Source organism: Balaenoptera acutorostrata, chromosome 11 (assembly GCF_949987535.1).
Source record: "Balaenoptera acutorostrata chromosome 11, mBalAcu1.1, whole genome shotgun sequence".
In the NCBI taxonomy this organism is placed as follows: domain Eukaryota; kingdom Metazoa; phylum Chordata; class Mammalia; order Artiodactyla; family Balaenopteridae; genus Balaenoptera; species Balaenoptera acutorostrata.
Window position 1 is genome coordinate 58,646,894 of NC_080074.1, and position 72,089 is coordinate 58,718,982.

The following is a 72,089-nucleotide window of genomic DNA, read 5'->3' on the forward strand; positions in this document are numbered from 1 at the left end:
ACAGGCAAGACATCTCAGACTGGGATTACCTTCTCCTTTAAGGGGAACAACAACCTCTCAGGTAAGTCATTGGATTAAGCGATTTCCTTTAGGAGGAGCTCAAGACTCAGATATGCTACACAAAGAGCCAATTGTTTGGTAGAGGTCAAGGGCACTTAAGTGGCTTAAGTGGAGTTTTTTGGTGCAATAAGCAGGGGTCTCTACCTCTTTTGAGGTTTCTCTCTCTCTCCCTCCCCCTGTCTCTATCTTGGATTCTTGCTCCTTCCTTTTGGTTTGCTTTGTGTTGCTTTTTGCTATTTTATCTCTTCCCTTAGAGCTGAGATAAGAGCCAATTATATAGAGCCAATTATATAAGCCAATTATATAAGAGCCAATTATATAGGTTCTTGCAGAGGAAAAACATCCTCCCTTTCAGTTCTTCAAGTTCTACACTTCAAAAGGGAATGGAGGAATGACTTATTTTCAAAACAGAAATAGACCCCCAGACATAGAAAATAAACTCATGGTTACCAAAGGGGAAGTGGAGGAGGGATAAATTAGAAATTTGGTATTAACAGATATACACTACTATATATAAAATAAACAAAGAGGACCTACTGTACAGCACAGGGAACTATATTCAATATCTTGTAATAACCTATAATGAAAAAGAATCTGAAAAAGAATATATGTATGTATATACATACACACACATGTATAACTGAATCACTTTGCTGTACACCTGAAACACTGTAAATCAACTTTACTTCAATTTAAAAAAAATTTTTAATAAAAGGGAATGAAGTAAAGGAAGCTTAGAATGGGTGATTCAAGTCTACTCTGCTATAGGCTGAAATGAGAACCTTCTTTCTCTTGGATTCATCTTTTGACCACCCAAAAGATGATGAAACTCCAGCCAAGATGAAGGGGTAGCCCTGGGGAAAGGAGCCAAGAGAGCCCGTTGGCCTGCTCCTGGTAAAGGGTCTTGGAATAGATGTACAAATGGGATCACGGAGGCTCTCATTTCATCTATTCCAGTTCACTGTATTTAGAAACAAGAGCCCCATGATGGGAAACTAGAGAAGAAGTGGGGCCAGAGCCCCAGCTAAACTAATTATAGATCTTCTTCAGAATAACCACAATATCAGCAGTGCCGAAAATACAGATATTTGGCTCCTGGCCATCTCTACTTCCCTCTATGGAGTATGCAACAATTAGCGATTAAAGTTGGTGCCCTATGCTCTCACCCTTTCTTCTTTAGCTCCTCTCCTTGCTCATCTGGAGTCATGAGGTTTACTAAATCTCATGCCTCATCCTGCTTTGAATGCTACATCAAATAAGTGTTATGACTGGTCTTATCTCCCTGTCCGAGTCAACCTACCTTTTCTAAGCAATGATTTGAGCCCCAATTTTTACCTAAATACCTAGAAACTCTGTAATTTTTGTTAAAATGCAATATTCTCTATATCTTCCCCTATGTTCTACATCAAGATATCTGAAACTTTCATCTAGTGTTGGCTAAAAACAAACAAACAAAAAAACAACACAAGGACCAGTATTCCTTGTGAGTTGCAAGTTAAGAATTAAAGCTCAGAGGTCACTGACCACTGATTTCTAGAATCTAGCACTAGACCATTATTCTTGCTTTTAAGCAGTCAATTTTATTTTCCTGAATTATGCATTAATAGTAGCACGAAAGCAACACTTTGTTGTTTTGTTTGCTTGTTTGTTTTAACAAACACATATTTTATTTATTTAATTTGTCATCATCCACCTCAGAGTAAAATATCTCTTGTGACACTGTGGGCTAAATTACAAATGAATGGAAACATTAGCAAATGAGAACATTGCAGTTATTTCATTATAATGTGATTCAATTTTCTTCTCCAAATGTTTGTTTTACAGCCCAGTTCTTCAGGAAGAGGGCACAGAGGCCATTTGGATAAGTACAGCAACCCAGACTTTCTTTTATTTTTTTAAATTTCATTTATTTTTGGCTGTGTTGGGTCTTCGTTGCTGCGCTCGGGCTTTCTCTAATTGCAGGGAGCAGGGCTACTCTTCGTTGTGGTGTGCGGGCTTCTCACTGCAGTGGCTTCTCTTGTTGCAGAGCACAGGCTCTAGGCGTGCGGGCTTCAGTAGTTGTGGCACGTGGGCTCAGTAGTTGTGGCACATGGGCTTAGTTGCTCCACGGCATGTGGGATCTTCCCGGACCAGGGCTCGAACCCGTGTCCCCTGCATTGGCAGGCAGATTCTTAACCATTGAGCCACCAGGGAAGTCCCCCATACTTTCATTTTATATCAACAAAGATGAAGATACAATCATTCAAGACCAAAAATGAAGTATAAATGGAAGATTGGAAGATATATTTCTCCAGCGGGTTCTCTTTTAAAAAATTACAGTATTCAAATGCACTCCAAATTCAGGGATTGAAGAGTCCAGAACTGTGAAAAGTCTGAGACTTTTTTCCCTATTCACAACGTAACAAGTTACCCAGCCACATTTTCATAGGTGCTGGCAGAAGACACGAGACTCCTGGGTCAGAGACAAAGGACTCATAGCACAGCCAGCAGCATGAGCTTTGTGTTCATGGCAGGGCCCCTCTCCCTCCCGTGCCCACATCACATAGAGACAGTGTGGAACAGCCGCGGTGGATACTGAGCATGCAAGGGGTTTGCATCACAGCTGAAGAATCCCCAGCTTAGGGATCCCAGATCTTCTATAATGTGCTACAAGCAAACCTATGCCAACCTTTGCCCCAGAAGGGCACATTATCTTTATTATACAGAAAAGTAAGCAAATCTAATCTCTGCTCCATAGAGAAACATGATTCCTGTGTTTCAAGGCTGTTCTCCGTATAAACATTCTGAAAAGATAATCCAGAACAAAAGGGTGCCAGTGCCTCTGCTAACAAGACATGCAGAGAGATCCATGGAGAATGGTCCCCCAACATGAAGTTCATTATGAAGCAGCCCATCAAAGCTGATTCTAGTTCACGGAGTAATGAATGAAAGCACATTTTTGTTTATTCTCTAATAATCCACCTCCTCCCAATTAGACTCTGAACTCCTAGAAGGAAGAGATAGTCTGGTTTGTCTTCATATCTCCGTGGCATAGTTCAGAACCCTGCACACCTAGTAAGTGCATTATAGATGTTTGATAAATGAGCAAATGATTGGGACCACACAGCAAAATTTACTTTATGATAATCTAAAGACATAAAATATGTCACATGAGGGAGGAATTAATTTTAATATTCATTCCTTATTATATTCAGGAATAAACTGATCCTTAATAGATATGGGTACCCATGTGTACCAAAGCCTCTAGACAGAAGTTTTCATTAAATTTTTCTTAAAAGTTATTTTATGATTATGTCTTAGAATAAGGAGCTTTTGCCAGGCAAAATGGTTAATTAGTGTGCTGTTAAACTAGCTAAAATAGTTCCTTGGCCTAGGTCTCATCTCGGTATTTATGGAATCCCCTTAATGGCTGGTAGTTAAATTGAGTAAGTCTTACACGGTTTTGTGTAACCACCAAAAGTGATCACTTAGAAATACTGAAGTAGCCACTAGGAGAAGAAGTCAGAACATTTCAACATCTAGTCCTCATATCTTAACCCTTACCTCCCAAATAAAGTGCTGATCTCTTGGATTTAGTTTCCATTCTTGTGGATCATCTTAAGGACGTATGGATGATAAGAATCATCATATATATAAAACAACAAAAATAATGACAAGGCAGGTCTTAAAATTGTCTTCGACTTTTAAGGCATCTAGTAAAATGATGCTGGAGCTTAGAGGCTAAAACTTAGAATGACTGCCAAGGTCCTGGTCCAGGCACTAGGCAGGAAGTCTAAGATTCCTGATCTATTATGGCTCCCAGGATGGGCCCAGAACCAGGATGGAGGTAGAGAGGACACCCACGGAAATCCATGGGCATGTTTATAATGCATTTAATGGACTTACATGATATAGTAACATTCATCCTGGAGTTGACAAAAATCAAGCTGGTGTAGGACATTCGAAGTGTCCATTTGAAAATACCACATTGACTTAGAGTAGATCTGTGGCCAAGGTCCAGCGTCCTGTTTACCTATGTGAGTTTGGGTTACTTAAATAATCTGTAGAAATATCTGTAGTAATACCCACCTCACAGGTCTGCTTTAGGTATTGAGTGAATTAATAAATGTGAAAGGGCTTCACATATTATGATATGAATGGTGATTATTATCATTGCTCAGATGACATGATATGAAGGCTATTTGGTTGGGTTAGTGGCATGACAGAATAGAAAAGCTGTACCCCATTCAGGCCTTCACTGAAAAGTAAACCAGGCAACCAGGATTTTGGCAAAATTGATAGAAGGACTACCAAATTAAAAAGTGAGAACAGGGGCTTCCCTGGTGGCGCAGTGGTTGGGAGTCTGCCTGCCGATGCAGGGGACACGGGTTCGTGCCCTGGTCTGGGAAGATCCCACATGCCGCAGAGCGACTGGGCCCGTGAGCCGCAATTGCTGAGCCTGCGCGTCTGGAGCCTGTGCTCCGCAACAAGAGAGGCCGCGATAGTGAGAGGCCCGCGCACCGCGATGAAGAGTGGCCCCCGCTTGCCACAACTACAGAAAGCCCTCGCACAGAAACGAAGACCCAACACAGCCATAAATAAATAAAAATAAAAAAATTAATTAAAAAAAAAAAAGTGAGAACAAATCAGATATCTCTCTGTAAATATTATAATAGCCTTGAAATGTCTAAAGGTTAACTATAATATTTGAGCTATGTGATTTTCAGATTGCGTAGCAGATTGGTTTCCAGAACTGCAGTGGAATTAATTTGTTTAGATTAACTTTTGAGCAAATCTGTATCCTAAAAGCCTATCATCCTACATTAAGCCACCAGGTTAAGCACAAAGGCTCCTCAAGAATGGCTTCTCTATCTTGTGACTTCTTAACTTATTTTAGCCTTTCTCACCTCCACTGAAATCTTGGGAATACACAGATCAGAGACCACAGAAAATAACTTTAGTACCTGTGCATAATTATAACGCTAAATACAAATAGCACTTGTTCCATTAGTATAAGTGGTACAATTTTTGTGGTGATAGTAAATGATGATCCCCTTTTTAAGTGACTTCTTAAATGTGTGAAATAAACAAGAAGTGGTGGGTTAGAAAAAAAATGTTTTGACTCATCTAAAAAATTTCTGCACCTTTTGGTATTTCTCCAAGGATGTAAATTTTTCTTGGAGGCTTAATGAAGGGGCTAGCAGCTGGTGTATAATTAATAAATGTTGAATGGAAGGAAAAAAAGAAAGGAAGAGGGGGAGGGAATGGGGAAGGAAAAAAGGAGGGATAAAGAAAATAAGGAAGAAAAGAAAGAGGGAAGGAAAGAGGAAAAGAAGGAAGAAGGGAAAGAAGGAGGAAAGAATGAAGGAAGAGAGAAGAAGAGAAAAAGAGAGAGAGGGAGAGAGAGGAAACAGAGAGGGAGGGGTGAAGGAAAAAGAAGAAGGAAGGAAAGAAGCAAGGGAGGAAGGAGAGGAGGGAGGAAAAACTCCTATCATATAGAATGTTAAAAAACTGCAACCTTCAGTTACCAATCAAGAAAGTTCGTTTGAATTCAGTTATCAAATGACCAGGCACAACGTGACTTCTCTCACTGTGGTCAATCTAACACCTCCAAGAATCAAAGCAGGGCACTTGCTTTTTGTGTCAACCATTTCGACATACCTCCACCTGTGAATGTGTGAACGCTTCTTACATTCAACCCATGCCTGAGCCTCAACCAACTCCTCCCCCGCCCTCTGCCCTTCACTCCCTGCTTTCCCTCTCTCTCACTCCACAGTGGGCTCTGCCCAGTGCCTGAGCCTGACTCCAGTCTGAAGCTGTGCCTTGTCTCTGAGCCTTAGGGAAATATTGAGTTTTGTGGTCAACTCGGGTAAGAATGTCACTGACCCCATTGCTTCATAATTTAAAATTTTAAATGTTAATGAGTATCTAAAAAGAAAAACCATATCAAACAGTCTTGGCATTAAACTGCTCCCCCTTCTAAATGGCAGCATTAAATTGGCTACATCCAATTATCTTGTACCTACTATTAAGCTGTTGCTTTCTACTGCGGTCATGTTTTCATCATCGATGTCCAACAAAGACAACTAATGCAATCTTGCATCACAATCTGGGGGAGGCCCTAACAATTTCTAATTAGCTTCCCCTTGATCAATAGTTCTAGACAAGTGCCAATTTAATCAGGCCTTTGGTGCACAGAAGGTATCACTTACTTTAGTAGCTCAGAGCAATGGAGGGTTGGTTGCTGGGGTTTTTTCTTTTTTTCTTCATCATAGAATAAAGAAAGCCCGCTTGTGGGCTCTTACTCCACACAAATACACCCTCATCTGAAGTCTTGAAAAGAAAGCATTGACTTTGCCATAAAAGACATGCTATTAGTTGTGATACTGACACTGCTTATGCACCTAATTGATGACTTACACACTGTTCCCCATCCTTACTTTTACCCTCAACCTTTCTCTCCCCTGGGCCCTGTTTGCCAGCTGTGTAATTGCCTCTTGTTGATGGTCTTTCCAAATTTCCAGATTCCTTAATCTTTCTTTTACCACTCAGTGTTGCACCATCAGCTTTTTGTTAATCTCCTCTGATGCATATTGACATGCCCTTCCTTCATCCTTCCAGGCTCCTTGATCTCCTCTTTAGCCCTCTTCCTATACCTAAGAGAATAAGCCTAGCACCAGTGGCTGCCTCCTTTCCACCTACTTTGTCCTCTTGATCTCTGAATTCCCATTTCTCTTAAGCCTTTCTGATGTTTTTCTGGGCTTTTCGATTGCTAGTCAATGTCTCTTCTCTTTTTAGTTTATTCATCATTTTTATTTCATTTTTACTTCCATTTAAGCTTTCATTTATTCAACAGAAGGTATTGATGGCCTATTACCAACCAGATCCTGCCTATAAAATCTCCATACCGATCATATCAACAACAGATTCCTATGCATCATTCATATCTAAACTTGCCATTTCTTGATATACATACGTTTTGTGGATGAATAGTGGAAGGTAGAGGATGAAAGCCCTTCTCGGTTACCTATGCGAGCTTGGGTTACTCACAATTCATGGGAACACAGCTCTGTTAGTGGAGCACATAGATTATGAGTGTGTGACATTAACACTGCTTGGGCACAGCTGCTTGCTGAAGGAATGAGGAATGTTTGGGGAGGTGGGAGAGGAAAGCTTAGCCTGGAATGACTAGCACAGCTCCACGGATTCTTTCAGAACTGCCAGTACTCACTTTCTCTACGGCAGAATATGACCCTTATCTAGCTTTAAAGGTCAAAACAATGAAGAAAATAATTGACATCATACCTTCATTTCATTAAAAACTACCTAAGCCTGGGGCTTCCCTGGTGGCGCAGTGGTTGAGAATCTGCCTGCTAATGCAGGGGACACGGGTTCGAGCCCTGGTCTGGGAAGATCCCACATGCCACGGAGCAGCTGGGCCCGTGAGCCACAACTACTGAGCCTGCGCGTCTGGAGCCTGTGCCCCGCAACGGGAGGGGCCGCAATAGTGAGAGGCCCGCGCACCGCGATGAAGAGCGGTCCCTGCACCGCGATGAAGAGCGGTCCCTGCACCGCGATGAAGAGTGGCCCCCACTTGCCACAACTAGAGAAAGCCCTCGCACGAACCGAAGACCCAACACAGCCAAAAATAAAGAAATAAATAAATAAAGTAGCTATAAAACTACCTAAGCCTGTGATTGCTAGATTGCATTATTTCAGTTCTCAGTCATCCAGGTCCTCTGGGCATAGCAGAGGACAATTTTTAATAGAAGGCTTAAGAAAAAGGGAAGGAAGGAAAACAATCAGAACGAGAGAAAAAGAATCATGGAAATCTGGTTGTAGGGTTTATACAGAAAGATCTTTATTTTGGATTGTGCTGTGTTGACCTGTATGATAAGTGTAGTTTATGATCGTCTCAATTGAGGAGATTTTCGGTCTCTCTTAAAGAGTGCTCCACAGCTAAGCTAATTGCTTTTTACAATTCAAGGAGAGGGATGTTTAAGTCGATCTCCCTCTCAAAGTAACTCTGAAATTCAAAAAATGGAAGGCATAAAAAGTAAAAACTCACTTCACCAAAAGGACAATTTGGGGTGTATGAAGGAACAGTTTGTACTTTTGCTGAGTTCGGAAAACATTCTTTTAGAGGGCAACTATGAAATTGAGTAGTGAACCAGCAACTTCGTAAAATTGCTGGCTGGAGGGCAAGCCTGCTTTTATCCATTGCATCTCATCCACAGCCCAGGAACACCCAGCAAGATTGTTTGCCGAAGTGCTACACTGCCATCTGCAGGAACTGTCTCACCTGAGCGCGACATCTTAGGTCAGGTCACACCACCCGGTATGTCTCCTTTTGGTGTGCTATCTTTACTAGAAGACTACAGTTAATTTTTCATTAAGAGTAATCACTCTGTGAAAAGCCCAGGTCGTCATCAACTTAACGTCAGCAAGCAAGGGACTAAATAACCTTAAGGGGTACGTTTCCTTGTTGCAGGGAGAGCTATTCTTAAACCTAAAAGACTTCCTTTAAAAAACTTAATAAATCAGTAATGCATCTACCGTATTGTTCTTCGTTTTCAAAGTATGATTATACAAACAACAAGCACTTAGCTAGGAGCAGACCATTTTCCTTGACCCTCGTTTCTAAAATATTCTCCAAATAAAGAGCTCATTTACATGTAGAGCCGTGTGAATAGGATGCCCTTTAAAAAAAAAAAAAAAGCACACTTGTATATTTGGTATTTGAAACATGATTAGAGGTTCCTATCTCTACAGCACAGCTTAACCCAAGGCAGTCTACATAGCCTTGGTCCCCAGATGATGGTTTGGGGTCTGTTCAGCAGGTGAAGCCCCATGTAGAGCAATGCCGAATTATTCTAGAGTTGAGACTCCTACAAAGGTAATTCCATATTTATTCATACAGTTGCTCCCTTAGACAGAGCAGGATAAATTTTTCACATGCAACCAAAGATGACCAATAAACCCAGAAAAAGCTCAGTATCAAATGAAACAATAACTCCCAGGCTGGTTTGACAACACTGTCTCTGCTCTGATAGTAAGTCTGTGTGCCTGATTTGATAAACCACAGACAACAGTATGCTAAAGCATTCCAAATCCTCTCCTTTTTGCTCCACACAAATGCTCAAAAGACAACAGTTTTTTAAACATAGCAGAAGCACATTTAAGAGGATACAGAAGTCCCAGAAAATGTGAGGTTTCTTTCCCTGCTTTCTGGTGGATCAACTGTAACAGCAATGTTGACTTACTGAAAATGATATGAAAATCAGAAGGATAATTAAAGCTCGTTTCTACTTGAAGCAGCAGCCTGAAATTTTCATTGAATTTACACAAATTAGAGAAAAATCAAAGTTGGCACTATCTCATTTTGAGGTTTTTTACTCCTACCAAGAAGGTCCATCTTCTCAGTGGGAAGGAGGGGAAGGGCACGGTGTCGTGTAGGTTTATTGCTGCTGCTTCCTACCACTGTTTTTCTTCCCTCTGTTTCATCTTTTTGATTTTTTTAATTGACTTAATCTTGCTCTACTGTTTGCACCTTTGAAAGAAACTCTAAATCCTTTCTAGGATACGGTGAGAAGAAAAATAAATAGGTATATGAATTTTGCAGCTGCAATTTATGATGGTCCTCAGATTTTCACTGTTAATCTCTCTCTCTGGAATTCTACGGATCTGTTCAAATGGACAAAACCAATCACGTCAGTCATGAATCCAGTCACTTCCCATGACTGACCTAGTGTGGTTCAATGTGCAGCTTCCCTTGCCCAGGCAAGAGGCCATGTGTGCAGCCAGCTGGCCACGGCCCCCATGCAAGGAACTTTAGCAGGACCTTCAGAACCAGGGGTCTTTCATCTGTGGATTACTTTCCTGGGGCTGCCAAAACAAATGACCACATACCGGCTGGCTCATAACAAGAGAAATGTATTCCCTCACAGTTCTGGACGCCAGACATCTGAAATCAAGGTATCCCCAGGCCCATGCTCTCTCTGAAGCCTTTAGAAGAGGACCCTTATTTGACTCTTCTAGCTTCTGGTGTTGCCAGTAACCTTGGTGTTCCCGGGCTTGGAGATGCCTCACTCCAATCTCTGCCTCTTTCCCTCATGGCCTTCTCCCCTGTGTCTCTGTCTTCACATGGTGTCCTCCTCTCTGTATCTGTGTCCAAATATCCCTCTTCTTAGAAGGACACCAGGGGACCTCGCTGGTGGTCCAGTGGCTAAGACTCTGCACTCCCAATGCAGGGAGCCCAGGTTCGATCGCTGGTCAGGGAACTAGATCCCACATGCCGTAACTAAAATAAATAAATTAAATAAATAAAATAAAGAAGGACGCCAGTCACTGGATTAGGGTCCACCCTAATTCAGTGTGACCTCAGTTGCACTTGATTTTGTCCACAAAGGTCTATTACCATATAAAGTCATCTGGGAGATACAAGGCAGGTATGGATTTGGGGGGATACTATTCAACCCAGTACAATGTGTGGAACTGGAATAATAGTAGCTACCAGAGACAGCTGTGTGACAATACACGGGATTCTCCTGTGTATTTAAGTATGTGCACATACTGAGCACAGACTTAAAATTTAACCACGCCCGCCTCTACTTCTCATAGTCTTGTCCACAGTGATGACTGTTCTATCAGAAGCCCAAACTCAATTGTCTTCTTTGCTTTTATTTTTGTATGTTTCTCTTTAAAGCAAGCTTTCTTGGTTCACTTTCAATATTTTGCACTGTTTTCCAAAATTTGATCAAGGTAGTATGCCTACATATATCAAGCAACATACTTTTCTACAAAAGGCAAGAAACTGCACCAGTTATTTGACACTCTTGGTGGGAAAGCAGGGGGTTAGGAGTGTGGAGCAGAGAGGATTTTGTTTCCAGATGCTGGCTAGAGGCTAGAAGCATCTGCTCTGGGACCCAACAGCTCTTTTAAGTTTGTTTGCCCTGGGCCTTCCTCAGAATTCCATTCACCCTCACCTCCCTCTCAGTCTTTTCCTATTGCTTCTAGAGACTGCAAGTGGTACTTTATTTTTCCCCTTTCCCCTCCAATAATCCAGAGAAGCTAGTGAAAGCTTAAAGAAGACCAGGCAAAGTTAACGTGAAAAGACACGTTCAGATGCAATTCAGAGCAATACCAAGTAATTATTCGACTACAGCAGACTCAAAACAGAGCCTCCAGTGAGAGTGAGAAATAAGAGATTATTCTATCCATTTGAGGTTCTTATTCACCTAACAGCCTTTCTCACCATCACTCACACTCCGGAGAAGTTTGGCATGGAATGAATCCTGGATGCTAAGCTTTGGCCTCACTTAAAGAGGACTAGCTCCAGGTTTATCACGGTGCAGCAACAATTCTAGTCTTAAAATATTTTAATGTGTGTCTTTCCCAGCAGCAGGTGTGTACAGGCTTCACCTGGTCAGGATAAATGCCCTCTGCACTCAGTACACAGCAATGGCCGTCCATTCTTGCATCCTGGAATCCGTTCCTGGGATTCTTGATGCAGAGCACGTTGATGGCAACTCAGGAGAGGCATGCTGGTGCTTGTTACCAGCGTGTCCTTAAGGTGCACCAGCCACGCAGAGAACCTCTGTAGACACAATCTCCTCCCACACACGCTTGTTCTTCAGTCGGGGCACACGCATGGCAGGAAAAACTGGAACATCCTTCTTTTAGAGGGAAAATTTGGAACCAAGAGTTGATGTTTCCACATCTGTGTTGGCAATGGAAGTCACTTAAGGTGACTACAACTCTTGCGATCTAAGCCAGAACCAGGCAGGAACACAATTACACTGGGACTATAGTGGTAAGATTAGAGCTATGTTAGGAGGAACAACAGTCTTTTTCATAAGAGACAACTATGTTGTCCCTAACAGAAGCTAATGCTCACTTCAGCGAGGAGCCCTGTCTTGTAAATAAACCAGAGCAAATTAACCTCTCGGCTCTGGCAGATGAGAAGACCAGGATGAGATTGGAATACTTCACCCTGAATCGAAGGAAGCTTCAGCTTCAAGTCCCCACGAGCACTGCGAAGTGCTGAGAGATGTAGTGTTCTAGGAGGTTAGAAAAAGCCGGGATGCAATCAGGAAGCATTTTAATTGTAATCATTTCTGGTAAATTGCCTAAAAAGATCTTTAAAAATGCTGGAGTATGAAGGCTCTGATAATTAGTTGTGAATTCTTTGCTTGTTCAATTATTTATCTACTTTTTTATTTATAATTTTGTCTTCTTTCTCTTAAAAAAGGGGGCACTCAGAATTGTATTTGCTGAAGGCCCTGCAAAGCTGAATATCCCCTGACTCTCACTTAAGGGACAAAGCGGCCCTGCCCTGCTTTCTGGAATCACCACTGAGATATCTGAGTTAGACCATCATGGCTGGAAGGTGGAGCAGGGAAGTGAACTTTCTCCTACTGTCAGACGCAGTAGAGCTCCCTGAGTGAGGGTTGCAGCGTCTGTTCAGACCAGGCACTGAGATATTGAGGAGAGTGGGCACACTATTCTCTCAGAAGTCTTAAAACTGTAGGCCCTTTCTTTGGATGGACCCAGGGTAAAGTAAAACTGTTCATTTCATACTCTTCAGAGCTCTAACTGGTCCTTCATAGAGAAGCTGTGAACTTCCACCATGGGTCTTGTGGGTAAAGCAGGAGGTCCTCAGGATGGGATGGCAACCACTTTTTTTTTCTTCTTTTCTTCTGTTTTGTTTTGTTTTGTTTTGTTTTAATTTTGGTAGCCACTTCTGAACTGGTTTGTGGAGCTTCAGTGAATTTGGGGCTGGGAAGACACACCCTGGTGGATTCCTAAAGAGATTTGCTATTGGTTTTTGGCCACAACGAGAACCTCACATGACACTATTGCCAAGCAAAATCCCAAAGCAAGAGAAACATTAAGAATGAATTCGGGCGGAGATTTGGGAAGAACGGCAGCCTGGAAAGGGCGTGGGAGCTCCGAGCCCTCTCCCCATACCTTGCCCTCTGCATCTCTCCCACCTGGCTGTTCCTGAGTTTTATCTTTCGTAAGGAGCCGGTGATTCTACCGTGTGGACGAAAGGCTCTTGGTGCTCCAGCCAGGCATCAGGGCCGTGCCTCTGAGGTGGGAGAGCCAACTTCAGAACACTGGTCCACAAGAGACCTCCCAGCTCCACGTAATGCCAAATGGCAAAAATCTCCCAGAGATCTCCATCTCAACATCAAGACCCAGCTTCACTCAATGACCAGCAAGCTACAGTGCTGGACACCCTATGCCAAACAACTAGCTAGACAGGAACACAACCCCATCCATTAGCAGAGAGGCTGCCTAAAATCATAATAAGGCCACAGACACCCCAAAATACACCACCAGACGTGGACGTGCCCACCAGAAAGACAAGATCCAGCCTCATCCACCAGAACTCAGGCACTAGTTCCCTCCACCAGGAAGCCTACACAACCCACTGAACCAACCTTAGCCACTGGGGACAGATACCAAAAACAACGGGAACTACGAACCTGCAGCCTGTGAAAAGGAGACCCCAAACACAGTAAGATAAGCAAAATGAGATGACAGAAAAACACACAGCAGATGAAGGAGCAGGGTCAAAACACACTGGACTTAACAAATGAAGAGGAAATAGGTAGTCTACCTGAAAAAGAATTCAGAATAATGATAGTAAGGATGATCCAAAATCTTGGAAATAGAATAGACAAAATGCAAGAAACATTTAACAAGGATGTAGAAGAACTAAAGAGGAACCAAGCAATGATGAAAAACACAATAAATGAAATTAAAAATACTCTAGATGGGATCAATAGTAGAATAACTGAGGCAGAAGAAAGGATAAGTGACCTGGAAGATAAAATGGTGGAAATAACTACTACAGAGCAGGATAAAGAAAAAAGAATGAAAAGAACTGAGGACAGTCTCAGGGACCTCTGGGACAACATTAAACACACCAACATTCGAATTATAGGGGTCCCAGAAGAAGAAGAGAAAAAGAAAGGGACTGAGAAAATATTTGAAGAGATTATAGTTGAAAATTTCCCTAATATGGGAAAGGAAATAGTTAATCAAGTCCTGGAAGCACAGAGAGTCCCATACAGGATAAACCCAAGGAGGAACACACCAAGACACATATTAATCAAACTGTCAAAAATTAAATATAAGGAAAACATATTAAAGGCAGCAAGGGAAAAACAACAAATAACACACAAGGGAATCCCCATAAGGTTAACAGCTGATCTATCAGCAGAAACTCTGCAAGCCAGAAGGGAGTGGCAGGATATACTTAAAGTGATGAAGGAGAAAAACCTACAACCAAGATTACTCTACCCAGCAAGGATCTCATTCAGATTCGATGGAGAAATTAAAACCTTTACAGACAAGCAAAAGCTGAGAGAGTTCAGCACCACCAAGCCAGTTTTACAACAAATGCTAAAGGAACTTCTCTAGGCAAGAAACACAAGAGAAGGAAAACACCTACAATAACAAACCCAAAACATTTAAGAAAATGGGAATAGGAACATACATATCGATAATTACCTTGAATGTAAATGGATTAAATGCTCCCACCAAAAGACACAGGCTTGCTGAATGGATACAAAAACAAGACCCATATATATGCTGTCTACAAGAGACCCACTTCAGACCTAGAGACACATACAGACTGAAAGTGAGGGGATGGAAAAAGATATTCCATGCAAATGGAAATCAAAAGAAAGCTGGAGTAGCAATTCTCATATCAGACAAAATAGACTTTAAAATAAAGACTATTACAAGAGACAAAGAAGGACACTATATAATGATCAAGGGATCGATCCAAGAGGAAGGTATAACAATTGTAAATATTTATGCACCCAACATAGGAGCACCTCAATACATAAGGCAAATACTAACAGCCATAAAAGGGGAAATCGACAGCAACACAATCATAGTAGGGGACTTAACACCCCACTTTCACCAATGGACAGATCATCCAAAATGAAAATAAATAAGGAAACACAAGCTTTAAATGATACATTAAACAATATGGACTTAATTGATATTTATAGGACATTCCACCCAAAAACAACAGAATACACATTTTTCTCAAGTGCTCATGGAACATTCTCCAGGATAGATCATATCTTGGGTCACAAATCAAGCCTTGGTAAATTTAAGAAAATTGAAATCATATCAAGTATCTTTTCTGACCACAACGCTATGAGACTAGATATCAATTACAGGAAAAGATCTGTAAAAACTACAAACACATGGAGGCTACACAATACATTACTTAATAACGAAGTGATTACTGAAGAAATCAAAGGGGAAATCAAAAAATACCTAGAAACAAATGACAATGGAGATACGACGACCCAAAACCTATGGGACGCAGCAAAAGCAGTGCTAAGAGGGAAGTTTATAGCAATACAAGCCTACCTCAAGAAACAGGAAACATCTCGAATAAACAACCTAACCTTGCACCTAAAGCAATTAGAGAAAGAAGAACAAAAAAACCCCAAAGCCAGCAGAAGGAAAGAAATCATAAAGATCAGGTCAGAAATAAATGAAAAAGAAATGAAGGAAACAATAGCAAAAATCAATGAAACTAAAAGCTGGTTCTTTGAGAAGATAAACAAAATTGATAAACCATTAGCCAGACTCATCAAGAGAAAAAGGGAGAAGACTCAGATCAATAGAATTAGAAATGAAAAAGGAGAAGTAACCACTGACACTGCAGAAATACAAAAGATCATGAGAGATTACTACAAGCAACTCTATGCCAATAAAATGGACAACCTGGAAGAAATGGACAGATTCTTAGAAATGCACAAACTGCCGAGACTGAACCAGGAAGAAATAGAAAATATGAACAGACCAATCACAAGCACTGAAATTGAAACTGTGATTAAAAACCTTCCAACAAACAAAAGCCCAGGACCAGATGGCTTCACAGGTGAATTCTATCAAACATTTAGAGAAGAGCTAACACCTATCCTTCTCAAACTCTTCCAAAATATTGCAGAGGGAGGAACACTCCCAAACTCATTCTACGAGGCCACCATCACCCTGATACCAAAACCAGACAAAGATGTCACAAAGAAAGAAAACTACAGGCCAATATCACTGATGAACATAGATGCAAAAATCCTCAACAAAATACTAGCAAACAGAATCCAACAGCACATTAAAAGGATCATACACCATGATCAAGTGGGGTTTATCCCAGGAATGCAAGGATTCTTCAATATACGCAAATCAATCAATGTGATACACCATATTAACAAATTGAAGGAGAAAAACCATATGATCATCTCAATAGATGCAGAGAAAGCTTTCGACAAAATTCAACACCCATTTATGATAAAAGCCCTGCAGAAAGTAGGCATAGAGGGAACTTTCCTCAACATAATAAAGGCCATATATGACAAACCCACAGCCAACATTGTCCTCAATGGTGAAAAACTGAAACCATTTCCACTAAGATCAGGAACAAGACAAGGTTGCCCACTCTCACCACTATTATTCAACATAGTTTTGGAAGTGTTAGCCACAGCAATCAGAGAAGACAAAGAAATAAAAGGAATCCAAATCGGAAAAGAAGAAGTAAAGCTGTCACTATTTGCAGATGACATGATACTATACATAGAGAATCCTAAAGATGCTACCAGAAAACTCCTAGAGCTAATCAATGAATTTGGTAAAGTAGCAGGATACAAAATTAATGCACAGAAATCTCTTGCATTCCTATACACTAATGACGAAAAATCTGAAAGTGAAATTAAGAAAACACTCCCATTTACCACTGCAACAAAAAGAATAAAATATCTAGGAATAAACCTACCTAAGGAGACAAAAGACCTGTATGCAGAAAATTATAAGACACTGATGAAAGAAATTAAAGATGATACAAATAGATGGAGAGATATACCATGTTCCTGGATTGGAAGAATCAACATTGTGAAAATGACTTTACTACCCAAAGCAATCTACAGATTCAATGCAATCCCTATCAAACTACCACTGGCATTTTTCACAGAACTAGAACAAGAAATTTCACAATTAGTATGGAAACACAAAAGACCCCGAATAGCCAAAGCAATCTTGAGAACGAAAAATGGAGCTGGGGGAATCAGGCTCCCTGACTTCAGACTATATTACAAAGCTTCAGTAATCAAGACAGTTTGGTACTGGCACAAAAACAGAAATATAGATCAATGGAACAGGATAGAAAGCCCAGAGATAAACCCACACACATATGGTCAACTTATCTTTGATAAAGGAGGCAAGCATGTACAGTGGAGAAAAGACAGCCTCTTCAATAAGTGGTGCTGGGAAAATTGGACAGGAACATGTAAAAGTATGAAATTAGAACACTCCCTGACACCATGCACAAAAATAAACTCAAAATGGATTAAAGACCTAAGTGTAAGGGCAGACACTATCAAACTCTTAGAGGAAAACATAGGCAGAACACTCTATGACATACATCACAGCAAGATTCTTTTTGACCCAGCTCCCAGAGAAATGGAAATAAGAACACAAATAAACAAATGGGACCTAATGAAACTTAAAAGCTTTTGCACAGCAAAGGAAACCATAAACAAGACCAAAAGACAACCCTCAGAATGGGAGAAAATATTTGCAAATGAAGCAACTGACAAAGGATTAATCTCCAAGATTTACAAGCAGCTCATGCAGCTCAATAACAAAAAAACGAACAACCCAATCCAAAAATGGGCAGAAGATCTAAATAGAAATTTCTCCAAAGAAGATATACAGATGGCCTACAGACACATGAAAGAATGCTCAACATCATTAATCATTAGAGAAATGCAAATCAAAACTACAATGAGATATCATCTCACACCGGTCAGAATGGCCATCATCAAAAAATCTAGAAACAATAAATGCTGGAGAGGGTGTGGAGGAAAGGGAACCCTCTTGCACTGTTGGTGGGAATGTAAATTGATACAGCCACTATGGAGAACCGTATGGAGGTTCCTTAAAAAACTACAAATAGAACTACCATACGACCCAGCAATCCCACTACTGGGCATATACCCTGAGAAAACCATAGGTCAAAAAGAGTCATGTACCAAAATGTTCATTGCAGCTCTATTTACAATAGCCAGGACATGGAAGCAACCTAAATGTCCATCGACAGATGAATGGATGAAGAAGATGTGGCACATATATACAATGGAATACTACTCAGCCATAAAAAGAAATGAAATGGAGGTATTTGTAATGAGGTGGATGGAGTTAGAGTCTGTCATACAGAGTGAAGTAAGTCAGAAAGAGAAAAACAAATACAGTATGCTAACACATATATACGGAATCTAAGGGAAAAAAGAAAAAAGAAAAAAAAAAGGCCATGAAGAACCTAGTGGCAAGACGGGAATAAAGACACAGACCTACTAGAGAATGGACTTGAGGATATGGGGAGGGGGTGGGGTGAGATGTGACAGGGTAATAGAGTGTCATGGACATATATACACTACCAAATGTAAAATAGATAACTAGTGGGAAGCAGCCGCATAGCACAGGGAGATCAGCTCGGTGCTTTGTGACCACCTAGAGGGGTGGGATGGGGAGGGTGGGAGGCAGGGAGATGCAAGAGGGAAGAGAAATGGGAACATATTGTATATGTATAACTGATTCACTTTGTTATAAAGCAGAAGCTAACACACCATTGTAAGGCAATTATACTTCAATAAAGATGTTTAAAAAAAAAAAAGAATGAATTCACTATTCCTCATCCTTCAGACATATTGACAATAAACAATTCCTTCTGAGATTAAAAACAGGTGCTGTGCTGCACCCACACTGCATTTATATGATTGGAGTACATGCTTTGCTGGTTTCAGACCAAGGAAAACAAGACTGTACAAAACATCTAAAATTTAAATTACAGCCCAGGTGGTCATGATGATATCTTGTGGGAGATGGAATGTAAAGGCTTTGCTCTAAAATATGACTATAAACATTGGGACTGCATATTGTAAAACTAAATAAATTTCTTCCTACAATGGGCCTTTATAAATGCATATGCCAATTCTTCCAGGAATATAGTACTGCCTAAAAGCAGGGATACTAATTACATTGGGAGCCCAAACATTTTCACTGAGAATAAAAAATATGTGTGTGTCTGTGTGTGTGTGTGTATGCTGTTGTGCTGTTTAAAGCCTTCAGATCTTCCATGGAGAGGAAGCTGTATACTGATGCTGAAGACCCAGTATGGAAAGAGAGAGGAAGGAGACCAGCAACATCCCCAGAGAACCAGAAGAATGGATTGGATAGTCAAGCCAGCTGGAAAGTCCATTATATTATGAGATTTTTGAGGACACTGGCCTTGGTTTATTTATTTTTCTATCTCCTATAAAATGTACTATAACATTCTACACATGGTAGAACTTTAGTAGATATTTGTTGAATGAGTAAATAAAATATAACAGGTTAGGCTTAACTATACAATGGTAGGTACCAATGAATTGGGTCAAGGCTTCTTAGAAGCATCTAGAGAATTGTTTAAAAAAAATATGATGCCCCACCCCAGGCCAATTAAATTTGGAATCTCTGAGGTTATACATCTTTTTCAAAATTTCCTCAGGTGATCCTGATATACAGAGAGCAGTGAGATCCACTAAATAGAGTGAACTGCCAAGATCCTTTCCAAGACCAAGATTCTGTGGTTTCTAAAACATTGTCAGACTCTTTGGACAATGTGTCAGCACCAGGTATCTAAAAATCCTTCAGCTGTAGCCAGGACCAGCTACCTAGTTTGCAGGGCTCAAATAAAAATATAAGGCTCCTTGTCCAAAATTATTAAAAGTTAAAAATTATCAATAATTTCAAGATGGCAACTGTAGAGCATTAAACCAAGTGTGGGGTTTTTATAAGCACGAGGCCATGTTACTGCACTGGTCACACAGCCACGAAGCCAACCCTGTTGAGAGCACTGAGCCCCAGGAAATAGCCATCTCATAATCTTTATCTGCATCCTAATGCAACTCCCTATTCTTGTACTTGCAGAGAAGTGAGATGACTCTCATTTGCTCTTTTCTGCTTCATGACATTTTAAGAGATAAGAAGGATATTGGAAATAATCTGGCCTAACTTTACATCTAAAGAAAGAATTCCCTCTGAGTTGCCTCTGGCATAGTAAAACTCAGATGAATCATCTAGTAACATAGAAAAAGTGACTTACTTTCCCACTACCCCATTTTACTCATCTGTCAACGAAGACAGTGATGTCCACTGCATCTTGTTGCTATGAGGATTAATTCAGATGTGTAATATAGAAGGGCGATTTTTCCATGACCCACCATGGCTGCTCTGAAACTACTTTAGGGCTACATTCAACATTTATTGGTTTCCAAAAGACATAGCTAAAGCCACAGTTCATTAATAAAGAAACGTATATTTTGCAGAAGATTAGGTATGGAGATGGGGAAAAAAGATGTCGTACTGGAGACTCCACAGCATAAAGGTCATCAAGTTCCCCATTGAGCACCTCTGCTCTTCTCTCAGAATTTCCTTCCACTGGCAGCTACCTCACCTCACATTCTTTTTTCTTCCCTAAAACAACACCCTAAAAATCCACCCCCAACCCTTCTTCCATTATCTTGAAATATAGAGCTCTCTCCTCAATTTGCAAGTGGAATTCAGAAAGAAAAAAAAAAAAAGCTTGTTAAACAGCTGAACAAGCTGAACAAGGACCATCTACTGCTCTCCAGGGCATGAGCATCTCAATACCACCCCCGCCCCGTAGGCTTCTCAATATATCCCCTCCCTCAAAAAGACGGTAGGGGTTTGAAAGAGTCTGCTGCCAAGAAAATAAGGTTTCCGCCATATAATTATATAGGTGAAGTGACTAGTTCACAATAAACGTTAATTCCTTCCTTCTTCCCACCCTCCTCACCATCTCTGCCCTAACACCGCCAGTGCTAAGAGGAATTCACTCCCTCACAAAGTAATTCCACTCTGTTTTTCAACAGCTCTACTTTTTGGAAAATTATTCCTTATGCTGACCCAAAATCTGCTTTCCTGTGACTTTTATATGAAGTTTGTCATTCCACACTGGGACAATTAGAGCAAGCGTCATTCTTTTTCAAGATGGTCACTTCTCTCTCCATAGTTTTCTCCCCAGTTCATTTACTGCTCTTTCCTGTAACAAACTTCTCAAATTCTGAACTATACTAGCTGCCCTCCTGGAACAATTTCCAACTCCCTTCTTTTAAAAATTTACCGCAAACTAAATACAATCTCTAAATGTAGCCTTTGATGTAATGTAGATTGCCAAAGGACCATCTCTTCCCTTGATCTGGGCACACTCTGATTAATTATTCAATCAAAATATCACTCCATTTCCTCAGCTCCTTGGGCAGCCCTCTCGGGAGACTCTTTGAAATAGCAAAGGGGTAGAAGAGGAGAGCTGATGACAACCAAGCCTTGTGCTTTAGTCACTAACTATACTGAAGCAGGCCACCAACAGTTTCAGCAGTCAAAGATGGAATGGTTGTGACTCAGAGCAAAGGCATCAAGTAGCATTCAGTGAAGGAACAAAGGCCCCAAGTGACAGACTCCTTACTCGAAAAGCTTTGGATGAACCCAGAAAATAAACATTGCACTCAACAACAGCTTGCCTGCTCCTGTCCGGTCTGTGATCCAACCCGGTGAACACCTGCCGTCTCTCAGGCACTGATGTGATCCCATTCTCGAGCAACTTAGAGCCTGATGATGGTAAACAAGTAACTGAACAAAGAAGTAGGCAGTTACAAAATTGGAATGAGGGCTACAAAGGGAAATAAGAGAGTGTAACTAGAAGCAGGATAAAAGGCAGGACCTACTTTAAGTGTGGAGGATCAGAAAAGGTGTCTCTGAGCGGGTATTTAAGTTGACACCTGCTAGAAGAGAAAGAGCTAGTTAGGTAAAGAATGGTTGGGGAGAGGTCATAGCAGCAAAGGGCATGGTGGGTTAAAAAGTCCTGTGGGAGGAAATTTTGATGTGTTTGAAGGAGCTGAAAGGATGTCAGGGTGACTGGAGTTTAGTGAATGAGAAGGGGAGGGCCAGAAAATGGGATGAGGATGGAAAGATGGGCTGGGCCCGGGTCACACAAGCCCTGGAGAGCCACGGTAAGGAGTTGGGTTTTATGGAGTAAGTGCTATGAAAATTGTCTGAAGAACATTACGCAGAAGAGTTGGATGGTCTAATTAGGCTTTTAAAAGATAACCACAGCCACTTTTGAAGGAGAAATTGGAGGGATGCAAGATAGGAAATTGGACACCAATTTGGAGGCTTTTGCAGTTCAGATGAGACTGATGGTGGCTTGAATATCAATGGTAACAAAATGAAAACAGAAAAGATGAGCAGATTTGAAAAGCATTCTATGTGTCAGAATTTCAACTAAACTTTAACTCATCTGATCTAGGTATCTAGATATACCTAGATATACCTAGGAGTTCCTAACATGTGGTCCTGACATTGGGGTTAATACCCCAACAGCATTAACATCACCTCGGAACTCGTCATAAATTCATATTTTAAGCTCCACTCCAGATCTACTGAATCAGAAACTCTGGAGGAATCTAGTTCTAACAAGACCTCCAGGGTATTCTGATGCACACTGAATTCTGAGAGCCACCCACCAACCTATAGGAATTCATTAACTTTGGGCTCTCTGAATACAATAAAACATGTGTAGGGAATTACTGAGCACATATTATGGAAGTAAAATACATTTGCTATACAGTTAAAAAAACCTAGATTTCTATGACAGGCTGTGAATATTATAGTAGTATTAAATCAAATTCTAGTTCCTATATACTAGGAATTTGTATTAAATACTTGACTATTAAGGTGAGGAGAATCCTCTTCTGGTCCTGCCAGGACACTTTTTTTTAATCCTTACAATCCTTAGTTGACAATCCTTAGTTGTCCCAACTAAGCTGCTACTCTTGTGCTTTCTGCGACATTTTGTGTTAAGATGGTTGCATCCTTGTATTCAGTCCTCAGTCTTTAATGATTTCTTATCAATTTCTTCAAATAGTCTATATTTGGATTCCATGGAGATTCCTCCTTTCAATATACTCTGAGAAATGTCAGTTGCCTGCTTTATTAATCATGGGAATAAGATTTTTGGTTTGCTTTGGTGTTCTCTCTTATCCTGGGAAGAAAAAGAAGTTTGATTTATTCCATTGGGTAGGAAAATTCACTACCTGACCTGGGTATAACTTAAAAGTGGCTGTCCCCTGTTATGCAGTGCCATGGCCCTTCCTTTGGCATACCATCAAACATCCACTGGTTTAAGGATGACACTAGTATACTGTTTCACAACATTGTTGGGTGGATTAATTTGTAGTGATCAGCATAGATTATTAATAATTACATATTTATAGCTCGACCCAAAGGGTAGTAATTTTAGTTTCAAGTTTGGAGTTTGGGCTTGAAAAAGAAAAAGACACGGGGGTGGATTCTGGAAGCCAGGAGGCAGGGCAAAGTGATAGAGCTTCCGGTGTGTGGAGACCCCTGGGGAGAAGCAAACATGAGCATTTCCTAGTAAGAAACTCAGGTCTAGAAAAGTGTCCAGAACATTAGTTGGTGCTGAAAAATTAATTATTCATTCATCCTTGCAAAGGAGTGAAATTATGATACATGCTACATGGATGAACTTTGAAAACATCATGCTAAGTGAAATAAGCCAACCATAAAAGGACAAGTACTATATGATTCCACTTGTATGAGGTCCTTAGAGTAGGCAAATTCATAGAGACAGAAAGCAGAATAGAGGTTTCCGGGGGCTGGGTGGAGAGAGGAATGGGGAGTTTTTGTTTAATGGGTACTAAGTTTCTGTTCAGGATGATGAAAATATTCTGGAACTGAATAGTTGTGATGATTGCACAACATTGTGAGTATGCTTGAAGCTGCTGAAATGTACACTTAGAATGGCTAAAATGGTAATTTTTATGTTATGTATGTTTTACCACAATTAAAAAAAAAAAATTTTAAGGGAATCCCTGGTGGTCCAGTGGTTCTGACACAGTGCTTTCACTGCCGTGGCCCAGGTTTGATCCCTGGTTAGGGAACTAAGATCCCACAAGCTGCACAGCCGAAAAGAAAAAGAAAAAACAATTAAATTAATTTTTTTTTAAAATTCAGAGTTCAAAACAGTATTGAATAAGTACTTGTTTACTGATACCTCCTCAGGGCTGTTATAAAGATGAAATACCATGACATAAAATGACTCATTATCATTACAATTATTGCATATTCTGAAATCATTATGTTTACCCTCTGCATTATCAGGAAACTTCAGAGTTGAAACACAAGAGATCTGTATTTAGAAAGCAGACTTTATTAACAATAGGATTATACAAATGTGACCACAAATATTACTCATTAGTCCTTGGAACTCCTAGACCACATTCCTTCATCTTTGGTCTACCAAACACATTTGGTGTCAGTGACTAAATGAGCATGTTTCACAAATGTACTTCACATGTTCATCTTAATCCACCAAGGGAAGAAAAATTTTATTGTGGGATCCCTTCGTTGTTTTTTTTTTTACACTCAGCCTAAGAAGTCAGTAAAATGTAAAAGATAAGCAGTTTCTAATTTTAGTTCACACATTTTCTATAAACTACAGAAACCTAACAGAGAAGGATTTTTATGCATAATAAAAACCTGCATAGTTTTCTCAGAAGGGGATTTCTTATCACAAGATCCTCACTGCTCTGGAAAGAAAATGCAATTCCTGATCTGTAACTACCAGTACATCCGCCTGTCCCTTCTTCCCTAATGAGATGAAATTATAAAGGGGAGAGCAATTTGCAAGGATCCTACTCTTACCTGATTTATGCTTCTACAATGTGTGTCAAATGCGTTCTGAATTCTTTTCGCTGAATGTATGAGAAGACATTTAGAAAAAGGTTTTGGAATGCTTCTAATCTTTTAAATCAACAATAAAGAAAAAATAAAGCAAAGGCCAAGATTTTGATACAGGGTTTCTCAAATACATCCCACAGTGAGTAAAATGCCATGAAATCATCTGTCAGAACCGACCTTCTTCTCGAGAGTACATTCCAAGAGCGTGAAGAGAGCTGGAGTGGCTATTGATGGTTTTCTTAGATTCCAATGCACCTTAATCATATTCACAAGACTGTACTTTTTCATCACTGCAGGAGCTGACAGAATTTTGTGACAATTCTGGGAAATGCTTTCAGATGGCCCCTTCTATGAATTATAAATGTGCCACAAAGCTCTGCGGTGAGTGGACTAGCCTTGTTCTCCAAAAATGCAGGGGCTGATTAGAAGGTGGGCTTCCTTTGTTTCCTTGCCTTGAAATTTAATATTCTTTGCAAAGAGTTAGAGAAAATAAATTTTGATACAGTAAATAGGTTCTGATTAGTTGTAAACAATTATTTCATCTCATAAAAAATTGTATTTATTTTACTCATTAGAGAAGATCACACAAATCTCACAGTTTTCTTCTCCAGGATGTGGTTAATGTGATAGCAAACAGATTTATGTGACTCCCTTTAGGTGATAATAAAAAATATACTTATATAAAAAATATATGTCAGAGAAAGACAAATAGTACATGTTTTTACCTATATGTGGAATCTAAAAAATAAATGAACAAATATAACAAAACAGAAACATACTCACAGATTCAGAGAACAATCTAGTGGTTACCAGTGGAGGGGGGAGAGGGGCAAGGTAGGAGGAAGGGGATTAAGAGATACAATCTTAAAGGTATAAAATAAATAAGTTACAAGAATGTAATGTACAGCACAGGAAAAACAGTCAATATCATATAATAGCTTTGTATGGAGAGTAATCTATAAAACATCAAATTATTATGTTGTACACCTGAAACTAATATAATATTGTGTCAACTACACATCAATTAAAATAAATGTGTGTGTATATATATATATATATATAGCTATGTTCTATAAATTTGCCACAAACACTGAGTTAGTGAATACTGACCCATTGCTCCTAGGAGAAATATAGGGTCAGGTTCCTGTGAGCCTCTGCTCACATTTTTGTCAACTGAGCAATACATAACCTTGTGTTATGTGTGTTTCTGTTTAAAGAAGCCTCATGTAATATATATTGTTGATGCATTAACACTGGACTCACAGCCAATGGCACCATAAGTCATGCCCGAACGAAGCTTATCTAACACACCTATTTTCTCCCTAAGACACGTCGTCGCCCTGTGGTGTGTCTTATGGAGACGCTTAGCCAGCACCTCAGCACTATGCTTCGGAACCATTTTAAACACCGAAATCGCCAACCAGTAAGCACACAAATGGAAACACATGTGCACTAAGCAGACCACAAACAGGACACTTGTTTACAATATGAAAGCTGAAACAGGAAGACAGAAGATCACCTCGTTTGACTTCAGCTGGGAACATCAAGCAACTCGAACTTTTCACTGTCATGGGCATGTCCATGAATGACCGCACAAGTGCCGCAGAGTATGGATTTGGGGGTTACAAATAAACTTTAGTGAGTGGGTGAATCCACAAGCAGGAAGTCCACAAATAATAAAGATCAACAGTGTCCGTATTCACCTGAGACACTGCTCAGTTTGGAGAAGATTTTTCACTTCAAATCAGTGGTCAGTTATTAAGACACAGTGAGGAAAGCCCACCCAGTTTGTGTGAGATCCATGACAAAGGCAGTCTCCATTCTATTTCCAGAGTCTCCAGAGAGGCTGGCAATAAAAGTTATCTTACTCATCGCCCTTTGTTCTGTAGGTTCCCCAGGAGTGAACTTGATGCTACAGCAAGACCGGAAGCTATGTGACTTGCTGGGGCGAGCACAGCCTGTCTGGACCGCCTGCAACTCGTGGTGGGGGCCACTGCTGGGATCAAAGTGTTCAGCCATGTGCCAAGGCAGGCTGACACAGAGCCTGTGCTAGAAGAAGTATGTCTTGGTGCAGTGGGGTGCAGGGAATCATGCAGATAACCGTGCAGAGGGTCAAGTGGGAAGAGTAAGGAGAAGGTGAAATATAAGAGAATGAAGCAGGAGCTGAGAGGATTTACAGCAGGAAGGCAAGGCTTCAAGGAGCTTCCAGGGTAAGTGTCAGCATTTAGACCACAAACAGAGAGCTCTGGAATTTCCACTCTCTGAGGTGTTTGGTATGTGAGTCCCAGACTAGGGAAAGTGACTCAGAGAGAATCATGCAAAACTGGAGAGAAATTTTATTTAATAAGTATTAAGGTTTGCTTATGCTTAATAGACCCTTAACTGTATGACTTCAAGAAATACAATCTGTATTTTGTCTCCGATGTAACAGTTTACAACAGACAGTGATAAAAATCATAAACATCTCAAACTCATCTGTCCAACCCGCAGCTTCCCAACCACCTGCAGAGATATACATCTATTTTGTTCCTAACTATTACCAAAAGGGGAAACTTTTAACTATCCGTTGGTAGCTCATTTCTGTGGTTTTACCACAGTAAGTCCCTATCCCAAGAATTTGCTTTTACTAATAATAGAACACTATTTTTATGACATACAGATGGCTATCCAAAGAACTCCCAGAAATTAATCAACTCTTAGTAAGTCACTTGAGAAAGGCCAATAAAGTAATTTTCTATCAAATGAGTACTTTCTCCACCAGAAATAGGGCTGCAAGATTCTCTTTCTCAACAAAGACAGTACAGAATGGAGGCAAAGTTTCTTTTTTGTTATTCTTTTAAAGGGTTCTCTAGACACTTCTTCCAAGACAGCTTTATTGTGTGATAATTATGTGTTTATATGTTTGGTTTTCCTCTAGATTCCAACCTCACTGAATGGAGGGACTATGCCTTGTTTATCTCAAGCACCCATCACACTGTTTGACAGTAAGTGCTCAAAAATGCTTTATGAAGGAATAAATACAATCATACGCCAGGTCTGCCTCCATCTACATGTGTTATCTTATCACCTACATTTTGTCTTCATTTAAGTAGCAAACAGGTGAGGAAGGGGTGTAAATCCAATGATTTCATCCTGCTCTAAAGTTCTCTGAGGATCACGTGAGCATCAAAGTCTGTCTGAACCCTGATCAAGATGTCTGCTGAGCTTCCTTTCCAGGCCAGATGCACACAAAGTACCAACGTGAGTATTGGAGAACTGCCCACTAAATCTACTTTGGTAATCTGTCCTAGATTGGAACCCTCTTCCTTTGAGGATAACATCCTAGAGATGATTCCACTGCCCAAGGAGACTCTGAAATAAAAAGCAGAGACCTTCCCCAAATCCCACTTTATGATTCGAGTATGACAGCTCAGGGTAGCTACTGATCTTCCTGTGCCCTCTTTTCCCTGGAAGTGATTTTATAGACTTTTCCGTATCCTAAGGGCAACCCAGAGCCAAAGAAGCATTCACTATAGCACTATTTGAAGTATGGGAAGAGTACTTGATGTGGAGTTTTAAGCCTAGGGTCCAAAGCCAAGTTCCATCTCTTTGGACAAGTCATTGGTTAAACTTTGAACTTCAGTCTCCTCATCTGTAAAGTGGAAATGATAACTATCTTGTTGTCAGGTACAAATAGAATAATGGATGTGAAAAGATTTGATGAACTAAAAAGTTATGCATGTGTAACTTAGTTCTATTAACTTAGCTCTAGCCACACAGGCTTTCTATCCGTTCTATAAATGTGTCAAGCTCATTCCTGCCCCAGGCCCTTTTCACTTGCTGCTCTTTCTACCTAGAATGCTATTTACTAGTTCTCTTCATGGTTAATTCCTACTTCAATCATGTCTCTACTCAAATGTTACCTCCTCAGAGATAACCTCCCTGACCATTCTCACTAAAATAGCACTTCCTGGTCTTTTTATCATTTTAACCTGTTTTATTTTTTCTTGATGGCACTTATTGACCATATTATGTTTGTTTGTTTATTGTCTCTCTCTCTCATTGAAACACAAGTTCTTTGAGGGCAGGGACTTTGTCCTCTGCTGTATTCCTAAAAGCTATAATGGCCCACACATAGTAGGTGCCCATTAAATATTTGTAGAATGAGTGAATGGATGTGCAAATATAAGCACAGGAATAAAAAAAGCTCTGATGATGAGATGCAGTTAAAAGCCAGAGAAGTAAAAAAGATGAACAGGAAAGTATTTGATCTGAAATGAACCCTAAAGCAGAATTTTAGAATTTTGTAAAGGAAGTTCTATGAATTTTTCCAAAAGCATAAATTAACAACATCTCAAATTTATAGATAGACTGTAAATTATTTGAGGACAAAGAACTTACTTTTATCTCTTTGTTCACCCCCTCTCCCACTGCCAAGCAGAATATCTAGTAAAACTAGATAAAATGTTAGTTTACTTGTTTACAGAGACATCAATACAATGCTTCTGACAACCTACTAGGGTATCGATCTAGTACTAATTCAAAGAAAAGATAATGGCTCTGAGACAAATTATAGACATTCTTTATGTCGCAATTATATTTCTTGGTGATGTGTTGCCTAAATAAACCCAGTGCTTGTAAAAAAAAAAAAATCTGCTAAAAATCACATTCTGGGGTAGAGAGGAGTGCTCAAGAATAGAAATTTATGGTGGGAAAATGTCTGTCCCTCCATGGATTTATTTCTTTCTTTCTCTCTTCTAGCTGTCACAACTTTTCAAGCTCAGTAAAGATGGTGATCAATTAGGGGAGGGGAGAAGGCAGGAGGGAAGATTAGAGGAGGAGAGAAGAGAACAGAATGTAAGGGGATGGAATCCACATAAAGCAGATGATTATGGCAGGAAATCTATGAGCCAGGAAGATCTGTATTGAATGTGTACCTTGTCAATGACTTATTGTAATGAAAGCCAACTGCACAAAGGATCTTGCAAGCTGTAGACAAAATTCATGGGGGAGTTATTTTAGCATGTGTATACAAATTCTTTATTTAAAGTATTAATTATTTTTAATCAATTCATTCTGCATGTATGTTTAAATACTGGCTGTGAACATATTACCAAACCACAGAGGTTTTATTTTAATTTATATTAATAATATTTGTATTATATTTGGGAGAATGACTAGGACTATTGTTCAGTTACTCCAATTTGTCAATATTTACACAGCCAAATCTATCAATTCATTTAAACAATATTTAATGAGCACCTACTACATTTTGAGAAGTCAGGGCAGGGGACTCAGAATACATGACTTGTTTTCTTTACCCACAAAGAACTTACACTGACGGGAAAAGAAAGCAGTTAGCAAATAACTGTGTCTAACAAATAACTGTCTGTACTGAGATCAGATTTGAGTTTTACAGCTACGAGTTTGTGTTTCATAGCTATGTGCAAAAAAGGCCTGGGGAGGTACCAATGGATACTCATAGACAATTTCAAAAAGAAGATACCATTGGCGCCTTGGAGGGCGTTCACCAGAAGGACAAAAAGGGAAAGGACATTCCAGGTAGAGGAGAAACCAAGAGCAGAGGTAGAAGTTGAAGTAATGAGTACAGGTAAGAGTAAAAAGGCAGAAAGGGCAAAGTGATAGTAAAAGAGCAGAGTGAGAAAAAAAAAGAGAGAGAGATCTGGTTTCAGACCTCCTAGAAGCACCAAGACCTAAGGCCTGGGCCAAGTGAAAGGAGACACAGCGCACAGCTACTCCAAACTTTCCATCCCCTCTTGCAGTTGCACTGGTGCTTGTGATTGGTCAGTGGACTATGGGAGGAAGTGGTGTGTGCCAATGTAGACTTGATGCATGAAATCACCTTACTCAACCTTCTTTCCTTGTCTTTCGGCTGGATGCCAATGCCCAAGGCTTCCTGAAGCCAGGCTGAAGATATATATGAGAGCCTCCATCAGCTTGAGTCCCCAGATGGCTCTTTGAAACAGAGTCCCTCACCCCCGACTACCTTTCCTACGACCATCACCTCCGTTAGACTAAGACATAATCAAAAAATAAATTTATTATGTTAAACCACTGAGATTTATCACAAAACTTAGCCTAGCATGATGACTTCAAAAAATTTTATTTCCAGTTACAATATAATACTAATAAGTAGGGATTTACATAACCACTTAAAGAGCCAGGGTACCAAGGTGAAAGAAAAACCACAGCTGGACTTCAGGAAGTTTGGGTTGATGGGAAATATAGGGAATTTCCTGCTGATAATCTCCCCTGACTACAGTACCAAAGCAGGTGATTTGCAGGAGCTACCCTGGAAGCTGCTGTAAATCTCATGTCTGCTGACTGCTGAAAGGTATGCCTGCAGCTGCCAACAGAGATAAATGGCTTTTCCCTTCTCCTATCTTCCAAATCTTGTGCAGTGCTTCTTTTTGGCAGAATCTAACCCGGAACCCTGCTGGAAGTAGAATTCTAAAAGGTCTAATTTAGTTGCTTCTACCCTGAGATGCAGAAGAGAGTTTGGAAGAGGAAGGAAGGAAGGAAGGAAGGAAGGAAGGAAGGAAGGAAGGGAGGAAGGGAGGGAGGGAGGGAGGGAAAGTCTTGAGTGGTTGACGTATAGTGAGTGTTAGAATTTGACAATGCTGAAGGCAGAGAACTTCTCTTTAGCAGGCTCTTTTAAGTTTCTTCATAAAAGCATAAGAGATTAAGGGAAAGGTGGGGAGATGTGCAAAATTGAACAATATGTTTCTGAAGCCACATTTCTAAGAAAAAATTCCTGCAGTGCAGGAAAGAAGGAAAACTAGCAGCCACATAGCTGCTAGGCCACCAAGGCCTGCAATACCCTGATCTTGGAAAGCCCTCCCTCTTTCCTGCCCATTACCACCTGCAGGGCATCACTGTATAGATTTCCCCCTCCTCCAGGAAGACTTTGGGGATTAAATCTAGAGATTTCTGAACAGTCCTTGACTCTGCCTCCTTCCACTATTTCTCATCTTCCCCTTGTTAGTAGGATGTTTTGCATGGATGTGTTGTAGACAGCACTGTGCCTCTCTTCCAGGAGGTTTTCCTTCCACATTTCCTGATAAGATAGTTCTAAACAAAAGAAGTGCTCAATTAATGTTAGCTAGAACTGTGCCTTCACATAAAAGGCACTCAGTAAAGGTTTTCTGAATGAAGAATGAACAAGCATGAATGAAATGCACCTCACCAAATCCTAACTAAATGTCTCACTTAGGGCTTGGAATAGTTTGGGCACTAAGAGTAATAGAGCTGGATGGGTATTCATCATTTGTCAATTCCAGTTGACCATTCATTCTCACTTTTGTTGGTGATAATAACTTTAGTTAGATCAAGAGCATTATTTTTTTGTTTTGCTTTTTAAAAATTGCATAAGCTTGCTTCAGACATGTTTTATCTGAATCTATTCCATCATATTTACATTTTTAGGGTTTGTGATACAATAAAATCAACAACAGCTTTGCAAATAAAAATTGCATGGCAGAGCTTCAAGATGGCGGAAGAGTAAGATGTGGAGATCACCTTCCTCCCCACAAATACATCAGAAATACATCTACATGTGGAACAACTCCTACAGAACACCTACTGAATGCTGGCAGAAGACCTCAGACCTCCCAAAAGGCAAGAAACTCCCCACCTACCTGGGTAGGGCAAAAGAAAAAAGAAAAAACAGAGACAAAAGAATAGGGATGGGACCTGCACCTCTGGGAGGGAGCTGTGAAGGAGGAAAGGTTTCCACGCACTAGGAAGCCCCTTCACTGGTGGAGTCAGGGGGTGGCGGAAGGGGGAAGCTTCAGAGCCACGGAGAGCGCAGCAACAGGGGTGCAGAGGGCAAAGCGGAGAGATTCCCACACAGAGGATGGGTGCCAACCAGCACTCACCAGCCCGAGAGGCTTGTCTGCTCACCCGCCGGGGTGGGTGGGGGATGGGAGCTGAGGCTCGGGCTTCAGTCGGATCACAGGGAGAGGACTGGGGTTGGCGGCGTGAACACAGCCTGAAGGGGGCGAGTGCACCACAGCTAGCCGGGAGTGAGTCCGGGAAAAAGTCTGGAGCTGCTGAACAGGCAAGAGACTTTTTCTTGACTCTTTGTTTCCTGGTGCACGAGGAGAGGGGAGTCAGAGCGCCACTTAAAGGAGCTCCAGAGATGGGCGCGAGCCGCGGCTATCAGCGCGGACCCCAGAGACGGGCATGAGACGCTAAGGCTGCTGCTGCCGCCACCAAGAAGCCTGTGTGCAAGCACAGGTCACTCTCCACACCGCCCCTACCGGGAGCCTGTGCAGCCCGCCACTGCCAGCGTCCCGGGATCCGGGGACAACTTTCCCAGGAGAACGCACGGCGCGCCTCAGGCTGGTGCAACGTCATGCCGGCCTCTGCCGCCGCAGGCTCGCCCCGCACTCCGTACCCCTCCCTCCCCCCGGCCTGAGTGAGCCAGAGCCTCCGAAGCAGCTGCTCCTTTAACCCCGTCCTGTCTGGGCGGGGAACAGACGCCCTCAGGCGACCTACACGCAGAGGCGGGTCCAAATCCAAAGCTGAACCCCAGGAGCTGTGCGAACAGGGAAGAGAAGGGGAAATCTCTCCCAGCAGCCTCAGAAGCAGCGGATTAAAGCTCCACAAACAACTTGATGTGCCTGCATCTGTGGAATACCTGAATAGACAACGAATCATCCCAAATGCAGGAGGTGGACTTTGGGAGCAACGATATATATATTTTTTTCCCTTTTTCTGTTTTTGTGAGTGTATATGTGTATGCTTTTGTCTGTGATTTTGTCTGTATAGCTTTGCTTTTACCACTTGTCCTGGGGTTCTGTCTGTCCATTTTTTGTTTCTTTGTTTGTTTACTATAGTTTTTAGAGCTTGTTATCATTGGTGGATTTGTTTTTTGGTTTGGTTGCTCTCTTCTTTCTTTCTTTTTTTTTATTAATTAAAAAAATTTTTTAATAATTATTTTTTACTTTAATAACTTTATTTTATTTTATTTTATCTTCTTCTTTCTTTCTTTCTTTTTTTTCTCCCTTTTATTCTGAGCCGTGTGGATGACAGGCTCTTGGTGCTCCAGCCAGTCATCAGGGCTCTGCCTCTGAGGTAGGAGAGCCAACTTCAGGACATTGGTCCACAAGAGACTGCCAACCTCCACGTAATATCAAACGCTGAAAATCTCCCAGAGATTTCCATCTCAACGCCAAGACCCAGCTCAACTCAACGACCAGCAAGCTCCAGTGCTGGACACCCTATGCCAAACAATTAGCAACACAGGAACACAACCCCACCCATTAGCAGAGAGGCTGCCTAAAATCATAATAAGGCCACAGACACCCCAAAACACACCACCAGATGTGGACCTCCCGACCAGAAAGACAAGATCCAGCCTCATCCACCAGAACACAGGCACTAGTCCCCTCCACCAGGAAGCCTACACAACCCACTGAACCAACCTTAGCCACTGGGGACAGACACCAAAAACAACGGAAACTATGAACCAGAAGCCTGCGAAAAGGAGACCCCAAACACAGTAAATTAAGCAAAATGAGAAGACAGAGAAACACACAGCAGATGAAGGAGCAAGGTAAAAACCCACCAGACCTAACAAATGAAGAGGAAATAGGCAGTCTACCCGAAAAAGAATTCAGAATAATGATAGTAAAGATGATCCAAAATCTTGGAAATAGAATGGAGAAAATAACAAGAAATGTTTAACAAGGACCTAGAAGAACTAAAGAGCAAACAAACAGTGATGAACAACACAATAAATGAAATTAAAAATTCTCTAGAAGGGATCAATAGCAGAATAACTGAGGCAGAAGAACGGATAAGTGACCTGGAAGATAAAATAGTGGAAATAACTACTGCAGAGCAGAATAAAGAAAAAAAAGAAAAGAAAAGAATTGAGGACAGTCTCAGAGACCTCTGGGACAACATTAAATGCACCAACATTCGAATTATAGGGGTCCCAAAGAAGAAGAGAAAAAGAAAGGGACTGAGAAAATATTTGAAGAGATTATAGTTGAAAACTTCCCTAATATGCGAAAGGAAATAGTTAATCAAGTCCAGGAAGTGCAGAGAGTCCCATACAGGATAAATCCAAAGAGAAACACGCCGAGACACATAGTAATCAAACTATCAAAAATTAAATACAAAGAAAAAATATTAAAAGCAGCAAGGGAAAAACAAAAAATAACATACAAGGGAATCCCCATAAGGTTAACAGCTGATCTTTCAGCAGAAACTCTGCAAGCCAGAAGGGAGTGGCAGGACATATTTAAAGTGATGAAAGGGAAAAACCTACAACCAAGATTACTCTACCCAGCAAGGATCTCATTCAGATTTGACAGAGAAATTAAAAACTTTACAAACAAGTAAAAGCTAAGAGAATTCAGCACAACCAAACCAGCTTTAAAACAAATGCTAAAGGAACTTCTCCTGGCAGGAAACACAAGAGAAGGAAAAGACCTACAATAACAAACCCCAAACATTTAAGAAACTGGAATAGGAACATACATATCGATAATTACCTTAAATGTAAATGGATTAAATGCTCCAACCAAAAGACATAGACTGGCTGAATGGATACAAAAACAAGACCCCTATATGTGCTATCCAAAAGAGACCCACTTCAGACCTAGGGACACATACAGACTGAAAGTGAGGGGATGGAAAAAGATATTCCATGCAAATGGAAATCAAAAGAAAGCTGGAGTAGCAATTCTCATATCAGACAAAATAGGCTTTAAAACAAAGACTATTACAAGAGACAAAGAAGGACACTACATAATGATCAAGGGAGCGATCCAAGAAGAAGATATAACAATTGTAAATATTTATGCACCCAACATAGGAGCACCTCAATACATAAGGCAAATACTAACAGCCATAAAAGGAGAAATTGACAGGAACACAATCATAGTAGGGGACTTTAACACCCCACATTCACCAATGGACAGATCATCCAAAATGAAAATAAATAAAAAACATAAGTTTTAAATGATACAATAAACAAAATGGACTTAATTGATATTTATAGGACATTGCATCCAAAAACAACAGAATACACTTTCTTCTCAAGTGCTCATGGAACATTCTCCAGGATAGATCATATCTTGGGTCACAAATCAAGCCCTGGTAAATTTAAGAAAATTGAAATCGTATAAAGTATCTTTTCCAACAACAATGTTATGAGACTAGATATAAATTACAGGAAAACATCTGTAAAAAATACAAACACATGGAGACTAAACAATACACTACTTAATAACCAAGAGATCACTGAAGAAATCAAAAAATACCTAGAAACAAATGACAATGAAAACATGATGACCCAAAACCTATGGGTTGCAACAAAAGCAGTTCTAAGTGGAAGTTTATAGCAATACAATCCTACCTCAAGAAACAAGAAGCATCTCAAATAAACAATCTAACCTCACACCTAAAGCAATTAGAGAAAGAAGAACAAAAAAACCCCAAAGTTAGCAGAAGGAAAGAAATCATAAAGTTCAGATCAGAAATAAATGAAAAAGAAATGAAGGAAACTATAGCAAAGATCAATACAACTAAAAGCTGGTTCTTTGAGAAGATAAACAAAATTGATAAACCATTAGCCAGACTCATCAAGAAAAAAAGGGAGAAGACTCAAATAAACAGAATTAGAAATGAAAATGGAGAAATAACAACTGACACTGCAGAAATACAAAGGATCATGAGAGATTACTACAAGCAACTATATGCCAATAAAATAGACAACCTGGAAAAAATGGACAAATTCTTAGAAATGCACAACCTTCTGAGACTGAACCAGGAAGAAATAGAAAATATGGACAGACCAATCACAAGCACTGAAATTGAAACTGTGATTAAAACTCTTCCAACAAACAAAAGCCCAGGACCAGATGGCTTCACAGGCGAATTTTATCAAACATTTAGAGAACAGCTAATACCTATCCTTCTCAAACTCTTCCAAAATATAGCAGAGGGAGAAACACTCCCAAACTCATTCTATGAGGCCACCATCACCCTGATACCAAAACCAGACAAAGACGTCACAAAAAAAGAAAACTACAGGCCAATCTCTCTGATGAACATAGATGCAAAAATCCTCAACAAAATACTAGCAAACAGAATCCAAAAACACATTAAAAGGATCATACATCATGAGCAAGTGGGGTTTATCCCAGGAATACAAGGATTCTTCAATATACGCAAATCAATCCATGTGATACACCATATTAACAAATTGAAGGAGAATAACCATATGATCACCTCAATAGATGCAGAAAAAGCTTTCGACAAAATTCAACACCCATTTATGATAAAAACCCTCCAGAAAGTAGGCATAGAGGGAACTTACCTCAACATAATAAATGCCATATATGACAAGCCCACAGCCAACATCGTCCTCCATGGTGAAAAATTGAAACCATTTCCACTAAGATCAGGAACAAGACAAGGTTGCCCACTCTCACCACTATTATTCAACATAGTTTTGGAAGTTTTAGCCACAGCAATCAGAGAAGAAAAAGAAATAAAAGGAATCCAAATCAGAAAAGAAGTAAAGATGTCACTGTTTGCAGATGACATGATATTATACATAGAGAATATTAAAGATGCTACCAGAAAACTACTAGAGCTAATCAATGAATTTGGTAGAGTAGCAGGATACAAAATTAATGCACAGAAATCTCTTGCATTCCTATAGATTAATGATGAAAAATCTGAAAATGAGATTAAGAAAACACTCCCATTTACCATTGCAACAAAAAGAATAAAATATCTAGGAATAAACCTACCTACCTAAGTAGACAAAAGACCTGTATGCAGAAAACTATAAGACACTGATGAAAGAAATTAAAATGATACGAATAGATGGAGAGATATACCATGTTCTTGGATTGGAAGAATCAACATTGTGAAAATGACTATACTACTCAAAGCAATCTACAGATTCAATGCAAGCCCTATCAAAATACCACTGGCATTTTTCACAGAACTAGAACAATAAAATCTCACAACTTGTATGGAAACACAAAAGACCCCGAATAGCCAAAGCAGTCTTAAGAAAGAAAAACTGAGCTGGAGGAATCAGGCTCCCTGACTTCAGACTATACTACAAAGCTACAGTAATCAAGACAGTATGGTACTGGAATAAAAACAGAAATATAGATCAATGGAACAGGATAGAAAGCCCAGAGATAAACCCACACACATATGGTCACCTTATCTTTGATAATGGAGGCAAGAATATACAGTGGAGAAAAGACAGCCTCTTCAATTAGTGGTGCTGGGAAAACTGGACAGCTACATGTAAAAGAATGAAATTAGAACACTCCTTAACACCATACACAAAAATAAACTCAAAATGGATTAAAGACCTAAATATAAGGCCAGACACTATTAAACTCTTAGAGGAAAACATAGGCAGAACACTCTATGATATCAATCACAGCAAGATCCTTTTTGACCCACCTCCTAGACAAATGGAAATAAAAACAAAAATGAACAAATGAGACCTAATGAAACTTAAAAGCTTTTGCACAGTAAAGGAAACCATAAACAAGACGAAAAGGCAACCCTCAGAATGGGAGAAAATATATGCAAATGAAGCAACTGACAAAGGATTAATCTCCAAAATTTACAAGCAGCTCGTGCAGCTCAATATCAAAAAAACAAACAACCCAATCCAAAAATGGGCAGAAGACCTAAATAGACATTTCTCCAAAGAAGATATACAGATTGCCAACAAATACATGAAAGAATGCTCAACATCATTAATCATTAGAGAAATGCAAATCAAAACAAAATTGAGATATCATCTCACACTGGTCAGAATGGCCATCATCAAAAAATCTACAAACAATAAATGCTGTAGAGGGTGTGGAGAAAAGGGGGCCCTCTTGCACTGTTGGTGGGAATGTAAATTGATACAGCCACTATGGAGAACAGTATGGAGGTTCCTTAAAAAACTAAAAATAGAACTACCATACGACCCAGCAATCCCACTCCTGGGCATATACCCTGAGAAAACCATAATTCAAAAAGAGTCATGTACCACAATGTTCACTGCAGCTCTATTTACAATAGCCAGGACATGGAAGCAACCTAAGTGTCCATCAACAGATGAATGGATAAGGAAGATGTGGCACATATACACAATGGAATATTACTCAGCCATAAAAACAAACGAAATTGAGTTATTTGTAGTGAGGTGGATGGACATAGAGTCTGTCATACAGAGTGAAATAAGTCAGAAAGAGAAAAACAAATACCATATGCTAACACATATATATGGACTCTAAATTAAAAAAAAAATGCCCATGAAGAACCTAGGGGCAAGATGGGAATAAAGACCCAGACCTACTAGAGAATGGACTTGAGAATATGGGGAGGGGAAAGGGTAAGCTGGGACAAAGTGAGAGTGGCATGGACATATATACACTACCGAATGTAAAATAGATAGCTAGTGGGAAGCAGCCGCATAGCACAGGGAGATCAGCTTGGTGCTTTTTGACCACTTAGAGGGGTGGGATAGGGAGGGTGGGAGGGAGGGAGACACAAGAGGGAAAAGATATGGGGATATATGTATATGTATAACTGATTCACTTTGTTATAAAGCAGAAACTAACACACCATTTTAAAGCAATTATACTCCAATAGAGATGTTTTAAAAAAATAATTGCATGGCAATTTCATAAGAAAGAAGGTACAATAGACTGAATGTCGGGAAACAGTCTCCCAGCAGGTGTTCCTCCACCACCAGCAGTATCAACTGCAGCAGTAGAACAACAATACTAATAATCAGTAACACTTATCGAATGCTTATGTGCCAAGGCCTAAGCCAAGTGCCTTACATCTCATTTGGTCCTTATAAAAATCTCCATGAAATTGGCTAAAATACCCACATCCAAATCACATAAACTTTGTGAGCTTCAGATTTTTCATCTGCAAAGTCATCGTGTTGAAGCAAAGAATAACAGTTTACTGCTGATTACAACACGCACTTCTAAGGTGCTTTCGTAAGTATCACTTAGTTTGCCATTCGAGTTACCCACATGTTATTGAATTTCTTGGGAATAGCCCTGCATTCACTAGAGACTATCCTGGTGGGCAACTGCACATATTGTAACATCCAAACATACAAAAATCAATTTCCAAAATGACTGCAGTGCTATGTAGTTTCACTGAAGTTCTCTGGAGGAGGCCGATGGAGGTGGTTATATCAGACAGTCTCCAGAGCATGCTGGCTTCCTTGCTCAAAGCCCTTGTTCCCCAGACACACTTCCTCACCTCTTACACTGACAAACCTGCCCTTGTGACTTCAACAAAGCAAAACAGAAAAAGCAAGTCTGAAAACATCAAACAAACAAACAAAGAAAAACCCTGATGGTTGGTCAAAACAATAAGCACTTACTGCCTCTCCGCCATGCTCCTGAGGAGCCTTGATTCATCCTACCGAAGGCTCACCAACTCAATGAGGTAAGCAGGGCAGGTACTATGAGACATATGGCTCATTAGCTGCAAATCCAAGCCTCCAATCCTTATCTCCTGACCCCAGGCACAGAGTTATTTTTACTATACCACAAAATGCCCTCTAAGGACTCTTCCAGCTCTGAAATAGTATGATTCTTGGAAATGTAGAAATAAACACAATGCAACAGTACAAACAAGGAACAGCATGTGTAATGGTCTTCTGTTTTTGAGAACTTCCAAACTCAACTTTCCCATCCTTGCTTTACAGAGAATGTGGATTGAATTTGGAGTTACTGCACGGGGCAGTCCTTCAGCCAGCAATGGTCATGGTTCAAAATGCGTGGGATCGCTTTCGGGAATTTATATCCCTGTCTCCTAGGCAAAATCTAAGAAAAACAAAGTAGAAGGAATTAACACTGAGTGTCCAGAATGGACCAGGCACTCTACTTGACACACTATCCTCACAACAACCTTTCAAAGTAGACATTGTTCCCATTTTATTTATGAGGACACCAAGACACCAAGAATCTAAAGTACTAGTTGAAGTTCACACGGCTTGTAAGTGGAAAAGCTAGATGGCGAATACGGATATATTTGTTACCAAAGTCCTAGAACAACCTCTCCATTGCACAACCCAGTAGGCCAAAACCTGACACATTTAATTACCCTTCTAGGCACACATATTCTGTATTCCTTGTTCCCTCTCTGCTGGGGAGGTGAGAGTTCAAGGCAGATCTGCACCTTGCTGAGTACAAGTTGATAGCCATGCTTAGGAAGGTCCATCTAGAATCAGATATCTCAGCTTGAAACTTTTCCTGTTTAGGGTTCCTAGAAAAGGAACAGCTGACCTTCTGCCAGTCTTTTATGATAAGACTAGGAATTACAGTTATAGACAAGATGGTGATAGGTTGAATTGATACATGGTGGTTGTAAAGATAGCCAAGGAGACATGGATTTGAGAGGATTTATTTAAGAAGCTGAAATGGGAGGTCTCACTGATGGACGAGATGTGAACAGTAAGATAGAGGAATCCAAGATATCCTAGCAAGGGAAATCAATGAGGGTCTCTCTGAAAAGGAGAGAGGAAGCTGAGAGAAGGCAGAGGTGTGAGTGCAGGAGGGCCCGGGAGGCCCGTGTTCCAGGGCCTGCAGTGGGAAAGCAATCATCATCCTTGAGGAGCAGAAAGGATGGAGTCACCGGAGTGAGAAAGAAGGTGGAAAATGGAAAGAGAAGAGTTTAGAGAGACTTAAGGAATCAGATCATGTGGGGTCTATTAGACCTTGATAAGGAACTTGGAGTTTATTCCAAGTGTAATAGAAATAAGAGTTTTTAAAAGGGGAGAAGATGATCTGATACATGTTTTAAAAGGATTGTTCAGGCTGTGAGTTAATGCTCTCACTCTTGCTACTGGGGCACAAATATAACCAAGTAGGAATAATTTGAGCATTTCTCTATCAAAATATCATTACGCTTGTTTTCTTCATAGATCTTACCATGATTTATAATTATATATTTTATAAATTTAGTCTATGTATTTCCCACTAGATTTTAAGGTACATAAGGACAAACTGGGTCTGTCAATTGCATGCTCACTCCCAAGTCCAGTGTCTGTTATACTTAATAGACACTGCTTAAATATTTATTAAATGAATGTTACTCTCTAAAAGTCTCTGGATAAGAAAGGAATCAATATCATCTTTGTCCCTCATGATCACTTCCAGACTATTGTTTGAGGCCATCACTCAATTAACTTTCTTTTAAAGTCCATGCCACCTACTGCTTTTCCAATTTTCCATTTTCTCCAGGCTCTGCCTCTTCCATCATAATTTTAACATTTCCTTAACTGTCACACCCTCCCTCGGTCTCTATGCTGATGATCTTCCAGCACCCTTATACCACATGGCCTTAAACTTGGATACTCGGACTACTGTCATCTCCATTATATTTTAGTCTCCACAAGCCTCACCACATCTCAGCACTTTCTGCCTCTAGACCGCTTTGTAATTTTTCACATCATACTCACTCACTCTTCTCGAGCCTAGGCTCCATCATCATCACCTTCAAGCCCCCGTCCCCTCCTGTTCTGTTCCTCCAGCCTGTTACCCCCATCCTGGATCACGTCCCTCTGTGCCCAAGCTGGACAGCACTATCAGCCATTCATGCAATGCTCTCAAGCGCGTGCTGAGCGCCCTCACTCTCTTTCTCTACCTCACAGCTTTGTCTTTCCCACCCTGGGAAACCCCACTCTCTGCTTTCTATGATCCACCTCCCAGATGGCTGAGCATTGCTGAGAAAATTACAGGCATGGCAGGATCACTTTAAAGGCACACTCTCTCTCCCTTCCACTTTGTCACCTGTGCTGCTAGTCAAGTATCTCAAATATCTATGGTGGATCATCTCTCTCACTCTCCAGGATCTGTTCCAAATCTCTGCTGCTCAAACTTCCCCACTATCTTTAGGCACCGACATCTATTACTTCCTGATAAAATTGAGATCAACTAACTTAAATCCTATCAATTCTTTTCTCCCTATCTACTTGCCTCCGTTCATTCACTAATCCTTTCTTCCTCCTGTCTCAGAGAAAAAATTGTTCTGTTCCCTTTTTACCCTAAGGCTTCACTTTCCTCTTGTGATCTTGGTTCTAACCCCTCTTGCTTCTCCCAAGATATTAATCTCTTAATTATTCCATCTCTCTCTTGAATATTTTATATCTCTCTATATGCTGGTTCTTTTCCCTTGACCTATACATATAATTATATCCTCTATCTTAATGAAAAACAAAAAAAGAAATTCTTCTAGGAATTCTACGCTCCCTCTGAGTCATTGTGCCAGAGCTCTCCTTCTTTCTTACTACAAAAAGCAATTTAAACTCCCTGTGTTTATTTCCTCAACCCAGCTCACTTAAAAAATCTCCTGAAATCTTACATGCAAAGCCAACAAGCCGCTGAAATGCTTTCTCAAAGGCCACTATCAAGTCCAGAGTATTTTTCTCAACATTCATTCTTCTTGATCTCAGAATAATTTGATGTTTACTACCTCTTCCTTCCTAAAATGTGTTCTTCTCTTGACTAAATTATTTTCCTTGAATGATGGTTCCAGTGTCTGAGAGTTTCCATTAACACATGGAGAATCCAGATCTTTTCTATTCTGGATACCATTGACTAAAGCAAGTGCAGCCTGCTGTTGTTTGAAAATCAAAACATTTAGGCCAATATCCAGATGGTGTCCTAGAGGCCAAACTTACACCCCTCCCTGACACATATTTCTTTCTATGTCCAACACTATCATCTCCAAATTAAACATTCCTCTGAAATCAGTTTCTGAGGTTCTTCTCCATCCCTTTCTTTGAAAAAACTAAAATGATGGCTTGAAATTTTCAAAAGCAATCTTTAGAGTAATAGAAAATATAGATTTTTAAACTTAAATTGCACTTTCAACTGTGAGATTATTTGCTTTTATACTTATTCCTACTAGACCATATTTTGTTTTTAATCTATACTACCACAACTTGCCAAAAGATTTGCAGGCAATTTCAATATTTCTTAAAAGGACAATTGAATACCCCAAGTGAAAAGATTATAGAGACTAATGTTGAGTATTAGCATATTAATAGTGTAGACTCCATGAAAGATAGATAGAATCCAACACGTACCCTTAATGAGATACCCCTTTTTCCAAGGTATGATGGTAATGAGTGAGGAATCTGCAGAATGATTTGTCCAGTGGCTGCTTTTCTAAAGTCTCAGAGAACACAAATGTCAAACTGATATAGCACATCCTGACCCCACCAAGATGACACAAGATGTAGAAGCGAGATCTCAGGAAACCGAATTGTAGCGATGCAAACACTTCATTCACCAGGTTCAAGAGCTGGTAACTAGGAAGGACAGCTAAGCATTCAAAAGCATGTCTATTGAACACATTTCTGATTTAGATTTGCATTAAAACCATGAGATTCTTATTTAGAATTTCATATATTGTGAGCTATTTCCCTTCTCATTTAGCATTATGTCTCATTTCAGATGACCTTTGTTTCCTGAAGTAAATTAGAGATGAAATTATTTCTTCCCAATTAGCATCAATGAAATGACATCTACTTAGATTTGCTACCCTGGCAAACCCTACTCTTCAGGGGAAGTGCAACATGGTTTTAGTGGGTTGATTAATCGTTTTCTTTTTCTGCCATGTGTATGTAAGTGTGTGTGTATGCGCACATGTGACACGTAGATTTCGGATTAGGTTTTCAAACAGCAATGCATTGTCTCTTCTCTTCTGTGATGCCTCCAGGGATTAGCTAAAGGGACACAATTGCTAATAAAATTTCACACCAGTAAACTTGGCTTGAAGAGCTTCTGTAAAAACCCCACTGATTGTCATAGCATTCATTCATAAGAACGCACACCACTGAGCATACGTGAGACAGGATGTTTTGCTATGCCAAAAGCGAATATTCATGCTGTTGAATTTATGCATTTCCCGCTGCTCCTCCAAAGGCTTGTCTGCATGTTCAGGCAGGGGAGAGCTCACTCTGTGGAAAAATGTTCCTCTTCTGTTTGTGTCAAAAGGTCTGACCTGTACTCCAGTCCCCATTCAGAGGAAATTTGCAGACTATGTTAGATAATCTTTTTAAAAATCCACCAGGAAAGAATACTGGGTTAATTTTTGCTTAAAAAGAAAAGGGCTATAAAAAGCATATTAGGAAGGGAGAAAATGGTCTTAAAATGGAAACCAAAACAGGCATTTGGGAAAGATAAACGCAACATCCCCTTCACCCTCAGGAAATGAAATTTTTCTGACAGGGTCGGAGACTCTGCTTGGCAAACCTTCTTAAATTAATTACCTTCTTGACATTTTAAAGGAAGGTTTCAGATTGTAAATTTAACCCAGACAAAGCATTCTTTTTAATCTTGTCAGTATGCAAACTACTTTGCACTGCAGTCTGTGAATTATTTATCAGAGGAACGACCCCAAAGGGCGAAAGGAAAATGCAGGCATGTTTGATCTGAGATTCTGCAGCGAGATGTAGTTCTTTGCCTTAGATCTGTACCTGTTGCAACTACTTAACTTTTTCTGCTTTTGATGTTTTTAATACTCAGAGTATCCTTTGTCTCTGAGAGGAAGACGTTTGGTGCCAAATTATATACAGCTATACATATAGAGTTTGGCAGGTTTTATATGGCAGCCACAGTTCGGATGGTGTGGGAAACAACTGGGCTTCTTTTCTATATACTTATATGCTAGGCAAGCCGCATCTTAACTGACTCTTGTGCCCATGTGAAATGCAGCCTGCAGAGATGGATTGGCAGGGCAACTAACTCTTCCAACTATCGATAAACTAGTGTACATAATATTTCAACAAACATCAGCAGGTTCTTTTAGAACTTAAAGAAAACTGAAATTTACAATGCCTGGAAGCTATAAAACAAAGCTGTTGTTTTAGTTCTAGACTTAAGTATTCTTAGATTAAATGATTTGGGATCAAGAACATCCATGCAACGGGATATGCTTATTAGTTCTAAAACATTATATGGTAGATGTAGAACTGCCCTAGAACAGCAGCACATAAAGTCATAGAGAATAGTGTCTGGGGCCTCCCCAGAGTTTGCAGAGTGATGGCAAACCTCAACTTCGAAAAACATCCCAATGGCTTAGTTCCTAGGAGACTGGATGAATGCATAGATCACAATGTCTTACCTGATAAGTCTTTGCCCTGCTACTACCTCTTCTCAGGAAATCCCTGGGCTTCCCTTGAGAGAAAAGAAAAAGATGCAGTATCACTGCCCCTCCTCCTGCCACGTGTGATCATTTCACTTTGAACAGACATCCCCCGCACAAATCAAAAGACTAGGATATCCCTGGCAATTGTAAATGAAAACTCACAACACACAGCTATATTTCTGCATGAGAGACTCCTCCAAAATTAATAAAAGAAATAAATGTAATAACTGAAGTAAAATTTTAAAGTAGACACAATTTTTCACTTAATTCCCAAGCTATGTAGGGCTTATCTATCCCCCTTCAAAATGTAGATTTGTCATCATAATAGCTGCCATTTATTGTGTAATTACTACGTTCCACTCCCTTGCAACTCACCTATGAAGTAGGTCTTACTGTCCTCAGCCCACTCCTCCCCCTTTTTTTTTACAGCTGAGGAAACTGAGGCTTAGAAAGAGATTAAGTTTCAAATGATCCTGCAGCTAATAAGGCAGAAATTCAAAGCCAGATCTCCATGACCCTAAATTCCATATGCTCTGCCTCTCTAAATATGCAATGTGATCTTAATTCCATTTGGTTGCCTGCAATTCTTCTCTTTATGCACATTGAAAGCTGGTAGAAGTGTGATAAACCTAACATAAAGAGCTGCACTTTATAATTTTTTTGGTCATGCTAGATTTTTCAAGCTTGTATTCGTATCTTAACAATCTGTTGTGTGCAGTGTATTTAAACCAAACAAATTAAAGACGGCATATAAATTTGAGTTTCAGTGAACATGTTTTCTAGAAGAATTAGGTAGGCACCTACCACAGAGATAGCATGCAAACAGCAGTGAGTAAATTGATATTTGTTAGTCTGTGCTCTCTCAGATACACAGAGGATTTACCTACTTAATAGGACTTATAAGAACAAATCCCCTGAGCGTGAATGGGGGAAACTGGACACTGAGGTTTATCTTTTCATAGAGCTGTCACACATACTAATTCAAGGACCACAAATGTCCTTTTTGTTTTTTGTTTTTGTTTTTATCATTCCTCTTTCACTCACCTCCTGAATAAGCACCAAATGCAGAGCACTTGATCTTCCATGCCAAGGTCATCTTCACCTGGGTGAACCTGAACTGTAAAGACCAGACCCAGGGAAGATGTCCTTTTAGAGTCACGACATATCAGATTTTCAGAACTGGAGGAAACATAGAGATCATCTAGTCCAATCTTTTATTTACCAGGAAGTGAAGAGACAAGTACTAGGCTGCCCACCGTGTCTGAGTTAGAGCAAGGACTAACTAGGCCACACATGTCTTGAGACTCATGGTGGCTTTAACTGAGACAGAACTTTTTAAAAAATATTACCTGGAACCTAGATTAGTCAGGATTCTCCAGAGAAACAGAACCAATAGAATATAGAATATATATGTATACATATATATGTGTGTATATATATATGTATATATGTATAAAGAGATTTGTTATAAAGAATTGACTCATGATTATGGAGGCTGACAAGTCCCAATATCTTCAGGTGAGTCAGCAAGCTGGAGACCCAGGATAGCTGATGGTATAGTTCCAGTCTGGCAGGCTCAAGACCCAGGAAAAGCTTATGTTTCAGTTTTATTCCTAAGACAGCGGGAAAAAGAAACATGTCCCAGTTCTGAGGCAGTCAGGCAGGAAGAGTTCTCTCTTACTCTGGGGAGGATCAGCCTTTTCGTTCTATTCAGGCCTTCAACTGATTGGACAAGGCCCACTCAGATTAGGGAGAGCAATCTGCTTTACTCAGTCTACTGATTTAAATGTTAAGCTCAGCCAAAAACACCCCCACAGAAGCACCCAGAATAATTTTTGGCTAACTATCTGGGCATATCGTGGTAAAGTCAAGTTGACATATAAAATTAATCATCACATCACCTAAGCTGAGGATTGTATTCTATTAATTCACATATCTGCTAGGGACTGGTTCTTTTAATTATAAGTTAAAAGAAAAGCAATTCAGATATTCAGAAAATGCTGTAATTATTGGTAAAGCAAAAAATAAGCAGATATGCTTGTATTTATCTGTTAAAAACTTACCAGTTCTGTGGAGGGGTCAATTTGCATTTAACAAAATCCTCAGTGGAACTGAGGCCTCTTCGCAACATCCAGCAAGGAGCTGAGGCCTCCTGCCAACAGCCAGATGAGAGTGAACCATCTTGGAAGCAGCTTCTCCAACCCCAGAAAAACCTTCATATGACTCAGTCCCTACTGAGCTTTCCACTGTAATTGACTATAACAGGAAAGAGCCTGAGTCAGAACCATCTCACTAAGCTTCTCCCACACTTCTCATCCACAGACACTGTGAAATAATAAATATTTGTTGTTTTCAACTTCTGAGTTTGGGGGTAATTTGTTATGCAGTAATAGATAGCTCATATATGTGAAGTCTAAATTGCCCCTATAATAAGACTTTTTTTGTCCATAAACTATCATTTGCTTACAGTAGGTTATGTTCATAATTTATAGGTCATGTATTTTTAAGCCAAAATAGACTTATGTGTGTGGCTATAGTAATAACACAATCTTAATATTTGTAAACTATTATTTTCTTCCTAGAATGTCACTGAGCACAAGTGATAAAATTGTTTTTTGATGTTTTGGTGAACAAATTGCCCTGCTACGATAGCTAAAGCTTGAAAGTTGCTTTGAAATTCACTTTAATCTTACATCTTTTTGTTTTTTCCAGTTGTGATGTTACAGTTTTATGAGAAAATATAAATGATGGCTAGTACTTTCATTCTTTTTTTACTTGCAAACCCAAGGATAAGTTAAAAGCACAATTAATTCTTCTAAATAAGCTCTCTACTGTAAAAAATAAACATTATTTATAATTACTTCTCCAAGTTTGAAAATTATTGTACTTTTTGTATCAACTCATTTAAATTTTTGTCTTCGCTTAACTCATCTATTCATTCTACATTAAGATTCGTTTAATTGATCTTTTATTCTCTGTGCAATTCTACATTTTTATTCTTGTCTAACTACTCTCTATCCTTACCTCCTTCCTGATGTTTTTATTCTACCTCTCCACCAAGCTCTAGCCCCTCTCTTGTCTTTACTTCAACTGCACTAATAATGTAGCTCCTTAAAAGTAAAATACAATATTGTTTATATCTACTTCCAATTATTTCAACTATGTCACTCTTGTCTCACAAACAAGACTGCATGCCCTTTCTATGTTTTTTTTCTTTTTATGCTTTTGATGCCTAACCCAGTGCTTGCGCACAGGAAGTGCTCAGTAAAATTATGTAGCATTGTATTTATTTCCTTCTCCCAGTGTTCCTTGCCTCCTAGTATCTTACTTTCTGCTTTTGAGAAGAGCCTATCTGGCACTAAGCACAGCTGCAAAGAAAAATAAAAGAGCAATAGACAGGATGCAGGGAGTTATAGAAACAGGCACTAGCAAGAAGAGACATGACCATAGAACTCTCATGCCTTTTAAATGTATTCCTGAATACATGTTAGCTCCAGGGACACAAAACCATTGAGTCTCCTCTCTTTTTTATTTTTTCTTTGACCGTCATATTGACAGAGTAGAAATATATAGGCAGTGTCACTGCCTTGTTTCAGTAAAGTTAGTGCTTAAGGTTTCCTCATATCTACCCAGCCAGCTGAGTTTCATCATTGTCTTATACTTGACTGTATATTTATGCATCTTTTAGAATCTCAATGTTTCCCAAATGCCCACAGCAATATATATTTTTCTGACATGTTCTATTGTCTGTAATAGAGTTGGCATATAGTGGTGGATGGTTTTACCTTCTGTATGTGTATTTGTTCATTGCACTTCCTAATCTAGCATTCAGTATTTATTTTTCATCATTGACAGTTGACTGCTCTGTCTCAAATATTTGGGAAAGAGAAAAAGTGAGAGAAAAGTAGGCAAGAACTGCTGATAACCCAGGTTTAGGAGTGTTAACAGTGATAATTTCTCAGAGGAAATGCAAGAATGAGGAGGATGGCAAAGATATACAGGGCAGGGTCAGGGGAGAGTCCATATCCCCTACTCGTTACTACCAAAAAAGAAGAGTCTTTTTTGGTAGTTGTTCAGATTTTCTCGGCTCTAGAATAATATAGATACATGAGGATTGGGTTTGGTTTAATTATTTTCTCTAAATCTGCCTTTGCTGGGTCATTTGTCTCCTCTATAGCTTGTTAGATAATCAGCTTTCTTAAACTCTTCACCTTCAAAAAATATTTGTAAATAGTATGAAATAGAAAGAAGAAAATTAGAGAGTAAAAAGTGGTGTGCGGAGCAAACATGTAAATATTTTACTAAAATAAGTGAGATTTGTGGGGACAGAGAACCATAAGGCAATAGGAGTACAGTGGGCTTATCAATTTACTTTACTTAGGGATTTGTGCTGTGTCTTAAAGAATGAGTGCTAGTTTTCTAGATGGAGAAGAAAGAGAAGTCCAGTCAAAGGAACATGGCAAGTTCAAAGAAAGGTAAGTAATTGGGTATGGCTGGGGCTTAATGTACATGATGGGTAGCAGTGGGTGGGAAAAGATTCTAACAGGGTATATTCAGACTAGATTGAGAAAAACTTTGTACTCATCCACTCATTCAAAAATATTTATCGAGGATCTACTATGTGCACTGTACTAGATGAACACACACACACACACACACACACACACACACACACACACTTTGCCTGAGATAACATATTTTATCCTCCTTATGTTCGCATATCTTATATATGTGCTTCTATTATAGCAAATATACTACATTATCATGTTGGATTTGGGGATCTTTCTTCCTCACTGTAGACTGAGCTTTTTAAAGGTGAGGATCATATCCTTATATTGTATATTTTCATATCTCCAACATGTAATACAAAGAATAGTAAATAGTATATAAATATTTATTATTGAATCATAACCACCCATAACTTAAATGGATGACTACTCAGGCCCAACTAATAAAATAAGATAGTGATAGGAAACAGATTTCAACTTATCAACTCCAGTAAATTACTCATGCTGCCTGGAGCTTTTGTGGGAAAGGAGATCATGATCCCATCTAACCTCAGTAAGAAAGAGTTCCATCATTAAGTAGAGACTTCCACCATGACACAAGAGGCAATGGCGGCAACACAATTATTTTCTATCCATGAACTAGGCTGTATTCTCAGTAAGGTAATCATTTACTCACTCACCAAATATTCATCATGCATCTGGCGCTGTTGCTAAGCATCAGGGGACAGGACATGGAGACAATGGGCACACAGCCCCTACCCTCAGGGATCCCAGAGATCTGGAAAGTAAATGATGTGACAACACCTGTAATTTACTCAATTGTATAATAATAGTTTGCTAGATATGAGGTCATGATGATTGTGGTAAAAAAGAAACCGGAGAGTATATATGCCATCTCTTATATGTCTCAGGTTAGAAAATGTGTTAACCAGCACTCAAAGGAATTCCAGTCCCCAGTATGGATAATTACATTCTGCTGTCATTGTTTAATGAAATCATTCATTCATTTAACATATTTATTGAATGCCTACAACGTCTCAGTCTATATGCTAGACACTGGATAGACTATAGCAAGTAAAATAATCTAAACAGAGACAAACAGTAAACAAGTGATTATACAACAAAATATGTAATTACAAATTATGATGAGTGAAAGCATCCCAATCTGTTTCTTTAGTCATATCAAATAATCTTCTGAATGCAATTTTGATCCCTAGGTTGACTCCTTTCACAAGGTAGGAATGCATTAACCATTTATGTAAATATTACATTCTATTTTTCTCTGTCACAGTAATGGTGTATACCAATCAGTCTCACATAGTCAGTGGCTATGCATCAGTTCTCCAGAGCCCAGAAACCTGTGGGCTTCACCTGTATTATTTTGATCTCCAAGTCAGTGCTGCCCAGAGGTACATTGTTTTAATGGCCAATCTCCCTCTTGACATCTTTTAGCTGTTTTGAAATCTACATTTCTCAAAAGCCTAACCTCTTACCAAAACACAGAAAAAAAAATTCTACTAAATTTTATTTGCAAAAATTAAATGCAATAGAAAAGAGCTCTGAAATAAAGAAAAAATATATATATATAGACTGATGATGTTCACTAACTAAACATTCATTAATACTATATAATATTCCTTTCATCATAAAACCCACGTGATCTTAAAAATTCATTGAAAAGTATACTCTACCATCTAGGATTGTTTCACATTCCATTTTGCAAGGAATCATTTTCCATGAAATTTTCACATCATTTTTCATGTAAGATTTTTTTTTGTTTTTTATTCTTGTTGTTTACTGTTTTATACAAATTTTATATTTTATACTGCCTGTGCCCTCTGTCCTTTTCATAGGCCCACTGCTGCTGCCTACATACTATTATTCCATCTCAAGGTCCAGCTATACTCAACACGATTATGATGTAGCCTCCCTCACTAAAATAACTCTTCCTTTATTCATCTACTTTTTTGTGATGGGTGTTATAAAAAGAGGAGTTAAGTGAAAGCAATTGAGGATCACAGAATCTTGAGATTGTTAGCTTGCCACCAAATCCAGCCTCCCAACACCCTGTAAAAGTCCCCGTTCGGAAGTGTCCATGCAGAACTAGAAAATCACTTAAAGCCAGAGTCCCAGCTCAGCTGACACTTGGCCGTGTAACTCTGAGTAAGTCAGTCCTGTGGTAGGATTTAGTTCCTTCTTATACCTGTTTCAGAAGCTTGTTGTTACAACATGTGCAGAAGTGCCTTGTAAACTATAAGGAACTCTACCAGTGCAGGGGCGGACTGGGAGCTCCATTTCTCCTGGGCAGTCCCATCAGATGGTTAGCGAAGTCCATAGTAACACAGAAGACAGAGCACAGGCTCTGGGGCAAATAACTTGAATCTCCATTTAGTCCCTGCATGATCTTGGACAAGTAATATAACTCCTTTCACCCTTGGTTTCCTCATCAATCAGGGTTATAGAGCCCAACTTGGGGAGGGGCTGGTACAAGAAATGTACAACTTTTCAGATGATAGACTGATGTTCAGTAAATGTTTTGTGTTTTTGTTGTTTGATTTTGTTTTTGCTTTATAACTGCTGGGAGTGGTTTCTGTAATAATACAGAACAACCCTAAATCCCCTTTCACATGGTAGCCCCTCAACTAAGGGCAAGAAGCTACTATGACCCTCCCATCCATTTTCCCAACAAACAATTCCTCTTTCTTAAATTGTGCCCCCCTCCCAACCTCCCATCAAGATTCCTGGGTCCCTCCCTGTTCCACCCCATTTCTGGGCTTTCTCCAGCCTGTCTTCATTCCCTTACAAAGAGCCACCTAAGGCTGCCTTCCAGTCTGCTATAGCAGAAGTGTTTTTGCTTTCTGGTGGTAATTACTTCTGCTGCATCTGTGTTTACTTTAGAACCTGTGGATAAAGTAATTAGCTGACAGCTGGCTAAGGCTTAGGTAATAATGTGCCTGACATTTTAGGTATCTCTTTTCTAGAAATCATTTTTTTTACTTTATTTCACTTACACAGTCAACAGACAGTAATGGCAAATCGTCCCTGTGTGGAACACAATTAGGATTCATTTGCATCTGGAAGATCTGCTTTTTAAAATGTGGTTGGGTTCATAATGACTGCTTCTACACATAGAGTGCTTTTTTTTTTTTTTTTTTTTTTTTTGGCTGCGTTGGGTCTTCGTTGCTGCGCACGGGCTTTCTTTGGTTGTAAATTATGGGCTCTAGAGCACAGGCTCAGTAGTTGTGGCGCCCAGGCTTATTTGCTCCGCGGCATGTCGGACCTTCCCAGACCAGGGCTCGAACCCGTGTCCCCTGCATTGGCAGGCGGATTCTTAACCACTGCACCACCAGGGGGGTCCCCATAGAGTGTTTTTTGAGTGCAGTGCTTTTTCATTTATTCACTACTGAGGGCCTGCTATGTATAGAACCCTGGGCTAGGGTGCTAGGGACAAACAAAACTATAACATCACCCCTTTCCTCGAAGATTTTGAAATTTGAAGAAAGGTGGGCAAACAGGTGTCCACGCCAAGTGTTGTGGGGATGTAAATGGGGGGATGGCGAGCATTCAGGAGGAAACCCATGAGCAGAGTCTTGAAAGGAAAATAGATATGTAAATATTTACTGGGCATACTGGAGGATCCAACAGAGAACTTCCTTCTGGACTGAGAAGTATAAACAAAAGTATAAAGGTTTTATATGCTCAACACAACATGATTAGTTGACAATCAGAAGACAAGACTAGAGTAAAGCAAGCAAGGCATCTAGGGTGTGCAATATTTAAGGAGGCACTGCAAGTACAGGGTTAGCCAGAAGCCTTCAGAAATGACACCCCACTTGCACCACCCTGAGACTGAGTGCCTCCTTAAATTGTGTACCTGGGCACCTCTCCCTTACCTCACCCTAATCCCAGCCCCAATATATTTAAGAATTTGTGTGTATCAATAGAACCTATAAATTACTGAAGCAATGCTTTAGAACTCCAAGTATTTACTGACTTATTTAAGCCCAGAGGTGATGGACTCTCCAAGCAATTCTTACACTTCCCCCAACAAGAAAGCCCGTGCCTGGTCTCCTCTAACCTAATCAGAGAAGCTCACTTTAGAGAAATGGAGCAAAAGAAAACTAAACTTCCAAGCACCCATAACCCCAGTCATTTGATATATGATAGCTTACAATCATCCATTTTCTTTACAACTAAAAAAGTTATTTATATCTAGATGATCTAAATTGTCTGTAGGGGGACTTCCCTGGTAGCGCAGTGGTTAAGAATCTGTCTGACAGTGCAGGGGACACGGGTTCGAGCCGTGTTCTGGGAAGATCCCACATGCCACGGAGCAACTAAGCCCATGCATCACAACTACTGAGCCTGCGCCCTAGAGCCCGTGAGCCACAACTACTGAGCCTGCGCCCTAGAGCCCGTGAGCCACAACTACTGAGCCCACGTGGCACAACTACTGAAGCCCGCGCACCTAGAGCCCATGCTCCGCAACAAGAGAAGCCACCGCAATGAGAAGCCCCCACATGGCAACAAAGAGTAGCCCCCGCTCATGCAACTAGAGAAAGCCCACGCGCAACAACGAAGACCCAACGCAGCCAAAATTAAATAATAAATAAATAAATTTATTTTAAAAAATTAAAAATTAAAAAAATAAATTGTCTGTAGGGAGAGGGTGATTTGGTACTCAGATCTAAAACACAAAATAGTTAGTGAAGCCCTTTATTCTTGTGACTAAAAATAAAAATTTTTATAGAAGAGAGAATAAAAAGACATATCTGTGAAGCGGCTCCAAAAATGGGGTGGGGGGAGGGTGTTGATGAGTCTGAAGTTACACAAGCCTGTATATTGAGACACAGGAATTATCTCAATGGCTTAGGCAGGGTAAATGATAAAATCTTATAAGATTACTGAAAGAGTAGAAATCACACAATTAGGTGATTGAAGAGCAAGCCTGAATAATAGCAGCTGTGTAATGCTATAGGCGTACCACCTGATGGGATAACAAATATAATGTATCATTTCTATTCTTCAGCTACTCCTATGTCATGATTGCCTAAGGACAATCATGTGAGATTTCCATATGTTTCCCAGTTCACCCCATTGAACATCAGTGATTCGTTAAGTGGAGCTATTATTCACATCTGACACTGTTCAAATTTTGTTGCTTCACAGCTTGTGTTCATTAACATATTTATATATACATAGGATATTTTTTCCAAAAAGTTGTAATAGCTTCAGAACTGTATTGGACGTACCACTGTCGCACCTTCCCAATGCAGTCTCCACCTCTTCCCCACCCTCTCCCACATCCTCAAAGCCTGTCATGGCTCCAGACCTTTTGTTCTATACCCTTAGGACCCTGCTTTCCTGTCATAGATCTCTTGCTTTGTTACAACTTCCCTCAGCTTTTAAGAGGTAAACGGGTAGCCCTGAGCGGTGCTGAGTGAGACGCATTCTGAGTAACGCAGCCCCCGGCACATTCAAAATAGTCTCTGCACTATCATTGTTCTCAGCCCAAGCTTGAGAATCTCCGTCCGCCTTTCCCAAGACCACGAGAACCTTGCCAAGAGTCTTCGTGGCCCCTCATGCTCATACACATCCCCCCATGACCCATAGCCTACCCCCTTATTCCTTTAGGAATGTCAGACATTTCTGAACTCACAGAAGGCATACAGAGAGGGCCATAGCATTCTGATACCCAGCACCAGCACCTTTACTTTCCATAGATGAGTAAGACATGACCTGCTCGCAGGAAGCCTATAACCTTATTATAAAGATGAGAAAAATAAATGTTAATTTTAGAAACTGAGCATATGGAGGGATGGTATGGCATGTAAATAGCCATAGTGAGAACACATGCTCTAAAGCCTAGAAGACTCCAGTTTACATCTTTCCTCCGCTACATTCCAACACCAGGACCACGAGCAAGGGATGGAGACTTGCCAAGCCTCAGTCTCTTTGCATGAAAAATCAGATATCGATGAGGATGAAATGAATGACTGTGTAGGGCACTAGGAATGTAGTAAGCTGTAAATAAACAGAAGCTCTTATTATTTTCACTTAGTTTATGAAAACTTCCTGTGGAGTTGAAAGGACACTTGTGATGTCCTGTAGGTTAAAAAATCTAAATTAAGTCACTGAAGAGACAGTAGCCATCACTTAGATCAAGGATAATGGAAGGATTCACCACTTTTTAATCTTTTTTTTTTCTTTTTGGCCATGCCCCAAGGCTTTCAGGATCTGAGTTCCCTGACCAGGGATGGAACCCAGGCCCACGGCAGTGAAAGCACTGCATCCTAACCACTGGACCACCAGGGAATTCCCAAGGTTCACCACTTTTAAATCTGTGGGCCATACGCTAGAAACTGTTCATGGCTGTACAAGTCGTAAATTAACATTTAGAGACCAAATCTTTGTAGCTTTTCTCATTACATATTGGTATCACACCATCAAAAAGACATGTTACCTAGTGCAATGATAAATTACTTTTTCAACAGCTAATATCAAAATGTACTGCACACTGAACCCCACAAAATACTGATATGAGTTTATCATTAGTCAACATTTATACCTGAAGTAAATAAATTTAGGTATTAAATATAGCTTAAATTATTTACTCTTTATTATTCTTTCTCATGATAATACTATATTCCAGATGACTATATTTCTTTTCAATGTAATCACCCCCATTTGCAATTACATTTTGATTTTTTCTGTTATGTAGACTTCAATTACCAATTCCAAACTTAGTTACTATAATTAGCCCACCACTATTTTAAATTTTTATCCATTTTTCTTCCTTTGCACAGACATCTGAGGGAGATAAGCTATTACTGATTTCGTCCTGTGAAGCTCAGAATTAAATACCATCAGAGTACAGAAGATAGTTAAAAAGGTATTTGCCTTCTAACACAGTCTTGCCCACCTGCTTTTGATTAAAATGTACAGTTTCCCTGGTGAACATTACAGTGACCCAGGTTCTAAGACTGAAATTCCAGGTCTGATACCAAGGCCTTGAATAAAAATAAACAGCAAGAAAGTGCAGGGAGTGGAGTTTGATAAATATCATCAGTCTTATGGGAATGAAGAAATATTCTGTCTTGGCACGTCCCTTTACCTTCTTGGTTTCTTATCACCCAGACTCAAGACTTCTTGTCAAGTTGAAATCTTTCCTTCCTCACCCTTGACTTTCAATCAGCCAACAAATCCTATTGCTTCCTCTTTTACCAACTTTCTGCCTAATTATTTCTACAATTGTTATCTAAAGTCAAGTCTCTGGTACTTTATGTCTGGATTACTGCAACAACCCCACACTGGTCCTCCTACCTCTAATTTCTGCACTATCCAGTTCTTTGGATGCATCACCACCTACCTAACCTGCATAAAATATTACTTTTATGTAGTGGAACATGTCACATCCTTGATCAAAAATCATCAATGTTCCTTCAGAGCCTGCATATATAGTAGGTGCTCAAATTTAGATTAAAGGTATTAATAAATGCATAAATAAATAAACATACGTATATACATATTCATAAGAAAGTTCTAGAAATATCTTCACTCACTTTTACATTGTACACCTGCTATGTTTCTAAATCCTCTGCTTTCTTTAACTGCTAATAGATCTGTGTCAAAAATAAAACAAATATGGGGCTTCCCTGGCGGCGCAGTGGTTGAGAATCTGCCTGCTAATGCAGGGGACACGGGTTCGAGCCCTGGTCTGGGAAGATCCCACATGCTGCGGAGCAACTAGGCCCGTGAGCCACAACTACTGAGCCTGCACGTCTGGAGCCTGTGCTCCACAACAAGAGAGGCCACGATAGTGAGAGGCCCATGCAACGTAATGAAGAATGGCCCCCGCTTGCCGCAACTAGAGGAAGCCCTCGCACAGAAACGAAGACCCAACACAGCCAAAAATAAATAAACAAATAATTAATTAATTAATTTAAAAAAATAGTAAAACAAATATGAAAATGTACCCTAAAAATGAGTATACTCACAAAGAAAGCCCCAGAACCAACACATTTTTCCAAGCATTTAAGAAAAAAATAACACCAATCTTCATTAATTTTTCCAAATCAGACTTTCCAACTTATACTTTGAATTTGGAAGGACGATGACACAAAAACCTGACAAGGATGTACAAGAAAGCAATTTAGCGGCCATTCTGTCTCATCAACAAAAAAGTAAAAATGTTAAACACAATGTTAGCAAAATGAATCTAGCAATAAATAAAAATGGTAATACATCATGACCAACTTGCATTTATTCCAAGAATGAAAGACTGGGTTTTACATTAAGCAATCAATCAATGTAATTCAACGCATTAACAGAGTATAGGAGAAAAATCATGTGATTATCTTCACAGATGCAGAGAAAATGTTTGACAAATTTAATATCTATTCTTGATAAAAGCTCTTAGCAAATTAGAAATAGAAGAGAATATCTGTAATTTAGTAGAAAGTAGCTACAAAGGACTTACAGCAAACATACTTAATGGTGACACACAGAAAGTTTGCACAAGAATGAGGCAAAATTGACTGCTATCACCACTTCTATTTAGTGTGGTAAGGAGGTCTTAGTAAGGCATTAAGATAGGGAAAAAGAAGGATTGAGAACTAAAAAGGAAGAAGTATAAATGCCATCTTATTTACAGACAATATGATTGTATGCATAGAAAATTCAAAAGAAACTTCAGTTAAATTATTAGATTTAATAAATGAATTTACTAAGGTCACCGGAAACTAAATCAATGTACAAAAATCAATTTTACTTCTACATACAAGCAACAAATGACCATACAATAAAATTTTTTAAATAACATTATTTAAAATAGCATCAAATACCTATGAATAAATATAATCATAAATGTAATGTGCAAGACCTTTATACAAATAACTGTAAAACATTTTAACGAAAACTATAGAAAACCTAAATAAATAGAGGACTATGTCATGTTCATGGATTGAAACACTCAATATTTTCATAATGTCAATTCTCCTCAAATTTATGTACAGATTTGATGCAATCCAGATAAAAATTTTAGTAGATGTTAGTGGAAACTGACAAGTTGATTCTAAAATTCATTTGGAAATGCCAAAGGCATACCCAAAACAATCTGCTTTCTTGAAGAAGAAAAAGTCAGAAGTAGATATTCCCAGATATCAAGGCTTATTATAAAGCTATAATAATTAAGACTGTGGGACTGTCTGTAGAAAGAGAAATACATGTAACAGAATAGAGAGCCCAGAAATAGACCACTATATATATGGACATTTATAAAAAAATATAGTGATGCACATCAGTGGAGAAAGGATACATGATTAAATAAATGACGCTGGGTCAATTTTACATCCATATGAGGAAAACTGGAATCTTGACATTTACCTCACACCATACCATATAATATGAATTATAGATCTAAATGTAAAAGGTAAAACAACAAATTTGGGGGGCAATGATATAAAATATAATATTTTCATGACAATAATTTATGTTGAGATTTTTTTATAGCCCTCAGGAAAACAAACACATATTAGCCATAAAAGAAAAGATTAATAACTTGATCTCCATTAAAATTAGGGACTTCTGTTAAATAAGAGATACTATTTAGAAAGACAAAAAAAGAAAACCACAAAAATATACCAGATAAGTTATTACATTCTGTACACCAGAATGGCTAAAATTTTAAAGTCTTATAATATCAAGTGTTGGCAAAGATATAGTGCAGCTGGAATTCTCATACATTGCTAGTAGAAGTGTAAAATGGTACAAACGCTATGAAAATATTTTTCTACTGCCTATTAGAGCTAAGCATGTATATGTACCCTGTAACCTAGAAATTCCATTTCTTTGCATATACTATATAGAAACTCTCACTCACGTGCACAAGAAGGCAGTGTATAAAACAGTCACTTCAGCATTGATGGTAATTCCAACTTAGCTCCCAGAGAGCAAGGACTTTGTTTGATTGTAAGTACTCTATCCCAATTCATAACAGTGAGCACCACACATTTTCATAGTAATATTGGAGCAGTAACCATAACATTTCCATGGTATGTAGAACTTATAATGAAGATTAACTAGTTTATCATTGAATAGCATTGTGTTTCTTTATTAAACTACGATGATATATAATAGTTACCTCTTATGGAGACCATATGATATGCTAAATGCTATGCTATATGTTTGACATACATTATCTTCTTTAAATCTTACTACAGCTTTGGCATATAATTATCCACATTTTATAGGTAAGGAAAATGAAGCTAAGAACAAAGTAGGTAGGTTGTCCAAAGTCAACACAGCTATGAAGTTATCTCCAAAGAAAGTTAAATTGCCTCCTAATACTTGTATCTTTTTTTTTTTAACATCTTTATTGGAGTATAATTGCTTTACAGTGTTATGTTAGTTTCTGCTGTGTAACAAAGTGAATCAGCTATATGCATATGTATATCCCTATGTCCCCTCCCTCTCCCATCTCCCTGCCACTCTTCTTATCCCACCCCTCCAGGTGGTCGCAAAGCACCGAGCTGATCTCCCTGTGCCATGCAGCTGTTTCGCACTAGCTATCTATTTTACATTGGGTGGTGTATATATGTCACAGCTACTCTCTCACTTCGTCCCAGCTTACCTTTCCCCCTCCCCATGTCCTCAAGTCCAATATCTATGTCTGTGTCTTTATTCCTGTCCTGCCCCTAGGTTCATCAGAACCTTATTTTTTTTTTTTTAGATTCTATATATATGTGTTAGCATACAGTATTTGTTTTTCTCTTTCTGACTTACTTCACTCTGTATGACAGACTCTAGGTCCATACACTTCACTACAAATAACTCAATTTTGTTTCTTTTTATGGCTGCATAATATTCCATTGTATATATGTGCTACATCTTTTTTATCCATTCATCTGTCGATGGACACGTAGGTTGCTTCCATGTCCTGGCTATTGTAAATAGTGCTGCAATGAACATTGTGGCACATGTCTCTTTTTGAATTATGGTTTTCTCAGGGTATATGCCCAGTAGTGGGATTGCTGGGTCATATGGTAGTTCTATTTTTATTTTTTTAAGGAACCTCCATACTGTTCTCCATAGTGGCTGTATCAATTTACATTCCCACCAACAGTGCAAGAGTGTTCCCTTTTCTCCACACCGTCTCCAGCATTAATTGTTTGTAGATTTCTTGATGATAGCCATTCTGACTGGTGTGAGATGATGTCTCATTGTAGTTTTTTTTTTTTTTTTAAAGTAGGAGGCCGCGTTCATTTTAATTTTTATTTATTTATTTATTTATTTATTTATGGCTGTGTTGCGTCCTCGTTTCTGTGCGAGGGCTTTCTCCAGTTGTGGCAAGCGGGGTCCACTCTTCATCGCAGTGCGCGGGCCTCTCACTGTCGCGGCCTCTCTTGTTGCGGAGCACAGGCTCCAGACGCGCAGGCTCAGTAATTGTGGCTCACGGGCCCAGCCGCTCTGCGGCATGTGGGATCTTCCCAGACCAGGGCTCGAACCCACGTCCCCTGCATTGGCAGGCAGACTCTCAACCACTGCGCCACCAGGGAAGCCCCTCATTGTAGTTTTGATTTGCATTTCTCTAATGATTAGTGATGTTGAGCATCCTTTCATGTGTTTGGTGGCAACCTGTATATCTTCTTTGGAGAAATGTCTATTTAGGTCTTCTGCCCATTTTTGGATGGGTTGTTTGTTTTTTTGATATTGAGCTGCATGAGCTGCTCGTATATTTTGGAGTTTAATCCTTTGTTAGTTGTTTCATTTGCAAATATTTTCTCTTATTCCGAGGGTTGTCTTTTCATCTTTTTTGTGGTTTCCTTTGCTGTGCAAAAGCTTTTAAGTTTCATTAGGTCCCATTTGTTTTGTTTTTTTTTATTTCCATTTCTCTAGGAGGTGGGTCAAAAAGGATCTTGCTGTGATTTATGTCATAGAGTGTTCTGCCTATGTTTTCCTCTAAGAGTTTTGTAGTGTCTGGTCTTACATTTAGGTCTTTAATCCATTTTGAGTTTATTTTTGTGTATGGTGTTAGGGAGCGTTCTAATTTCATTCTTTTACATGTAGCTGTCCAGTTTTACCAGCACCACTTAGTGAAGAGGCTGTCTTTTCTCCACTGTATATTCTTGCCTCCTTTATCAAAGATAAGTTGACCTTAGGTGCGTGGCTTTATCTCTGGGCTTTCTATCCTGTTCCATTGATCTATATTTCTGTTTTTGTGCCAGTACTATACTGTCTTGATTACTGTAGCTTTGTAGTATAGTCTGAAGTCCGGGAGCCTGATTCCTCCAGCTCTCTTTTTCTTTCTCAAGATTGTTTTGGCTATTTGGGGTATTTTGTGTTTCCATACAAATTGTGCAATTTTTTGTCTTAGTTCTGTGAAAAATGCCATTGGTAGTTTGATAGGGATTGCACTGAATCTGCAGATTGCTTTGGGTAGTATAGTCATTTTCACAATATTGAGTCTTCCAATCCAAGAACATAGCATATCTCTCCATCTGTTTGTATGATCTGTAATTTCTTTCATCAGTGTCTTATAGTTTTCTGCATACAGGTCTTTTGTCTCCTTAGGTAGGTTTTTTCCTAGGTATATTATTCTTTTTGTTTGCAGTGGTAAATAGGAGCATTTCCTTAATTTCTCTTTCACAGTTTACATCATTAGTGTATAGGAATGCAAGAGATTTCTGTGCATTAATTTTGTATCCTGCTACTCTACCAAATTCATTGATTAGCTCTAGTAGTTTTCCGGTAGCATCTTTAGGATTCTCTATGTATAGTATCATGTCATCTGCAAACAGTGACAGTTTTATTTCCTCTTTTCTGATTTGGATTCCTTTTATTTCTTTTTCTTCTCTGATTGCTGTGGCTAAAAATTCCAAAACTATGTTGAATAATAGTGGTGAGAGTGGGCAACCTTGTCTTGTTCCTCATCTTAGAGGAAATGGTTTAATTTTTCACCATTGAGAATGATGTTGGCTGTGGGTTTCTCATATATGGCCTTTATTATGTTGAGGTAGTTTCCCTCTATGCCTACTTTCTGGAGAGTTTTTATCATAAATGGGTGTTGAATTATGTCAAAAGCTTTTTCTGCATCTTTTGAGATTATCATATGGTTTTTATCCTTCAATTTGTTAATATGGTTTATCACATTGATTGATTTGCATATATTGAAGAATCCTTGCATTCTTGGGATAAACCCCACTTGCTCATGGTGTATGATCCTTTTAATGTGTTGTTGGATTCTGTTTGCTAGTATTTTGTTGAGGATTTTTGCATCTATGTTCATCAGAGAGATTGGCCTGTAGTTTTCTTTTTTTGTGACATCTTTGTCTGGTTTTGGTATCAGGGTGATCGTGGCCTTGTAGAATGAGTTTGGGAGTGTTCCACCCTCTGCTATATTTTGGAAGAGTTTGAGAAGGATAGGTGTTAGCTCTTCTCTAAATGTTTGATAGAATTCTCCTGTGAAGCCATCTGGTCCTGGGCTTTTGTTTGTTGGAAAATTTTTAATCACAGTTTCAATTTCAGTGTTTGTGATTGGTCTGTTTATATTTTCTATTTCTTCCTGGTTCAGTCTCGGAAGGTTATGCTCTTCTAAGAATTTGTCCATTTCTTCCAGGTTGTTCATTTTATTGGCATGTAGTTGCTTGTAGTAATCTCTCATGATCCTTTGTATTTCTGCAGTGTCAGTTGTTACTTCTCCATTTTCATTTCTAATTCTGTTGATTTGAGTCTTCTCCCTTTTTTTCTTGATGAGTCTGGCTAATGGTTTATCAATTTTGTTTATCTTCTCAAAGAACCAGCTTTTAGTTTTATTGATCGTTGCTATTGTTTCCTTCATTTCTTTTTCATTTATTTCTGATCTGATCTTTATGATTTCTCTCCTTCTGCTAACTTTGGGGTTTTTTTTGTTCTTCTTTCTCTAATTGCTTTAGGTGTAAGGTTAAATTGTTTATTTGAGATGCTTCATGTTTCTTGAGGTACGATTGTATTGCTATAAACTTCCACTTAGAACTGCTTTTGTTGCAGCTCATAGGTTTTGGGTCATCGTGTTTCCATTGTCATTTGTTTCTAGGTATTTTTTGATTTCCTCTTTGATTTCTTCAGTGATCTCTTGGTTATTTAGTAGCGTATTGTTTACCCTCCATGTGTTTGTATTTTTTACAGTTTTTTTCCTGTAACTGATATCTAGTCTCATAGCATTGTGGTCGGAAAAGATACTTGATATGATTTCAATTTTCTTAAATTTACCAAGGCTTGATTTGTGACCCAAGATATGATCTATCCTGGAGAATGTTCCATGAGTACTTGAGAAGTGTATTCTGTTTTTCTTGGATGGAATGTCCCATAAATATCAATTAAGTCCATCTTGTTAATGTGTCATTTACAGTTTGTGTTTCCTTATTTATTTTCATTTTGGATGATCTGTCCATTTGTGAAAGTGGGGTGTTAAAGTCCCCTACTATGATTGTGTTACTGTCGATTTCCCCTTTTTTGGCTGTTAGTATTTGCCTTATGTATTGAGGTGCTCATATGTTGGGGGCATAAATATTTACAATTCTTATATCTTCTTCTTGGATTGATCCCTTGATCATTATGTAGTGTCCTTCTTTGTCTGTTATAATAGTCTCTATTTTAAAGTCTATTTTGTCTAATATGAAAATTGTTACTCCAGCTCTCTTTTGATTCCCATTTGCATGGAATATCTTTTCCATCCCTTCACTTTCAATCTGTATGTGTCCCTAGGTCCGAAGTGGGTCTCTTGTAGACAGCATATGTATGGGTCTTGTTTTTGTATCCATTCAGCCAGTCTATGTCTTTTGGTTGGAGCATTTAATCCATTTACATTTAAGGTAATTATCAATATGTATGTTCCTATTACAAGTTTCTTAATTGTTTGGGGTTTATTATGGTAGGTCTTTTCCTTCTCTTGTGTTTCCTGCCAGGAGAAGTTCCTTTAGCATTTGTTGTAAAGCTGGTTTGGTGGTGCTGAAATCTCTTAGTTTTTGCTTGTCTGTAAAGTTTTTATTTTCTCCGTCAAATCTGAATGAGATCCTTGCTGGGTAGAGTAATCTTGGTTGTAGGTTTTTCCCTTTCACCACTTTAAATATGTCCTGCCACTCCCTTCTGGCTTGCAGAGTTTCTCCTGAAAAATCAAATGTTTACCTTATGGGGATTCCCTTGTATGTTATTTGTTGCTTTTCCCTTGCAGCAGCTTTAAATACTTTTTCTTTTTATTTAATTTTTGATAGCTTGATTAATATGTGTCTTGGTGTGTTTCTCTTTGGGTTTATCCTGTATGGTACTCTCTGTGCTTCCTAGACTTGATGGACTATTTCTTTCCCATGTTAGGGAAGTTTTTGACTAGAATCTCTTCAAATATTTTCTCAGCCCCTTTCTTTTTCTCTTCTTCTTCTGGGTGCATTTAATGTTGTCCCAGAGGTCTCTGAGACTGTCCTCAATTCTTTTCATTCTTTTTTCTTTATTCTGCCCCCTGGCAGTTATTTCCACCATTTTATCTTCCAGCTCACTTATCTGTTCTTCTGCCTCAGTTATTCTGTTTTTGATTCCTTCTATTTTTAATTTCAGTAATTGTGTTGTTCATCACTGTTTGTTTGCTCTTTAGTTCTTCTAGACCCTTGTTAAATGTTTTTTGTATTTTCTCTATTCTGTTTCTGAGATTTGGGATGATCTTTACTATTATTACTCTGAATTCTTTTTAAGGTAGGTTGCCTATTTTGTCTTCATTTATTTCGTCTTGTCGGTTTTTACCTTGCTCCTTCGTCTGTAACATATTTTTTTGTCGTTTCTTTCTTTTTCTTTTTTTTGGATGGGTGGTGCTGTATTCCTGTCTTACTGGTTGTTTGGCCTGAGACATCCAGCACTGGAGTTTGCAGGCAGTTGGATAGAGCTGGGTCTTGGTGCTGAGATGAGGACCTCTGGGAGGCCTCACTCTGATTGATATTCCCTGGGGTCTGAGGTTCTCTGTTAGTCCAGCAGTTTGGACTTGGAGCTCCCACCACTGGAGCTCAGACCCGACCTCCAGCCTGGGAACCAAGATCCCGCAAGCTTCATGACGCAGTTCAAAAAAAAAAAGAATGAAAGAAAAAATGGAGCAGTACAATATCAAAGAATAAAAAATAAAATAAAATTAGGAAGGTAAAAAATATATTAGGAATAAAACTATAATTGAAACAACTGCAACAAGGCAAATTAAAACCACAACAGAAAAAACCCAAAAAAGTGGGGGGGGGGGGGAACAAGCCAAAATGAGAGAACAATAACAAAGTATAAAGAATAAAATAAAATTAGAAAAATAAAAGACTTATTAGGAAAAATAAAAATATAAAAGAATCAACAACCATGAATCAACAAGGTTAAACAGAACCCTAACCTAAAAGAGGAAAAAAGAAAAGAAAAAAAAAAAGCCTTGGGCAGAATTTAGGTGTGTGTGTGGGGGGAAACACTTAAGCAGGGGTGGGGTTTAGGGTGGGGCAGGGCCTAGGCAGGTTGAGAGTGACGTTTGAGCGTGGGGCAGGGCCTCTGCTTAAGATCTGCGCAGAAGAGGAGAGGCAACACGTGGAAAGGAGGGCCTCTGGAGTGTGGAGCTCTGGAGTTTGGAGGTACGGCCCTGAGTAAGGGTGTGTGGGTGGGGTTTAGGCCCAGCTCATTGGAGGGGGTCTCCAAGGGTAGTGGTAGGGCCCTGGGTGGGGGTGTGGGGCGGGCCTTGGGCTCTGCACGGCAGGAGGGAGGCTCCGAGGGCAGAGGATTAGGCTGGGGAGCCCAACAGGCTCCCTGGTGCCTAAGTGGACAAGGAAGGCACTGGCCCCGTTCCCTTCCATTCCTTTGCGCCCCTCCCTTACTGTCTCCCGCGGGGTCTCCTCTGCACTACTGGACCCCTAACCGTGGGGGGTCCCACTGGGTGTAGGAACTCCTCCCCTCCCCCAGCCACCCCTCAGGGGTGCTGGTCCCAGAGGTCTGGCCTTTACTTTTGCTCCCCCTTCCCTCCCTCCCACTCCCTCAGGACTCACGGGGCTGGAGGGGTCTAGGTGGGCAGAGGATCAGGCCCGGGATCTCAACAGGTTCCCGGGGGCCCAAGTGGGCAGGGGAAACCTGGCCATGCTCCCTTTTCATCCTCTGCCCTCCCAATGGTTCCCCAGTTTCCCCCTTCAGTCATGGGATCCCTTCCCCTCCCCCAGCCACACCTCAGGGGTGCCAGTCCCATCCCGCCTCCACTTCTTCTCCCCCTTCACTCCCTCCCATGCCCCACATCCTACCCGGCCCCTGGGGGTTCTTCCAGTCCCTTTAGGTGTCCTTGGTCCCCCACCGGTGCCTGGTAGGTGCCCTAGTTGTGAGGAGACATGAATTCCGCATCCTCCTAGTATGCCATCTTGACTCTGCCCCCCCAATATTTGTATCGTACTGAAACATATGAATTGAGATTCTATACAGAGGATGACTAAACTAAATCAAATTATATTTAATCCAAATTAAGCATCACAGTGGAGTATATTGTGAGATACATCAATGAGAAAAAAAAGTTTTAGTCATTGTTTTACTTTAATAAATAATGAAGCAGGATACTAATTTATGGAAGTTTATTTCAGTTCTCATAAAACTGAAGACAAAATACTGTATTTACCAGTGGAGTGCTGAAGATCTTTTGATTAAAAAAAAAGAGGTATATATATTTGATCTTTCTGGTTTACTAAATACTGTAAAGCCTAAAGACCACTGTTTACATGGCACTGTCCCATCAAACCAAATGGTCTAGTTGGCTGATTTCCTACATATGCAGGCAAAATAGACTTACCATCCTTAACCCTTCCAGGATTTTCTGTCCTCATCTAAACTTCTTGGTGCCTCTAATAAGTGAACAAATCTGGTCCTTAGTTCACCTTATAGGGACTTAGATAATACACAATAAATTAATATGAGTAAATGGGTATTGATTCTACTAAAGGAAAGAACCAACTACATGTATGATGCCTAATGTCCTGGTTTCTGCTGTTATATTTTAAACAGACCTGAATTACCCTTGCTGAACTAAGTTGCAAGGAGTTAAACAGGTTAAATAGTTTATGGAGTCAAAAATCTAAATGTTAAGTGAAGCAGAGTGGACATCACTACTCTTCTGGAAGGAGGGAAAAGCAGAATCATTATCTTAATGCCCTGGAGCCCATAGGATGAAAGAAAAGCTGAAGAATCAACAATTGACTTAGTTTCACTTGGAACAGAGATGGTCTCTTGTTGACAGCTAATCGAAAAGGAGCCCTTTCAGACAAAGTGTTGGTGAACATCTTCTGTATATTTAACTAGGGTGGTTAGAATCAGGGGGTGCATTGTTATGTTGTTAAATAATACCTTTGAAGTAGAACTAAAAATTAAGAAGGAAATACTTCGTTGAAAGTCATTGTATGTTTTAAATTAGGTCAGAAAAGCCCCAGCACTTGTGTTACTAGTCATTACAACAGGGCTTTAGCCAGTAGTGAATGATGTGTATTTCAATTAAGGGACTCTTATTGGGGCAGAGTTAATATTCAACTTGTGGATTTTGCATGGAGTACCAGACTGCCTGTCTCCCAAAGACATGGTTAACAATACTCATTTCCTATCCATGAATCTAAGCTGTAAAATTTATACTGCACATGAACAAATTAGTCCTCACATTGCTTCTGAACATCAGGTCAAATTCTTAAATCTTTTTCAGAGCAGAAATCTGTATTTATGAGACATTTACAAGGCCACAGAAATGACAGGTGATGGAGCTTGGGATTAAAAATTTAAATTTCCAGTGCCTCCTCTCATACCCACATGATTTCAAATCTCTGTGATTTAAATTCTATATGTAAAGATCAAATAATCTTATGCTGTGTTTTCATTAATTCCTTTTCTATTTATTTATACATACCTTTCCCTATTCTAGTAAGGACTTAAAGTGGCATGGTGAAATGCAATTCCAAATGCATCAAATCTAAAACAAGCAGCTGAAGATGAGAAAAAGGGGGAAATAAGGAGAAAGGGTAAGATAAAGACAGGATTAAATTCACTTACACAATGTAGAACCCTTACTTTGTGAGAGGTGGGATACAGATTTTGGAGCTTTGCTTTCTTATGGCCAACGGGAAAAGATTATAAAAGCAATCATGATGCCCATAAGGAGCACAAATATTACTGATTCTAATACTAGAGAGAAATTATTCACCTGCATCTGGATAAACAAGAATATCTGAGATATAATGAACTATCACCCCAACAATATCCTGCAACTAAATACATGTTTCATAGGGTGGATTCTTTAAAGTCCCTCAATCTAAACAGGGGGAATATCTTGGGGTTTTAGGGAATGCTAAATAGAAAATTTCTTTACTTCCTAAAAACACAGACTGCTGGTGTCCTTCCTGCTTGCTCAGAGATTATTACTTGTCAAAAAAGACCCTAAGGCTTCCCTGGTGGCGCAGTGGTTAAGAATCTGCCTGCCAATGCAGGGGACATGGGTTCGAGCCCTGGTCTGGGAAGATCCCACATGCCACGGAGCAACTAAGCCCGTGAGCCACAACCACTGAGCCTGCGTGTCTGGAGCCTGTGCTCCGCAACGGGAGAGGCCGCGACAGTGAGAGGCCCGTGCACCGCGATGAAGAGTGGCCCCCGCTTGCCGCAACTAGAGAAAGCCCTCGCACAGCAACGAAGACCCAACACAGCCAAAAATAAATAAATTTTAAAAACTTAAAAAAAAAAAAAAAAAAGACCCTAAGACTGAAGCCGTTGCTTGACTGAGACTGTCAGCTGGGCTGGCCCTGAAGCAACCACCGCTTATTATCAGCCATGTTTTTCCTTCCCTGAGGTTGTCAGAAACAAAGAGGGTCAACTCATCTTCACCTCTGCCAAAATCATTTTCCCAGCCAGTCAGAGATAGGAAGGTCTAAAACTATAAATGTGGGCAGGCGTGTTTTGTTTTTTTTTTAATTCAAGTCTCTTAAAGGAGAATATTAGTCAGAAAAAAAACCCCAGCAATTGGGGAACAATTTGGCCATGTTTCAGGACAAAACTTTATCACCAAGAAGCCTAAATTGAAAGTATCATATTGCAAGCTTAGATGTCCTAATATTAATAGAAAATATTGACATAGAAGTATGAGCCACATGGGGATCAAAGTATCAGCTTTACTTGTGGGTTAGATAAGTATCCAGCAACTGTCAATGCACAGGATTGTTGGGTAAACTGTGCTAACAAATACAGCTTGAACCTGTGAACAAAGGTGGGGTCTCATAATCTCTCTATTTAATTTAGGATGTTGAGCCCAAATTATTGGCCTGAAATGTTGGGACAATGAGCAAAGATCTGATTCACTGCATGAAAACTGGAAATGAAAGGTGACTTCCCTGAGCCTGAAGGAATCCAAAAGGGCAAAGAAGAGGCGAGGCAAGAGCAGTTGCTCTTAACCCCACCTGCTGATAAAATGTGGTCCAAGGGATGTAATCCCTTACTAATCAGCTCTGCTACTCTTCTCTGCCTGTAAAAGAGAAAGTTCAAAATGTAGAGATAGAGGCAGGAAGCAATTACTCCAGTAAACCTCTCTCACAGAGACAGGTCACAAGCTCCTTCATGCATCAAAATGAGAGGGCAAGTGAATAACATTCCCAACCAAGTAGGGCCAGCTTCATGGGTGTGACCTGTGTAATCACACAAGGACCTGTACTTAGAAAGGCCCTATACTTGGTTTAATGCTCTGCTGTCACTACCTTGAAATTCTTACTAATTTTTGAACAAGGATTCATATTTTCATTTTGTATTGAGCTCATGAATTATGTAACTGGTCCAGCAACAGACAATTAAGACAACAATTACATTAGAGAAAGTGACAGTGAGCCAGGGGCAAACATTGTCTAGAAATGAGAGAAATTGACACCAGGATCAGTAGATGACAGTAATCAAAGGAATAGTGGCTAATGTAATCTGATGGCATGAGCAACAAAGTGGGGAGTAGGGAGTTAGAAAGGAGGAAGAGAGAAGTTCAGGGGAATGCCTTTCTCACATCCAGTCCCAGTTGTGTGAGGTTATGGTAGAAAAACAGCCACTGCTTGAAAAGGCTGCAGGGGAAGTGGTGTCTCCAGAGGAGAGTGACTCTTGATGTGTGTGTGTGTGTGTGCGCGCTCCACAACCAGAGAGAGGGGGCAAAAGAGAAGAATCCAGAAATTTTAAACCAGCAGTGTAAAATGCTGATTATATCATCTGCACAAGAATTATAACCCTGGAAAGAGGTAGATTATGAGTCTTCCAGGTCTTCTGAGATGAGGTTTTTGGAAAATCCAAGCTGAAGGGTCTAGGAGAAACATTAGGAAGCATCTGAGGTTTCAGCTGAGGCAAAAGGACCTGATCCTTCTTATTTATGGGGAGACTTATCCCTCTGCTGTCTCCTACTGTGTTTCTTTTTTTTTTTTTTAATTTTTTTTTAAATTTATTTGTTTATTTATTTATGGCTTGTGTTGGGTCTTCGTTTCTGTGTGAGGGCTCTCCCCAGCTGCGGCAAGC

The 72,089-nt window shown here is 39.6% G+C and overlaps 1 long non-coding RNA gene across 1 annotated transcript; it reads left to right on the top strand.

Annotated features, from left to right (window-relative positions):
* Nucleotides 1-26,875: 26,875 nt before the first annotated feature.
* On the top strand, nt 26,876-33,391 carry LOC130709258 (uncharacterized). The gene is made up of 3 exons (XR_009009776.1): nt 26,876-27,095; nt 27,803-28,125; nt 32,311-33,391. It is a non-coding gene; the product is annotated as an uncharacterized LOC130709258 (long non-coding RNA).
* The last annotated feature ends 38,698 nt before the right edge of the window (nt 33,392-72,089 follow it).